This window comes from Ursus maritimus, unplaced genomic scaffold, assembly GCF_017311325.1.
Source record: "Ursus maritimus isolate PB19 unplaced genomic scaffold, ASM1731132v1 scaffold_4, whole genome shotgun sequence".
Classification (NCBI taxonomy): Eukaryota; Metazoa; Chordata; class Mammalia; order Carnivora; family Ursidae; genus Ursus; species Ursus maritimus.
In genome coordinates, this window is record NW_024426552.1 from 11,681,753 (window position 1) to 11,753,841 (window position 72,089).

At 44.8% G+C, this 72,089-nt stretch overlaps 1 protein-coding gene across 4 annotated transcripts; it reads right to left on the bottom strand.

Annotated features, from left to right (window-relative positions):
- Positions 1 to 938: 938 nt before the first annotated feature.
- IFNAR2 (interferon alpha and beta receptor subunit 2) lies at positions 939 to 31,917 on the bottom strand. 4 transcript variants are annotated; one of them, XM_040621017.1, is made up of 9 exons: positions 31,791 to 31,917; positions 22,014 to 22,101; positions 20,953 to 20,994; positions 19,561 to 19,684; positions 18,055 to 18,227; positions 15,848 to 16,008; positions 12,205 to 12,373; positions 7,822 to 7,952; positions 939 to 3,182 (listed from the first exon to the last, which is right to left on the bottom strand). In XM_040621017.1, the coding sequence occupies exons 2-9, from the start codon at positions 22,066 to 22,068 to the stop codon at positions 2,475 to 2,477; spliced, it is 1,563 nt and encodes a 520-aa protein (XP_040476951.1). In that variant the 5' UTR covers positions 22,069 to 22,101; positions 31,791 to 31,917; the 3' UTR covers positions 939 to 2,474. The 4 variants fall into 4 exon arrangements, with proteins under 4 accessions (XP_040476951.1, XP_008700051.2, XP_040476952.1 ...); XM_008701829.2 differs by lacking the exon at positions 31,791 to 31,917 and having other exon boundaries at positions 22,014 to 22,910; XM_040621018.1 differs by lacking the exons at positions 19,561 to 19,684; positions 31,791 to 31,917.
- Between the last annotated feature and the right edge of the window lie 40,172 nt (positions 31,918 to 72,089).

Consider the following 72,089-nt stretch of genomic DNA (forward strand, 5'->3'; position numbering starts at 1 on the left):
CCCAGCCAGCTCCGCAGGCTCCGCGGCATCGCCGCGCCGGGAGCCGGGAAGGCGCTTGGGGGACGGCGGCAGCCGCCGGGCAAGCGCCCCAGTACCAGCGCCCCAAAGCGCCGGCGGGTCCTCCCCGCCCCGCGCGGTGGCAGCTTCCGGGTACTGGAGGGGCGGGGTGAGACGAGGCCCCGCCCCCTTCTTGGGCCCCGCCCCGGCCGGGGTCCAGCGCGGCGCTTTGCGCGGGTAGAGGACCCGCGGTGTCGTGGGGGCCTGGCCGGTTGGGCCCGGGCGGGTAGTGGGGAGATGAGGAGGAAGGGGACCTTGTTTCCCCCAACGGGTGGGTGGAAAACACCAGTAGTAAAACGGTTGCAGAACTGTACGTACAGTGCCCCGATTGGGGAGACACGCCCCCAACATTGATTGCATGCTTTTCCAAGTTAAATAAATACATTACAACGCCCACCCAGAGGTTCTATCTGGGGTTATGGGTGGTGGTGGTTTTTCTTGACACCATTCAGTTTTCTCCAAGTTTTCCCTATGATCCCCTCTCCCTGTAAATAGGTTGATTTTAAAGCACTCCATTAGCGAAGACTGTTTGAAAGGGTCTTCTTTACCCCCTCCCGCCCACGGATAAACACCACAAAACCAAGTCACTTACGGGGCAAAAACCTGTTATTCTCACAAGACTGCTTGAGAGAGGTTTAATTTCCTCTTTCAAAGCTTGGGCGGTGGTGAGGCTGGAAATCCCAGAGCAGGGTAAGTACAGGGTGATGTAAGGCGCTGCTTGACATCTGACCACCAGGAACACAGCCCCAGAGGGTGGATGCTCCCTTGGCCCCTGCTGGCCACCGCACACAGGGAGACTTTTGTTTAACCCTAGAGATGCCAGCAGAACCACAAAGCGGCTGCATTTTTACACTAATGAGAAACAACTCTGAAGACATTACCAAGTTTGTATTAAAAAGTATTTATCCTTCACCAACTTCAGACAATTATACAAAATTTAAACACACACACACACACACACACACACACACACACACACACACACACATAAAACAGCCATAAAAAGCGCATTCCAAAACATCACTCTGGAAAGCTTTCAAAATATGAGAGATGATTTAAGAGGGCAGAAAATTGGACTCTTCACAGGACAAAGTCCCTATGGGATTTCATCAGGTCATTAAATAACCCCCTCACCTCTCACATCCCTCTCCTTTGAGTTACTTTAGAACAGTTATAAAAATAATCTCTTCCAAGTCCTTGAACTCATTATTGTTGTTGTCCCTCTTTTGAATGGATTTAGAAGAAAGGTCTGAGAAGCCTGCTCTTGGGGCGAGGGGAATGAGATAGGAGGTCCCACACATTTGATTCACCCTGGGGGCCTCTCGGGGTTGTAGCACCTCCACTGGAGTCTTCTTTCCTGTATTTTCGAATATTTCTCCTAGCACCACTGGATCTTGGAGATTACCTAGTTCAATCCCCTTATTTCCTAAATGAAGAGACTGAGGCTCAGAGAGGCTAAGCAAGGTACCCAAGGTCACACAGGTTAATAGCAGCAGAGTCAGACCTGAGTCCCAGTTCTTGTCTGGTTTGCTACACGATGTTCTAGAACTTCCCTTCTGCCTCCCCCCATCCACTCTGGTCACACATAGGACACTTGGAATCAGGGCACACAGCACTTCTTCAACTGTTAAATAGGCTCTCCAGGAATTTTGTGTCTTATTTCTTCTGAAGACCTTGAAACAATTTTGCATTTGTTCTCTCGCTCTTTTTTTTTTTTATTTTAAAATTTGGCACTGAGATTCTATCCCCCTCGCTCATGCGAATGTTTCCTATTAGTCACCTGCCTGACGCTAGAGTTATTTATGTGTGTGAGTTTGTCTTCCTCACTCAAATTGAGGAGTACTGGGCAAGTGGCCGAGTGTCGAATTCTCTGCGTGTAGGTGACAGAATGTGACATGTGGGAGGAGCTCAATACTGGGCTGGACCTTCCCTCCTTCCAACATGTGCTTCTGTTTCTTTGTGGGTCCCCTGCTTTTCCCTCTGGCTGCCTTCCCTTCCTCCTCTTTTCCTGCCTGCTTTCTGGCTCCTTCCTTGAGCCTGCTGGACTCAACACTGCTGACTGCTCCTGCTCCAAACCCTCCTGAATGAGTGTCTTTCTTTTCTCTCCCCACTCCCACCCTGGCTAATTTCATTATTTCCCAGAAATCTTGCAGGGCCCTAGACCACCCCTGAAAACCACCGAGGACAGGTAAACAGTGCACTGAAGGATACCCTGGTTGCCTTAGGACTCCCCTCCCATATCGGTAATTTGCATGAAATTTGCATAGACGACATCACCAGGAACCACGGAGAGGCAACTGTGGTCTCCAACACGTTCCCTCAGGAACACTTGCAGACCACAGAGGAGAAAGTGACGGTGCAGGGAGGGAAACCCTGGAGGTATTTGTCAGTCCACATTAATTAAATATTTGGGGGGTTCATCTCATTATATAGCCATCCCCAGTGTCAACACCTGACTCAGAACTGTCACTTATATCGGAAAGCACGACTTCAGGCCACGGACACTCTGCAGAGGGTGTGGGGAAGGGTGGCTGTGTCCCTTCCCCGCGGGCCTCCAGAAAACTTGTTTCCAATCTGTGGGAATCCTCTAGGTTGTATGTCTCTTCTGGAAAACTTGGTGACGCTGGAGGGGCTTCTGAGTCGTCATCATCGAGGGCGCTCACAAACACAGAGCTTAAATTTACATTGAAGATGATTTTGTCCCCAGACCCTTCAGTGGAGCTGCTGTCCTCCTTAGAAAAGGGGTCCTGCAGCAGCTTCCCTCTCCCCTCGTAGGCCCCACTGGTGCATTCTGACCCCCCGGGGTTGGTCCCCAGTGCCATCAGGGGGTCAGTGTCAGCCTCTGGCTCGGACAGGTCACGCTCCTCGGTGTCGGGCTCCAGGCGGTCCTCCCAGGTGGCCGAGGAGGCAGAGGTGGGACCCAGAAGCCCACCCACCAGCCCATGCTTGGTATAGCCACCTGTGTTTGTCAGAGGGGCGGCTGCTTCATCATTGCTGTCACTCTCGTCGTCGTAACTGTAATTCCACACTTTCTTCTTCCTGTTAATGTGAATCACCTCCACGAAAGCCACTGCTTCCAATGGTGGCATCTCAGGGAATACCCAGGATGACATGTTATGAAAATTCTTTAAAAAAGAGAGAGAGAGAGAGAGAATCAATTCTGTTTGTTCTTTACTTTTTGACATAATAAAACTCAACGAGAGTAACTGCACAGGGGTAGGAAGGGTAATGATGATGTCAGCAATATGAGTAACAAGAACTAAGAATTATGTAGTGTTTACTTACTATTTGCTGGGTCCCACTGCTTACGTGTTATAATGCATTTTACCCCCACAACCATGCCAAGAAGTAGGCTTACGCTTCTTCTCCCCATTTTACAGGAGAGAAAATGAGGCGCAGAGGTCGAAAAAACTTGCCCAAGTTTCATGCATTGTGGTGGCGGGGAGGCTGCATTTCGGGCTAGGTAGGCTGCGTGCAGCAGAGACGAGGCTCTGGCTTCCATTCCTTCCTACTGCGCTCCCCTTGCAGCTTCTTGGATGTCGGGGGAGGGGATATCAATCCACTCAGATTCGGGATTGCCAAGACATTCTTAAGGGGTGTCAGGGAACCGTGGGTGAGGAGAGACATTAGGGAGCCAATTCCATCGGGGTCCCCTGGACCTTAAAGGTGTAGAAGATCCCTAAAGTCAGGGGTGAGAATGGCAAGACTCCCAGAACTCATTCTATTCCAGCTTTTAGAACAGAGCACTGCGGTGATACAGCTGGATACTCTATTTTCCTATGCCTACCTGGGCTCCCCAATTTGACAAACCTGCTCTTCCCCTACTCTACCTAACCCAGCTTTGGGGTACATTTCTATTGGGTTGTTCATCTTTTTTCTTATTGAGTCATAGGAGCTCTTTCCATAACCTGGATGCTGATTATTTGTTGATTATTTATGTTATTATGATTATTTGTTATATGTATTTTCCCCTAGCCTGTGGTTTATCATTTTACATCATCAATGACATTGGATGAAAAGAAATTCTTAATGTTAATGTAAAAAAAAATGTATCGATGTTCTTCTTCATGATTCTCCTTTTTGTGTCCGCGAGAATCTTCCTTACCCCAAGGTCATAGAGAATCTCCTACCATGCCTTCTAAAACTTTAACAGTTTTGCCTTTCACATTAGTCTTTAATATACTCGGAACTGATATTTGTGTATGGTGTGAGGTAGAGACCCAATTTCATTTTCTCCCATATAGATACATTTATTGACCAGCCAATCCTTTCCCCATGGCAATATTTACTCATCGTTAGTCATGTTTCCATATGTGTGGGTCTGGTTCTGGGCTCTCTACTTGACCAAATTTTTGTAATGTCTTTCAATAAGGTTTTATAATTTTCTCCACAAAGGACCTGTAATGTCTTCTATTAGACTGATTCCTTAAACGTTTTAAGAATATTTTTCATTACTATTGTAATGGTATTTTTATTTTTATTTATTAAAAAATTTTTTTTAAAGATTTTATGCATTTGAGAGAGAGAGAGTGAGTGAGGAAGAGAGCACAAGCCCAGGGGAAGGGCAGCAGGAGAAGAAGACTCCCCACTGAGCAGGGAGCCAGATGTGGGGCTTGATACCAGGACCCCAAGATCATGACCTGAGTGAGCTGAAGGCAGACGCTTAATTGAATGAGCCACCCCGGTGCCTCTCTAATGGTATTTTTAAAAAACTGTATGATGCCACTGAACTGTAGGATTCCAAGTTCAAAACCAGGTAAAACTAATCCATGCTGTTAGTAATCAGGACAGTGGTTATTCTTGGTGGGGGGGGGGGTACTTACTAGAAGGTGTCAGGAGAGAGACTTCCAGGCAGGCTGATTATATTCTCTTTCTCGATTTAGGCATGAGTTACATGGGTACACTGAGTTTGTGAAGATTCACAGAGCTTTACACAATGATTTGTAGATTTAATTTCTTGGGTATTAAAAAGCAGCTTCATGTTTATTTTTATGTTGGTTATTTCATATGTACCAACCCTGTTAAACTTATTAATCTTAATAATTGATCTCTAGATTCATGTGAGGTTTTTACTTCACCAGTTATATCACCTATAAATTATCATTGTCTCTACCCTTACTCCTCAGACTTTAAGATCTACGAGGGCAGGATTTTCTGTCTGTTTTGTTCACTTCTGTATCCCTAGTGCCTACAGCATGTGGACACATGGTAGGTACTCAATAAATATTTGTTAAATGCAAACACCAAAAAACCAAAAAAGCGAAAGAAAGTGAAAAGAAAAAAAAGGATAAAAAAGGTGCCATTAAAAATTTTTTTAACATGTATTTCTTTTTTTTTTTTTAAAGATTTTATTTATTTATTTGACAGAGAGAGAGACAGCCAGCGAGAGAGGGAACACAAGCAGGGGGAGTGGGAGAGGAAGAAGCAGGCTCACAGCGGAGGAACCTGATGTGGGGCTCGATCCCATAACGCCGGGATCACGCCCTGAGCCTAAGGCAAACGCTTAACCGCTGTGCCACCCAGGCGCCCCTTAACATGTATTTCTGATTAAACACATATACACAAATGTACTAGGCATTGAGTGTTCTGTTTGCCATTCCTAGAGTTTTTACTTAAACATAGAGTAACAATTTTTTTAGTCATTTACCTTTCTCCCTTTTATTTATTTATTTTTTATTATGTTCAGTTAGCCACTGTATAGTATACAGTATTAATTTTTGATGCAGTGTTCAGTGATTCATTAGTTGCATGTAACACCCAGCGCTCATCACAGCACGTGACCTCCTTAATACCCATCGCCCCACCCCCTCCCCTCTGAAACCCTCAATTTGTTTCCCAGGGTCCATAGAGTAACAATTTTTAATGGAGGAATACTAGAAAGACATAAGTTACCAACACCTCCTCTCAGTACTTGGGTCAATGCAATAAATAACAGATTCATATATAAAATTAGCATAGAATTTGAATGCATTTTAGGGAGGGGAGGAACTCCAGGAAGACCTGGGGGGAGGATTAGTAACCAGTTTAGGTAATCGAGGGGGAGAATTTATCTAGGAGGGAATGGGTGTGGTGCTAAAGGCCATTTTATCTCAAAGCTGCGGTGAGAAATAGGGGTTGGAGTAGGGTTTGCCTAAACGCTGAAGGCCAAAGGAATAAATAGAAGGCAGACAGGTGGATTAAAGTTGAGATAAGGCTGCAACTGGCTGCTGGCGTAAAAGACTCTGAATGATATTTTACACCGAGGATAAAAAATGTCCATTCTTGGGGCACCTGGGTGGCTCAATCGGTTAAGTGTCGGTTAAGCGTCTGACTCTTGGTTTCAGCTCAGGTCACGATCTCAGGGTGGTGGGACTGACCCCTGCGTTGGGCTCCCCGCTCATCCATCCATTCTCCCTCTCCCTCTGCCCCTCCCCCCTGCACGCAAGCACTCACGTGCTCGCTTTCTCTCTCTCTCAAATAAATAAATAAATCTTTAAAAATAAAGTCCATTTTTGAAAGGCAGGGATCACGGTATGGATGAAAGGCAGTACAGAGCCATCTACACTTCCTAAGGCACAGCCAAATGCCGGCTGGGTTCAAATACCAGTTGTAATTAAAATTTCCCAAAGCACACACACCACCCAATAAACAATCCCTCGCCAACCCACCCCGAACAAATAAGAACAAGAAAAAGAAGAGTACAGTTTTATCGACCATGGAGGAATATTTAAATAGGTGGTTGTTAAAAAATGAGAAGAAAAATGTGAAATGAGTTCAAACATAGAAACATGAGATCTTTCTGAATGAAAAACTATAACATGAATATGGAAAGACAGCAATGGGATAGAGAAAATGATACATAATGGGCAGATGTGTCAAAAGACATGAGGAGAGGGGCGCCTGGGTGGCACAGCGGTTAAGCATCTGCCTTCGGCTCAGGGCATGATCCCGGCGGTGTGGGATCGAGCCCCACATCAGGCTCCTCCGCTATGAGCCTGCTTCTTCCTCTCCCACTCCCCCTGCTTGTGTTCCCTCTCTCGCTGGCTGTCTCTATCTCTGTCAAATAAATAAATAAAATCTTAAAAAAAAAAAGACATGAGAAGGTTCTGGAAATATGTAAGATCAGTACTCAAACTTGTCTGAGTTGCTGAAGGCTCTGAGCAGCAAGTGCGCACCTTGGGAAGCACAGACAGAGTGGTTGGTTTCACTAATAATTAAAGCAACACACGTGAGAGCAACTGTGGGCAACCTTTATACACACGATACATGAACCAAAGTAGTAAAAACGATTAATCAGTATCAGCAGAGCTTTGGAGAAATGTGGACACCTACACGTTGCCACTGACATTATAAATGGGTCCTTTATCTTTCTCTAAGATAAATCTACCTGTGTACACGTTCCACTGACATAACCCAAACTGAAAGATGATCTTTACAAAAAACGTTAATGAAACATGATGCGTTATTCATAAAGGCCAAAGAAGAAAAAGAAAGGAAAAGAAATCATTTCAAATGCCCTATAGCTGGAAAATGATTAAGGGAAAGAGAATACATTAATGCCTATGGACTACTAGGTGATCATTAAAAATATTATGGGGGTGAAGTATAAACAGAAAACAGAAAATGGAAATATAGATACATATACATTCAGGTATTATTCAGCGATAAAACACCTTGGTGTTTTTAGAAAATGGGATTTTTTTCCTGCTGTGAAAATATTTGAGAGTATAATAAAAATCCTTAAGATAAAAAATAAAGATAGAAACTTAAAAAGAGACTACATACCAAAACTTTGGGGAAATCATTTCTTAAGCATATATAACCAACCCGTTTCAGTATTAGAATGGTGCTTATGAAGACAGCAGCTATTAAAAACATAGTAATTATTCCTCCTATCTTGGCAGATTCTGATGATCCTGTTGGTGAAAAATGAAATGGCTTTATTTTGAAATAAATTCAATAAATGATCACAGATGGGAATAAACGCACGTCGGGCTGATGATGGAATGAGGTACCGAAGGAGCAAACGTTAGAAAAACTGTTGTTAAACACAGTAGAATGGGATGGAATCCGAGTATACATATTTTCCAAGGATAAAAGTGGCAGATTTAATTTTCCAAAGTAAAACGTCTTCCAGTTTCTTTCTTTTCTTTTTTTTTTTTAAGATTATATTTATTTATTTGAGAGAGAGAGAACACAAGCAGGGTTGGGGCAGAGGGAGAGGGAGAAGCAGACTCCCTGCTGAGCAGGGAGCCCACCGATCCCAGGACCCTGAGATCCTGACCTGAGCTGAAGGCAGAGGCTTAACTGACTGAGCCACCCAGGCGCCTCTATCTTCCAGTTTCTAATGTTCGTTGACTGCACTCTCCAACACAGTAGCCATGAGCTGCACATGACTATTTAAATTTATATTACCAAAATTGAGGGGCGCCTGGGTGGCTCGGTGGGTTAAGCGTCTGCCTTCAGCTCAGGTCATGATCCCAGGGTCCTGGGATTGAGTCCCACATCGGGCTCCCTGCTCAGTGGGGAGCCTGCTTCTCCCTCTGCTTGCCTCTCCCCCTGCTTGTGCTCGCTCTCCTCTCTCCTTTTCTCTCTGTCAAATAAATAAATAAATAAAATCTTTAAAAAAATTTAACTAATTACCAAAATTGAAAAGAAACCCCACCAAACTCAGTTTTCAGCCATCCTGGCCACATCTCAAGTGCTCAATTGCCACGTGACCTGTTCGTATTGTTAAAAAACAAAACAAAACTCCACGCCCAAAATGGAGTCACTTATGCCTGGCCCACACCACCACACGGAGGCTTAACACCTAACCTGACTGCATTTTCAACCTCCCCCAGGACTGTAATCTTAACTGGTCATTCCGGAATTTCCTGCTCGGAACCACAAGGTAATCCACCTAATATAATAAGACCCTTTTGTCCCCCAAAGGGAGGTGACCTCACTTGAGAATGCTTTTCTTCCGTGTGACTTTCCTGTCCTGACTTTAAAAACCTTTCCTTTTCTGAAGCCCTTTGGAGCTCCTTTCTACTTGCTAGATGCGATGTTGCCAGATTCCCCATTCTCAAACCATTCAATAGAGCTAATTAGATCTTTAAAATTTATTTGAATGTCTGTTATTTAACAGTAGGCCCTACAGGCAGGAAGAGGTGGAAAAGAAGAGTTTGTCTGAAAGAAACAACTGGATCATCCTGAGTCTGGACTTCGGCCACACCAGGGTTCTACCGAACCCACTCTGTCCTCCTGAGTGCCCCTTAAGTTTGTCATCAAAATTCCTTTTGAAAAATTTCAACCTTCTGACTGCAAGTAGCCCTTTAAATTTTGTTTTTCCATCTTTCTGCTGCAATGTAAGCTCCACGAGGTCAGGGATGTTCAATTTTATTTGTTTTGTTCACTGCTGTCTCCCCACCATCTACAAGAGAATCCAGCACATAGTAGGTCCCCAATAAATATTTGTCAAATGGATGGACACAGCTTTCCCTCAACGTGTTCCTGAAAGAGCCAAGCAGTTAATTTAGGACTTGACCAGAGGGGAGACATTTCTCAAGATCTCTGGACTAGCCTCCCCCAGATGAGTACTCCCCTAAGATAGCGGGGGTCTCCCCCGAGTCTGAGGACATTAACACCGGTCCCAGGTTGTCTGTCAAGAATCTCCCACCATCCAAACCTGTCTGGTTCCCAAGCTGGGCTAGTTGAAGGTAGTTCAGATGGCAGTCTGGACAGTGAGGAGTCCATGTTATGTGAGTGTTCTTGGTTCCTGAGTTTTAGACAGTAAGAATTGAGACATCAAATATTTGGATCGTGAGGACTTGTACTTGCACTGACTTGGGTAATGATACAAGAAGGGAGCCTGATTTAATATGTAAAATGATGTGTTCACAGCAAGTAAAGACAAAATGACATGACAACGTGTTGTTGCACGACTGTTTCTTAGGAGGTGAAACAGAAAAGCCAGGGAGAAACTGAGTCATCTCAGAACATGTCAACCTCCAAAGAAGGCGTGCCTTTGGTCTCAGACTTAACGTTCGTCTTCCAGGTGGGGACTGAGTTTCTGCAAACCACCGTCTGTCGTGTCATATTACTAATTTGAGTTTTTATTGGTGAGACTGTGATTTATAATAAAAAATACATATATATTTGGTCTGTGTCCCCAGTTCCTGGCATTAGCGCTCTGAAATTTCCTAGGAATTTCCTAAGTGATAAGAGCAAGGAAGGTGAAAGAGTGTCTACCAAGCCCCTTTCTACCACAGTTGAGCTTACTGTTGAGGAAATGACTTCTGGAAAGCCCCTAAGGATGGAAGCTGGTTGCCAGGAGAACCAACTGTTGATTAGAGGGTTGGAACTTTCGATCCCACCCCTGGACCTCTGGGGGCGAGGGACTGGAGGTTGAATTAATTGCCAATGACAAAGGATTTAATCAGTCCTACCTTTGCAATGAAGTTTGCATAAAACCCTCAAAAGACAGGGTTCTGAGCTTCTGGGTTGGGAAGTTGGGAGGGTGGTGTGCTCGCTCTAAGAGGGCAGAGGGCTCCCTGCTCCCTCAGACCTGGCCCTCGGCAACTCTTCCACCCAGGCTGTTCCTGAGTTGTATCCTTTTGTAATCAACCAGGAATCCAGTAAAGAAACTGTTTTCCTGAGGTCTGTGAGCCATTCCAGCAAATTATCAAACCCAAGGAGGGGGTTGTGAGAATCAGCGATTTACTGCCGGTCGGTCCGACACCCAGGTGACAACTTTGAGGGGCAATTGGCATTTGAAGTGGCGGTGGGGGCAGTCTTGTGAGACTGAGTCTCTAACTCCGGGTAGATAGGGTTGGGATTGAGTGAAATTGTGAGACCCTGAGCTGGTGTGGAAGGATTGCTTGGTTGGGGAAACCCCCCCACACCAATGGAATGCAGAAGTATTCCGTGAGCAGAGGAGAAGCAGAGTTTCTCCATTCAATTGGTTTTGTTTGTTTATAAGATCATGGTATAATAATAATAATAATAATAATAATAATAATAATAATAATAAATAAAATAAAATAAAATAAAATAAAATAAAATAAAATATCTGGTCTTTCCCCTAGTTCTTGGCACAGAACATCAGTTTCCTGAGTGATAGGAGTGTCTTTTGGGGACCCTATCTGAGTTCATGCTAACGAGGTGAGCAAGGCAGGGTGCTGGAGAGCTCCAGGATGGGAGCTGGTCGCCAGAAAAACCAACCTAGTGATTAGGGAGTGGGAACTTCTGGCCTCATTGACCTTTGGGGAGGGGAGAGGGGCTGCAGATCGCATTTAGACACTAATGGGTGATGATTTAATCAATCACGCCTCCGTAATGAAACCCAGTACAAACTCTGGAGAGCAAGGCTTGGGGAGATTCTGGGTTGGTGAACACACGGCAGTTTTGGGAGGGTGGTAACCCCCTGACTCCAAGGGGCGGAGCTCCTGCCCTATTAAATCTGGAGGGAGGTCGTGGGAACTTTTGGATTTGTGGCCAGGTTGGACAGAAGTTCTGGTGGCCGGCCTTGCAGCCCGCACCCAAAGGAGGCAGTCTTGGGGGACCGAGCCCCTTCACTTGGGGGGTCTACACTAACTCCAGGGAGTATCAGAAATGAATTGAATAGCTGGACACCTAGTTGATATTGGAGAACTGATATTAGGACATAAGTATGTAAATTTGCTGGGGGTTCACATTTTTGTAAGAGCTACAGTCATCAAGAATTTATATGCAAGTTTAGGTTTGCCTTTGTCAGGGACTATCTCATTCACACTGGTGAGTTTTCCTTGCACCTGCGAGCCGCGAGGCAGGCCACCTCGATGAGCCACCGCCCACCTCCATAATCTGACCCTCTCTTGGATACCTTGCTTGCAACTGCTTCCAGCAACCCTGCCTCCTCCAGCACCTGGCTGGAGTAACGGCCAAGCTAAGGGCATCCGGAACTGAATTTCATCCTGACTCCCTCAAATAGGAGTGACTTTATAAAGTTAGATATGGGATTGTCCCTCTGGTATGGCGCCTTCAAAGTGTCTCTACCACATAGCTGAGACTGACCAACAGACACATCTCTGTGATGTGCTTTCAGGGGAAGAAATACCTTCCGTGCTCTATGATTTTCAGATTCTTCTCATTAAATAGGTTTTCCCGCAGAGTAAAAGCAACACATGAATTTTTAAAAACTCATACCTGTGTCCTGTGCAGGTGGAAGGAGGGTGCATTTTACTGGAGATCTATGTATTTCTTCCAGATTTCTATGCTTAAAATAAACAGATACACAGTAGTTTGTGTTTGGAAGTAAGTTGTCGATGACGTAAGTGAAATTTCCAGTGACATTTTCATCTAGTGTGGGGTTATGCTGTGAAAAGAAGCAAAGAGGCAGGAAGACTTTGAGTGAGAATTTCATTTAGAGGCAGGCCGGAAAAGTCTCTTTGGGGATTCGTCTTCAAATCTTACACAGGGGTAGAAATATTGTAGGCTTGAAAGGAAACACGATTTTTAAGTTATTTGGGGCCAGCAACTGATGACAAAACTGCATGTATGTGTCGTATACCACGCATACTTTCAAACCATGAAATCTACTCTGGCAATCTCATTTTATAAATGAGTAGAAAAAGTTTCAATGAGGAATAAAGGTTTCCGTGACATCATTTTTACAAGATTATTTTGTCTTGCATTAAGATAACCTTGCAAAAATGAGAAAATAGAAAAAGGAGATTACCTTTTTTCATTAATGATACGTATCTACACTTCAGAAGTGCTTTCATATATATTAATTAACGTGATTATTAAAACCGTCCACAAAGTTGGCGTTATCCCCATTCTCCAGATGATGAAACTACCGCTCAGAGTGGTTAGGTAACTTTCCAAGGCCACACAGCTTGTCTGTGGCAGAACCGTGGCTGCTAATTTCTCATCTTCTCCCTTAAAACACCTTGCCTCTTCCTTCCCAGGTAGTTCCGTTCCATTTTGGAATTAAAGAGATGACACGAAGGTTCTTTCAAGAAAAACAACTTCTGCGTAACACTTGATAGTTTTCAAAATACTCACAGTTCTATGAATTAGGATTTCTAGCAGCTCAAATATGGCCTTCTGTAATAATGTTTTTCTGTAAGTTTATGTTTAGAAGGAGGAAGAATTAAAAAAAGAAAAGAAAAAAGAAAACGCCCTAACAAACTAAAATCTCATCCATGGCCAACAATCACTGGAGAAGAAAAGGGGGAGAGAAGTAGAGACTTCCTGGCAGAGGAATAGCCAATGGTAGCCAAGAGTCAGAATATCTGGGTCCCACGCCTGGTGTTGCTATTGTGAGATCCTGATGAAGTCTGCAATGCTTGCTTCCTGTTTCCCTGAGCAAACAGATATGCCTCTGCGCCTGAGCATTCTGCCTCCCCCACTGTGCCTCGGATGTACAGTCCCTGCTCCAAGCCAAGGCCAACCCCTTCTTGCACTCATGAAATTCCATCCATCCTCAATTCCTCTACAGCATGGCTCCACCAATCCTCCTGGTACATTCCATCTGCACATGAACGTGCTGTAACTTCTTCCACTTTAAAGTGTCCCTCCCTTAGATAATGCTAAGTGAAATAAGTCAAGCAGAGAAAGACAACTATCATATGATTTCTCTCATCTATGGAACATAAGAACTAGGATGATCAGTAGGGGAAGAAAGGGATAAAGAAAGGGGGGGTAATCAGAAGGGGGAATGAAACATGAGAGACTATGGACTATGAGAAACAAACTGAGGGCCTTAGAGGGGAGGGGGGTGGGGGAATGGGATAGGCCGGTGATGGGTAGTAAGGAGGGCACGTATTGCATGGTGCACTGGGTGTTATACACAACTAATGAATCATTGAGCCTTACATCGGAAACCGGGGATGTACTGTATGGTGACTAACATAATAAAATAAAAAATCATTATAATAAAAATAATAAATAAAGTGTCCCTCCCTTGACCTCACTTTCCACCAGAGTATCTCTCCTTCTCCTTCTAGAAAAACTCCTTGGAAGAATTCGTTCTCTTCACTGTCTCCAATTTCTCACTTCCTTCTCTTTTTGGAATCTATTCCTACCAGATCCTTGCCCCGACACTTCACTGAAATCACTCTTATCAAGGTCACCAGGACTTCCATGTTGCTTAATCCAATAGTCAATCCATAGTCTTTGTCTGACATGTACCATTAATAGCATTTGACCCAGTAGATCTCTTTCTCCTTCTGGAACTTTCTTCTCTCAGCCACCAGGACATCACTCTCACCTACTTCTCCTCCTACCTAGCTGGTAGCTCCTTCCCATTTTGGTTGCTCCTCTACATTTTGAGTCCTCTGGGGCTCTGACTTTGAACATCTTCTCTCTGCATATCCACTTCCAGGTGGTCTCGCCTTGTCTCAAGGTATCAATACACACCAAGAAGCCAATGACTCCCCCGGACATCTCTCCCCTCCCCTGAACTCCAGACTTGGAGCCTTCAACTCCTGCTCAATGTCTCCTCCTGGATGCCTTGTGGGCACCTCAAATCTGATATATCCAAATCCAAGCTACTGAGATCCAACCAACCACCTCCTCCTCTGTAATTTATCCCATTTTAATGAATGGAAGCTCCATCTACCGAGGTGCTCTGGTCTCTTTCTTCACCACACCACACATCCAATCCATCCAAAAATACTGTCAGCTCCACTTGCAAGACTATGCAGAATTTGACCACTTCTCATTACTGCCAAGCGGTCCAAGCCACCACCAGCTGTCACCTGGATTCCACGAGTAGCCTCTTTTTTTTTTCTTGATCTAATTTAGTCCAAAGACTACTTTTCTTTGATGAAGAAGATACTCATTCATCACTACTTTCCCCTTACAGTGTTGTCACTATCTTAATAAGCATAACGCTCTTATTTTAGACATAATAATCTCAAACAGAGTTAGTAGCTCATGGGTTGAATATAAATTAGATGTGACTGGATTATGATATTTAAAGAAACTTGATACAGTCTTCGAGTTCCATAAGCTTATTTCTTCCCTCTGTTATTTTTGTACCCTTTTCCTAATCAAAGGATTAGGGTGTTGATTATAATCCAAGCGGATATTAAAGGGAAAATGACAATTATATAATTTCCTATTGTGTAATTACCATCATAATAGCATTTTAACTGGTCTCCCAACTTCTACCTTTGGCCCCTATGATCTAGTCTCAATACACCAGGCAGAATGCCCTGGGAAAGCCTCGGGTCCTCCAGTAGCTTCCTGACACTCCGAAGATATAGACCCACAAAGCCCTATAAGATCCGGGCCCTGTTACTCCCCTGACCTCACCTCCTTCTATTTTCCTGTCTTGGTCACTCCATTCCAGCTCCCTGCTGTTTCTCAAATCCACTGGGCCCACTCCAGCCTCAGGACCTCTGACTTCCGGGGCCCTCTGCCTGGAAAGCCCCTGTCCCTGATAACTTGCAGGCTGGTATTACGTGCAAGGGTTTATACTTGGCCAAGGGCCATGCCCATGTACCCTGCTCTGATAGCAGAGTCTACTTTCATTCATTCCACCACGTGGAATTTCGCCCTGGTGTGTGCTGAAATTAGCCATTCTCTTGGTCTACACCACACTCCCTTCTCTTCCCTGTGTGTCCCCTGATGTTGTGCATGTGACTTCTTCTTCGAAAGAAGACCACACTGCTGGGCGAAGTCAGCATATTTCTACAATGAACAAACTATGGAGACTTCTTTCCTGAAGTTAGACCTCAGACCCTCTACCCTTAATTGTTCCAGTCATTACATGTGTCTTTTTCTAAAGAAGAGAGTTAAATATATTCATGGCCAACTCAGAACTCATTTGACTACTTACCTTCTTGACAATCCCCCCTGACTGTTCTTCGATGATGAGTGGTAAGTAAAACTGTAATACTTTGCCATCTAGTATCTTGGGCATGACGGGTGGAAAATTCACGTGGACATTAATGTGGTCGGTAAAATCAACGATATCAAATTCCGGCGGCTCCAAGGATACTGTTTAGAAAACAAAACCAGAAAGAAATCCCAGTGTCTAACCGTACCGCTCCCAGCGCCGTATTACAACCTGACTTCTTGACAACTATCTTCTCTTTAACCCACCTATGATCCTAGTTGAGGCATGGGCTGTATTTGTTTGATTGGTGAAAAACTGAGAACCATAAAAGTGATGTGATTTGCTTAATGGAGAAACGGAGGACAGGTTTTGGGATGGAAGTCAGTCTTTCCCAATTTTCAGGCTATATTCTAAACATGAAAGTAAAAATGACTTCTTTTCGTATTACAATAATACCCAACTATTGTAGAAATAGCTGAAAACACAGTAGGCAATTATCCGTGAATGTGGTTAATCGTCTTTTGTCTATAGTGTGTGAGTGTAAATATATACATACGTATATAAACTGAACGACTGTACACACACACACACAACTAAACTAAAATTAAATCATTCTTACCCACAGTTTTGCATGGTATATAGTGCACTTAACTCATTTCATAAACATATTAATGCATATTTACCTCCATCGAGGGCTGGTCAACTGGCCTGTGGGTTGGAGTTCTGCACAGGCTGCCAGTTCAGAGTGGTTTTTTGTTTTGAAAGGGTTGCAAAACAATGAAAGAAGAATAGGTGATATAGTGTATGATGTGTGGCCCATAAAGTCCAAAGTATTTCTTTTCTGGCCTTTTACGGAAAGTTGGCTGACCCCTGATGTTCATCATGACTTTGCATGGTTGATTCTATTCACCAGGACTTCCATGTTGCTAAAACCAATAGTTAATCCATAGTCCTCATCTAACGTGTCCCATTTATAGCATTTGACCCATAGGTCACTTTCTCCTTCTGGAACTTTCTTCTCTCAGCCAACCAAGTGGCTGGCTGTACCATAATTTAGCTGATTTGTTGTTTTAAATAGGAGGTTGTCTCTAAATTTTCTGAATAGGATCATTGCATCAATGAGCATTCTTGGAGCTAAATCATGACATTTGTCCATGATTGTTCTTTAGGATTAATTATTAACGAAGAATTCTGGATTCGAGCAGGCAGGTGTTAAAGTTTTAATACATACTGCCAAATTCTTTCAGAAAGACCATGCCACAGTACACTCCCTGCATTTCCTCTAAACCTGGGTATTTACATATTTTTCATATTTACCATTTTGAGTCTTGAAAAATGACATCTTTCTGACTTTAACATCGTTTCTGCAATAGTCTGAATACCATGATCTAGAAATTGTGCTTTTTCTTTCTTTTCTTTTTTTTAATGCACACAGATATGTAGATTTCTACATACACATAAACATATACACACAATTCTAGTGAATCTCCTATCTAGGTTGTTTGTGACAGTGGCATTCGGTCATTATCACTTTGCTAAGCATGTATGTGTGAGGGGACACTCACATAGCCTTTAACAGGGAGCTGAAGTCCAATCTTTCTCTTGGAAACAGGTGGCACATTAGGCCACTGAAAAAGTGCTGGAGTCTGGCTGAGGACCACTGACCCTGGGACTGTTAACGCAAGTGCCATAGGGAGCTGACTCCAGTCATAGGAAAAGAAGAGAGAGGCAGACCCACTCTCGGGCTCCCGTCTTCTCTGAGTCTGGGCAATGGTGTAGGTAAGAGCTACTGGGTTATGATCCGGGGGAGGGGTTGCAGTATTAAGGAAAACAGTGGCCCAAAGAGTTGCAACAGCTCAGATACAGGCCATCTGGACCTCACTACCTACTTCCCGTCGGGTTCTGAAATATACCAGAAAGTAGCGGCCATTGCTGCCGGAATGCCTGCCTCACACAGGCATAGAGGAATCTTCTGCAAAGTACAGGTCATCAACCCACTTTTGAGAAAAGAAAACTGAGGCTCAAAGAAGCAAAGTAAATCCTTCACAGTTCCAGAGCTAGGAAAGCACCAGGGTCAGGCAGTGCCCCTCGCCCTAAATCTGAGACACCCTCTGCAGAACTTTCTATTTCATGGCAAAGCAAATATTGATGATCTTGATAACGATGATGAGGATGAGGATGAGGATGATAAAGAGAGATCCACTCACTGTGTGTTGCCAGGAAGAAATCGATGAAACACGTGACCAGTGTTGTGTTCCCTCTGAATCCATCAACTGTGACGGCGTACGTCTCGGACAGGACCTCCCACACATCCGTTAGGTCACAAAATGTTGCTGTGATATTTGAACAGTGCTCCACAGTCTTCATGTGGTCTGGTATACTTCGAAAGGAAAAGAAATGATCAAAGGAAAACGTCAGCATTTATGCGATGAGAATCCACTAACCGCCCGCCTTCTTCATTTCTTAATGGCTCTGCCCGAATACCACTGCATCAAGTCGTCTTCCCTAACCACCTTATTTAAAATGGAACACCTTAGCCCGTCGTGTCCACCCTCTCTCTCCTCGTCCTGTCTTTATCTTTCTGCACCCTGTTTACCAGCACTGACCACATCTGTTTATTGCTATCTCTGCCTACTTTCAGAATATCTGCTCTAGGCCCCAGGAGGTCAAGGACTTTGGTTCATGGTTCGACCCCTGGCATGCGTTAGGTGCTCAGTAAATATTTGCTGGGTGAATGAATGAGAAACCTTATGCTTTCGTGGGAGAGGCCCCAGATCTCCCTGTCCCCACATGACTGTCCTCCCTGAAACCCTCTCTCCAGCTGTGGATCACATGGTCCCGTCCCAAGTCAGCCTGTGCTACGTAGGGACAACAGAGACATCTGATTTCTTGAGCTTCAGAAAGGTTAAGTGGGTGGTACACGTGACCGCCTAACGCAGACAGAAACGATGACTTTGGCAGGCACCAGAGAAACTCGCGAGAGGCCTTCTGCCGGGTCAGTCGGTACTAGTAACAGCTATTAGCCAAATAAACAGCAAACCAAAGAACATTCGGAGGGGTAGCTGGATCAAAGCAACAGCTTAGAAGGGTGACATGAGACATCGGCAGAGGAGAGCCATTGAGGGCTCCATCCATTATGTTATTCAACTTTGCAGCCACCCCGACGTAGCACAGTCGGCCCCGAGAAGCCGAGCTCTGTGCCCCAAGGTCACGGCCGATCAGTGATCAAGCCAGACTGTGGACCTGGCCTCTCCTGGTCTGAGCCAGGCAGCTTTCTGATGTGCCACAGGGCTCCCTGAGTAAAGAAATGTGAACCCAACATCAATACGGTCACCGTATCTTTGGACTCCTGTCCTCAGAAAACAGTGCATTCATTCATTCATTCATTTCTTAAAAAACTGTGCTTTACATGTCCAGACTGACTGAGTTAGCGAAATAATTATGAAAAGCATACACAGTAATTATTTTGCTTATGTGGCTCTGACCTGTAGAAATGATTATAAATACAAGCTTTGTCAAAACCAGTTTGAGGTTGTGAACGAACTGAATTTGATTAAAAGTGGACTTGGACTTTTAAAGCTCTGAGCTCAGAGCAGAGAGAGAGGGAGAGAAGAGAGGCGCTCTATCACAAGGAAGACCATGACCCTTCCCTACTCCCCAGTTAATAGAAAAAGAATATATTTAGCAAGAAAAAAATGAAATGCCAAACCAACCTTATGACCGTGTACTGTAATGTATAGTGATCTGGTACAATCGAATGGTTTTTTAATTCCCATGATAAGATGACCCGGAAATTGCGTAATGTCACCTTGAAAGTGCAAGATTTATCTGACAAATCTAAAGGAAAGAGGAGAAAGAAAAAGAAACACTGAAATCTGGAACCCAAGGTTGTCCAGTCTGTCCCTTGGGATCTGGAGCCCACATGCCCAGCAGAGAAGCCCCAGGGTCTTGGGAACACGGGAAGGACATGGTTCTAGTGGACACGAGAGATGAAGTAACGTAACTAATTCATGAGCAACACATCGTTAGGGCAGGCAAGCTTTGGAACCAGAACCCAGCGCCGTGGAAACTTCAGTTATCATGGACTCACAGCGGCTCATCGGATCAAAAGGATCTGTGTCCACCTCATTCTCTCATCTCAACTCCAACTCTGCCTATAGTCTCCCTAAGCAGCTCAGCCCACTGCCTGCTTTCCCTCCACTGACCTTCCCATTGCACTTAATCCCCCGTCACGGAAAGAAGGGACAGATAACGCATGCCTGGACTGGCCCTTTCCAGGCACTTAACCTCAGCAACAATGCTGAAGTCAGTGCTCGGAAGAGACCCATTCTACAGACCGTGAAACTGAGCAGTTGAGTTATATAATGTAATGCAGCTGGGAAGAGGTGGCGGCAAGTGAGATCGAAAGCTACAGCGGTCAAATCCCGTTCAAATTCAAGTCTTTTCTTTCTTTTTTTTCAAATTCAATTTTTATGACCCTCTAAGTTGCCTGTGGTTCAGACCTAGGACTTTGTTTCTTGGCTGCGAACTCTTCATCCCTTGCGCTCATCACAAGGTTGGACACAGAGTTGATGCGGAGTGAGATTATGTGGACAGGCTTATAGATGTAGGCAAGATGTTTGGTTTAAAAAAAAAAGTATTTTCCTTTCTCTGGCACCAGGTACCAGACAGCATGTGGAAGAATGCAAATGAAGGGGAAGTTATTTCTCGATCATTCTCTGTTTGACATAGTCTGTGCCTCCTCATTCTTCGATTAAGGGGTTTGAAATTGAATATTCTTTTAAGGAGTTTTAAAATGACCCCTGGTGTTAATTTCTTTCTTTCTTTCTTTCTTTCTTTCTTTCTTTCTTTCTTTCTTTCTTTCTTTCTTTCTTTCTGTATTAATGTCTTTGAAGAGTTTTGAGAGACAAATGTGCAAATTTGGCTAATTTTTGCTCCTTAGAGAAAAAAAGAGTATTTGAGAAAATCAAAGAAAAAGGATTCAAACAAAATGGGCAACAGATCTGGGATCAGAAATCAAATTCCCCACATTTTAGACTTCTCAACGGTCACCCCCGTCCTCTGGCCCTTCCACAAATTTCAGTCAAGCCAAGAAAATCTCTTACCAGGCAACGAAGATAACACACCAAACATGAGGTTGATATACACTAGGAAGAAGGAAAAAAATGTTAGACAAGCAAAAGTACTCTCTCCAGGCTCCATTTGTAATTCTCGCTCTTGAGTCTGGCCTTCTTTTGTATATGTGTCTTAACGTTCGGTTGAGACTTGCTTGTGCTAAAAAAAATGTGCAAGCAAATGGTTCTTGGAGGATCGATGTTGGTATCCGCGGCCCATGGTCCATGGGTTTCAACCTGGGCGAATCCAAAATGAGATCTATCTGGGGGTTGCCGCGAATAACAGGGCTGCTGGGTAGGGAGAGAGCCCGAGAAGCAGCTATGCGTCTGGAAAAAGTCTCAGCATTTGAATACGCATGTTGTTAGTTAATACACGTTAAAGGTTAAGACATTTGTCAAGGGTGGTGTAGTGACGAAAATCGCTGGTGATGGGAACTGGGGACTCTCCTTCGCTTTCTGGCTGTCACAGGGACTTGGGAGGGGCGCGGTTACAGGCATGTGCAGCCCCGTCCAGGGGAAAAGTGTCCCCCTCATGGATCCCCTACCGGCAAGCTATGAAACGGACGACACAGTGGCACTGAAATAGAACCAAAAGAAAGGTGGCGAAAAAGCAGCACAGACAACAGAAAAAAAGTCAGGAATAAATGAAGCCCAGAAACCAAAGCTCAGGGAGGACTTTTCAGTCTGGTAATGCGGTAGGAGTTAAGGGTTTGGCCTCTTCCTAAGGAGGGGAGGAGAGTGAGAAACTCCGCCCTGGATTCTAACGAGAGTATTAAGAGAAATTCCTCTTCCGAGTGCCTGCGAGGGTACTCCCCGTCATTACGGAGTCATTCTTGTTTGTTTGTTTGTTTGTTTTCCTAAAATTAACAGTAGGGCGGAGACTCCAGGGCAGGCTTCCTATCTACGTTCCATTTGGCTCTTGGCACTGGACAGGCTGAGGATACTGGGCCCCTGGTTAGGGACATCCATGCGCTACTCCCCAGCAGGACTCTGGCTGATGGCGACTTGGCCGGCTTGCTCCTAGGAGAGCTGCGACAAAAGTTAACACTTACCCACGAGATACAGATGCTGTGGTCTAATCGGGGAAGCATTCTGGCTCCAAAGCATCTTGGTGATGAAGTCTTTTCTTTACTTTCACATCTGAAAGGAAATCAATGTTGGCTGATCCCAATGCTGAAGCATGTAATTAAATGACAAATAAAAATGGACAAAGACAGGACAACGAGAGGGGAGCCGGAAGTTTCTACTTCAGGGAGAAGTTTTATTTATTTATTTTATTTTTATTTTTAAGATTTTATTTATTTATTTGAGAGAGAGAGAGACAGCACGAGCAGGGGGGAGAGGGAGAAGCAGGCTCCCCGTTGAGCAGGGAGCCGAATGCAGGGCTCGATCCCAGGACCCTGGGATCATGACCTGAGTCCAAGGCGGAAGCTTAACCAACTCAGCCACCCAGGAGCCCCCAGGGAGAAGTTTTAAATTTAACTTTGGAAAAGGCGACAGAGTTATCTGTTTCCAAAAAACACACGAATAAATAGCAAAGGGTCTTGCTTCCTTCAGAAAACTACTTTTATTCATTCTTTGGTGAGTCGGAATATATTTATGCACAAGCAAAACCAAATATATTATTTCTCCCCCTTTTCTGCACAAGAGATAGAATATACATTTCCTGTCCTACTCCTGCTTTTTCTACTTGAAGATATATATTTGGGAGATCTTTCTACATCAGCACCCAAGAGAATTTCCTGTTTTGTTTTTTTTTAAAAAGCAGTTGCATAGTCAACTCTATGGACACACTACCATTTAGATAATCAGGCCCCATTAGATGTCTGAGTTGCTTCCAGTCTTTTCTGCAATGGATTATCTTGGACACGCATTGTTCTGCACATGTGCGAGTCTAAGCGTAGAAAAACTTTCCAGAAGTAGGATTGCAGGCAAAAGGTCACCCACTCAGGGTCNAAAAAGAGATTCAAATTAGGATATTTTGAGAAAGACTTTAATCAGGGGACTATTTACAAATGTGTGAGCAGGATGTAGGCATAAGAAAGAAGGTAGTACCTGGAGCTAACAACAGTGGGGCTGCTAAGCATCCTGGGCTTGGGGTACAAAGGGAAGGTGCTAGAATCTGGTAGGAGAAAGTCCTGTGGGAGCCCAACGTGATAGTGCAGGGAGGTGGCAGGGGATGGGAGGGTAAATATCCCTCATTGTCTTTCCTCCCCTCTCCTACTTGGGGCTCATCACTGGCTGATCCCAATCAGAAGTCATAGGACCAGGGGCGGGTGCCTGCACCCATACAAGACAGGATCCCAGAGCAAAGCAAGGGGCGAAGGTGGGGAGGCTGGGTCTGGAGGGGTAGATGGAAGACACCTGACACAGAGGGGCTCCACATTTGTAATTTGAATAGAAACGGCTACTCTCCTGCCCTGGTGGCTGTATGACTTACACAACGGCCTCTGATGTGTGAGAATTTTTCCTTCTGTCACGGGCTCTTCACAGAGGCTGTCATCAAGCTCTTGGACTTTTTATTTTATTTTATTCTTTTTGAGATTTATTTATTTGAGAGAGAGAGAGAGAGAGCACACACATGAGCAGGGGGAGGGGCAGAGGGAGAGGGAGAAGCAGGCTCCCTGCTGAGTAGGGAGCCCAACACGGGGCTCTATCTCAGAACCCTGGGATCATGAACTGAGCCGCAGGCAGACGCCTAACCAACTGAGCTACCCAGGCATTCCGCTCTTGGACTTTTTAATCCCAAATTCATAAAGAAAAAACGATCTTCAGACTAATACAAATTTATATTTCTCTTATTCTGAGTTAGTATCCATTTGCATACATGTCAGAGTTATTTGTATTTCCTTTCTCGTTAACTGTTTGTATCTTTGCTCATTTTTCTACGGAGTCGTAGCTTTTTTTCTTATTGGTTTATTTGCAGGAACTTTCTAACTATGAGTGAGACTAGCCCTTTGTCTATGATACAAATCACATCTTTTTCCCCTCTGTTGTCAACTTGCCCTTTGATTTGCTCATGCTGGCTTAAAAAAAAATCTTTTTTTTTCACGCATTAGTTTCTGAGCTGTATGTTTCCCAATTTAAAGCTATTTTCTTTCTTGGCATCTGCATTTGGAGTCACAGTCCGAAAGGGTCCCTCACTCCAAGGTGAGAAATTCTTCGTGCATTTTATGGAGCCCCCCCCAATGGGGGGTCTCGTTCCTTCTCTGCCTCAAGGATTTTGTTTCCACCCAAGCAACTGGGCTCTGTCGATTCTGGGTGTTCTGTCCCCCCAACATGGAAGCAGCATCAAGCCCCAAGTCAAAACTGAAAAAGGACCACAAAGCCGGCAGACTTGAGTTCGAACTCGAAACGAATTAAGAAAGTCCTCCTGACTGTCAGGGTAACAGGTCCCAGCCAAGGTACTCTCCTGGAGGAATCCAAGAGATTCCAGGTTAAAACTGCCATCCCTGCTGAAGACTCTGCCACCCATGCGATATCCAGGCACCTCTGCCTATAGCTTGTCCCACTATAGGGTGCCCATTCAGAACGTCTGCAGAGATCATAGGGACGTGTGACGTCATCTCCCACCATGACTCCCAGCAGAGGGCCTGCAGGGTTGTGGACATCCCCTAAGATGCTGGGCGCATCTGGAGTGTAGAAAGCCACATTGGGGGGGACGGACACTCCCTTGTGCTTGACCATCTGCCCTGCAGCCCTTCCCCCCATTGTCTTTTCCCGATGGTGGTACTCTTCACCTCTATAGAACACTTGTTTTCTTCTGCAGCAAGACACACACACACATACACAATTGTGAGTCCCTCAGCCTCTGTGGTCCAGGGGATGTTTCCTTCCCTTCTTTGTTCCTGATGACCCATACCCCACTTCCAACCCCATGTCTAGTAACTAGATTCCTGGTTGTTTGGAAAATCTAATTTCCTGTCTCAGCATCCTGCCTGGAATTGTTAATGAGGCGCCTGGAAACTCTCCCTGACTACGAATCAGCCTCCCTAAAGCATGGCTATTGTGACTCTCATCTCTGCAGCCAGCCAGGGCCGGCTTTGCTCTTCCCCCGCCTCCCCTCCCGGGTCCTGCAGCCAAAAGGGATTCACACTTGCTTTACTGCTGTCCCGTGGCTGTCCTGAAATTCTTAGTATTTTTATCTTTGAACTTGTGTTTTGTTAGTGACATCTGATGGGACGGCGGGACACACGGTGAGCTGGTAGCCTCAGCTCACACTTGGTCTTGCCCCCCTTCCCCTGCGGGATGGGGTCCCAGGCCCTGCCTGGCCTCTCTCTCTACCCTGGGGACTGCTGATGTACTCTTGTGTCAGTGGCAGCTGGGTCACATCCCCAGAGAGTCCTGTGTTGCCCTGATGCCCTCCAGGTGTGTTAGAAGACAGGTTGGGGGCCCCGACAGAGTGGCAGCTGCCCCTCCCCCAGGCTGGCAGTAACTTGCCTCACCCAGGGAGGCAGCTAGCTGGACTGCTGGAGTGACCATCTAGGCCACCTCGATCCAGGTGCCCAGCATGTCCAACGGCAGAGGCTTAAAGACCTTTGGACGTTACTAGTATGTGGTGGGTTGAGAACGCAGGTCCTTGGGAAGGAGGGATTCAGGGCTGGACTTCCCCAGAGCCCCCCCCAGACTGGGGTGCAGGGTGGCTAGCAGGAGGGGGAATCCCAGCATCCTTCAGGCCCCAGAGCACGTGTGCCCAGAGTTGCAAGGGGTGGAGTGGCATCGGGCACCTGCTGGGAGCTGCACTGGCCCCGACGTTAACCCTGGGCATGAGGGAATGCTTCTGGGGCCATGTGCCTGGGGGGACCTCTCTTCTCCTTCCTGAGTCTGGCCTGCATTTGCTTCTCTTGGCTAGTTCAAGCTACCCAACTGTGTAATTCAGTGATTCCCCATATGAACGAGATGCTCTTAGATCTGGCTTTGCACTATAGAAAGGGGAAAAGTCCTGGGGCGCCTGGGTGGCACAGTGGTTAAGCGTCTGCCTTCGGCTCAGGGTGTGATCCTAGCGTTATGGGATCGAGCCCCACATCAGGCTCTTCCGCTATGAGCTTGCTTCTTCCTCTCCCACTCCCCCTGCTTGTGTTCCCTCTCTCGCTGGCTGTCTCTATCTCTGTCGAATGAATAAATAAATAAAATCTTAAAAAAAAAAAAAAGAAAGAAAGAAAGGGGAAAAGTCCTGCTAATAATGTGAATTTTTTTTTTTACTCACGACGGTGTTAAACAGTAAATATGAAAGTGACAAGCTGAGAGACAGAGACAATGCAAGAAAAGAAAAAGCTTTATAGTTTAGGGCCTTCAGTGGTACTTCTTGCTCTGTAAACACGTGGGTCCTGCATTTCTATTTTGCTCCGGCCCCCCGTGGTCTGTAGCTGTCACTTAACAAGGCATCGAGCGCCTTGGGTTGAATTCAAGGCTGTCCTCAGCCTTCTCAATTTTCCCAGGAGTCACTGCCCCGCACAGGCCCCCAGCTCAGGCAGCTCTCACCCAGCTCCGACTCTCCGCTCCATTCCTCCAACCCTCACCTCTGAACCCTCAACACCGTTGATTTTCAGGGCCCAGCTCAAGTGGACCCTATGGGGTAAAGTGATTCTTCCCTGAATTCCAACTCCTCCTAGACAGACAGACAGACAGACAGACAGCGCTCAGTCTCCTGGTGGAGAACATAAGGGTCTTTCCTTCCATCTGGCCTGATGCCTGGCACAGCATTGGCCGTCCATGAGTAATGAATGGACTGCATTCAGAAATACTACACAAACGCAATTACGTAATCTTTTCCCCCCCCCGGAAATGAGGAAAAGAATACAAAAAAGTAGAAAGAAGAAAGTAACAAGTATCCCTATTTCTACCGCCCAGCATCAACCATTGTTAACATCTTGGCATGTTTGTTTCTGATTGATGCTTCAAATGTTTTTCTTGTTTCTGCAGCACGTCTTTTGGGTGCTCATTAAAAAAATTAAGAATGTGTAAAAGTGCAAATTCCAGCATCCAGATATTTCCATCACTAACATTAGGTGAGCATAATCCCAGAGATCTTTCCTGGAAAGATCTTGGAACCAAAAACAAACCCGAAGGAAAGACTGAAGGGATTATTGCAATCTGAATTATTTTTCTCTTTAGGAGAAGAAGAACTTCCTAAGATAGCCCACTAATGTTAAAAAAAAAAAAAAAAGGTTACAGAAGACATTAGGAAGTTGGGGGATTATATGTTCACAGCACCTTTTACTATTAAACCATATTTATTGATCCATGCTCTCAAAGAGGAGAAATTTACTACTCTCCTCTTCCTCCCATCCTCCCTACCTCCTTATTTCTTTGTTTTGCTTTATTGTTTTTCGTGTCTAGATCGATACAACAATCACATTTTATTCCACCTACAACTTCCAAAGCTGTCTGGTATTAATTCTGCATTTAGAAAACTAACTCACCAGCACTCCTTTTGAGCATGCGTTCTCTATGCTTCGGTTCTTTATTTTATCTCATAATTTGTTAATTTGCTGGGTTTTTTTTTTTAAGATTTTATTTATTCATTCGACAGAGATAGAGACAGCCAGCGAGAGAGGGAACACAAGCAGGGGGAGTGGGAGAAGAAGAAGCAGGCTCATAGCAGAGGAGCCTGATGTGGGGCTCGATCCCAGAACGCCGGGATCACGCCCTGAGCCGAAGGCAGACGCTTAACCGCTGTGCCACCCAGGCACCCCTTGCTGGGTTTTTCTAATCCAGCAGTTTTTCCCCAAAGAAGCCTCATTGGGTCTTGAATTCCCTTGGCTCTTTCATACTTGAGAAGGCCTGCCAATTGACTTTTACCTTGAATGACAACTTAGCTGGATAAAACACCCTCCTGGAGACAGTGTCCTCCATTTAGAATACTTCTCAGCACCCCAGTACTCTGGCATTTAGCTCTCGAGAGAGTCTGAGGCCAGCTCGATTTTGTTTGCCCCTCTTTTGTGAACTTTTTCTTCTTGGATTCCTAATTAATTCTTTTCTTCTAAAAAAAATTTAAATTGCTTTAGGTATCTTGGTGCTGAGCATTCCCATAGGAAAATTTCCCCGAAGGTGGCAATTTCCCGGAAAATATTCTTTTGGCCTACAGACCATTTTTTCCTTCATTTCAAGAAAATGTCTTTTCTCTTACTTTTACGTGCATTTTCTGTCCCATTTGTTGATTTCTCTACATCAGGGATCCCAATTACCCTAACGCTTTGTCATGCTTTCTTTATCTTGCACATCAGATTCTCCTCAATTCACTTGATCTTTCTTCTATTCATTTGTGTTCACAGGCTTGAATCAAGCCTTTCCTCTATTAAAAATGCTTTTACTTTCAGCAGTATCTATTCTTACTTCTTACTTCAGTGATTATGTTTCCATGGTGCTCAATTTACCCCCTTAAGTCTGCGATCTCCCGTTCCACCCCGATTTAAAATATTCTCGTCTTTCAGTTTATTCTATTGAATTCATGTTTTTATCAAGTTGTAGGATATAAGGCTATTGGAAGAAATTTGCTCCTAACCCAGGAGTAATATTATTTATTTTATTTTTTAAAATTTTAATTCTTTTCTTTATTTTATTTTTTAATAAGACTCCTTGCAAGCTACGTCGTTTTTGCCCTTCCTTACCACCCCCCCCCCACCACTTCCGGTCACCTTGCTGGTACTTGGATGCCTCTGTCACCTGTTACTGTGATACAGTGCAGTGAAATCTTAACCTCCTTGCCTCCTTAACTTCCATACCTGATTCCAGTTTGTTCTGTAAAGACTGGGCAGTTTCTCAAGCCCGAAGGACTGGCTCTGGGGTGGGGGGAGCTCAGTCAAGGGAGAGACAGATGTCAGGATACCTGGGCCCTGCTTTCTCCTGGAAGATTTTGTTCTCTGCCTCTGGTGGAGCGGTGAGGGAGGGTCAACCACTGGGCCTCTGGCTGGTTCTCCGGATTCTGGCACTGGCTTTCCCGCTCCCACTTGCCCCACTGACTTTCCCCATCTCACGGCCTCTGACCACTGTCCCTCTGTCAGAGAAGGAGAGGGTCAAGTATGCCAAGGCCTTGTTTTCTTCCTTCCTGTTTATTAGGAAGCCTTTTAAAGATTGTTGTTAACTCACCAGTATAGTTTCTGGTGGTTGGGTACACTCAACCTTTAAATATATTTAAATATTTTATTTATTTATTTGAGAGAGAGGGAGGGAGGGGCCGAGGAAGATGAAGAGGGAGAGAATCCCAAGCAGACTCTGTGCTGAGCTCGGAGCCCCACGCAGGGCTCGATCCCACAACCCTGAGATCAGGACCTGAGCTGAAACCAAGAGTTAGACGCTCGACCCTCAGAGCCACCCAAGTGCCCCACATTTTAGCCATATGAAAAAAAAAAAAAACCCTCAGAATTAAAACAACAAGAACAAGAACAATGCTTAAGATTCTCTCCCCCATGTACCCGGGGTTATGGGGAAACTAAGTGTCCTCATTTTCCTGCCCGCTCCAGAGAAAATGTTCAGTGGCTCTCAATTACTCCTTATCTCTCTCTTTTTCCTCTTCTCTCGACTTCTCAGGACTCTTAACTTCAGCCCACCAGCTCTCTCAACTAACTCGTTTTCCTCTATTCTTCTCAGATTGCATACCAACCAGTTTCACTCTCAGAAGGAAGGAAACGTCCTCAGGGAAAATACTGTCAGGCCCTGTTTCTGCTCAGATTACATTTCACAGATTATAAAATGCAATTTCTTTCTTACATCCAAACATCTCTGAAATCAGAATGTGTGTTTTTCTTACTTGGTTACGAAAATAAAAGTGCACCTTATACTTAGTGGCATTTTAGTTTTGGTGACATATGATGACTGATAAAGAAAATAAATGCCATCGATTCTTCAATAGTTTGAAGGTTTATAAATAAAACAGGAAAATGAGTTAATCTGGCTCTGTGTGCAAGTGGGAGGGATGAAATATATATTTTAATCAAAGTTTCACTTCTAAGGCTGTCTCTGGGGTTGTGGTTCTAATTTTTTTTTTTTTTTAAGATTTTATTTATTTGTCAGAGAGAGGGAGAGAGAGAGCACAAGCAGGGAGAGCGGCAGGCAGAGGGAGAGGGAGAAGCAGGCTCCCCTCTGAGCAGGGAGCCGGATGCGGGACTGGATCCCGGGACACCTGGATCATGACCTGAGCCAAAGACAGACACTTAACCTACGGAGCCACCCAAGCGTCCCTCTAATTTGTTATTAGACAAATTACCATTTGTCAAATCGCAGCAACTAAAATTCAGGGAGATTATCTTTAACTTTTAAATAAATACTTGAGGAAGTTTAGAGGAAATCTGGGTAAGAATAAAAGAGCCACTCAGATTTTTGATGTTTTTAAAATGGCAAGCCAGCTTGTGAACTGCAGAACTTAAAAGTCCAAGCCCTTTCCTGGAACAAATAGATCAAACCTTATCAACGAAGTCCATCCTGCTAGGAGAGTTTAGAAGGTGTTTTCTTTAGTGCAGAATTCCGGCTGGCCTCGGCTTCCACCCCTTTGTTCCCCAAAAGGGCACAGCAAGTGAGAGGAGGGGAAGGTGCTTAGAAACCTTGCCAAGGTGTGGGACAGGGGACGGCCTGAGTATCTTGGTCCCCAGGCTCACTTAGTAGGACGCCTGGGGAGCGGGGACCGACTCCAGGGTCCCTGAGCCGGCCTCTGCACCTCCCTGCTCCATCTGGCTCAGATCTGACCCTTCTGGCCTGTTACTCCAGCTTCTAGATCTCTTCCCAAACAAAAGCAAGGGAATCAAACAAATATTAAAAGAAAAAAATGAGGGGCGCCTGGGTGCCTCAGCGGCTGCCTCCCGCTCAGGTCATGATCCCCAGATTCCTGGGATCGAGTCCTGAACCCAGCTCCCTGCTCCCTGCTCCCTGGAGAGCCTGCTTCTCCCCCTCCCTTGTCTGCTGCTCCCCCTGCCTGTGCTCTCGCTCTTCTCTCTGTCAAATGGATAAATAAAATCTTAAAAATAAATGAATGAATGAACGAATAAATAAATAAATAAATAAATAAATAAATAAATAAAAAGAAAAAAAATGAGCAGGGATTCCTAGAGTTGCTCAATAAAGCTGCCATTAATCACCTAAGTCTGTTGACGGATGGAACTGGTAACTGCTTTGAACTGGCTGTTTCTCCCGGTGGAAACTCCAGTATCCACGGGCACCCGGTTGTCCCCATGCCCCAGCCCGGGAGCAGGGCCGCTCTCTGTCTCTCCGCCCTCTCCTCCCCCCAGCTTCCAAGCGAGGGGTCTGGAAGGACGCCGGACACCCCAGGCCCCGTCGTCCCTCGGTGACCCTCTCCGCAAGGCCACAAAGGCTGGTGAATTCCGGGAGTTCTCTTGGAGGGCGCGCCGCGCACCCCGACCCCGAGGCCCCAGCGCGTAACCCAGTTTTGCAAGGCCGAGTGGATCTTGAGGCATATGACCCTCACATTTCCCAACGGCTCCTATCTCGCAGCCGCCAGTGCCAGGGTGTGCCGGGCATCCTTCGTGGGAACAGGGGGCGCAGGACGGGGTGCAAAGACAGAAGGCTCCCGGGGGCGGCGAGGAGGGGAACACGGGGCGGAGGGGGGGGCGGAGGGGGGGGCGGGAGCGGGGAGGTACAGCAGCGGACGCCGGGGCCAATCCGCCCGGCGGCGGCGGGGGAGCGGGTGTGTGGGGGGCGGAGGGAGTGTGGGGGGCAGGGGGACCCCCGCGGGCCGGGAGCTGAGCGGGCGGAGGCGGAGTCCGCGGGAGGCCCGGAGTCTGCAGGGCATTCCGGGAAGCAGCTGCGGGGAGGCGGCGTTTGCCGAGAGATCAGGCGCACCAGCGGTCCCCATCCCCCGACCCCGCCCGCCCCTTTACCTCGGCCGGGTCGGCTCGCCGCTCCCCGCAGGGGTGCCAGCCTCTGGGCCTCCGCCTGCGCCCCCGCCCCTCCGGCTCCGGCGCCCCCCGTCCGGATGTGCGCTGCGGGCGGCCCTGGCTGCTGTGGCGGCGGGCGCGGGCGGGCGGGCGGAGCCGGCCGAGGGACGGGGGGCGGACCGCGGGCTCCGCTGGGGAGGACACCGGGGTCGATTCGCGGGACTTCCTCCCTGCCCGGTGGCTCGAGTCTGCGACGCGGGTGCGCGCTCCAAGCGCCCGCCTCCGGCTGCCCGTGGAAACCGGGGGGGCGGGGGCGGAGCACCGACTAGTTCCTCTCCTGACGTTTAGCTAGTCGGCTCTTACCACTCCCCCCCCGCACCCTCCCCTCGGGAGCTCTCTAGGGGATGGGACCTGGGGTTTGAGCTTTTTGTTTCTGCGGGATCCTCAGGGGCTAGAGCAGCGTGTGGCGTTTGGAAGAACGCCCAGTACCTTTCATGCACTCAGCAAAAGTGCACTGAATGAATGAGCGAATGGGTTCTCTCCTGGCTCCCCCACTTACGAGTTCTACAAAGAGCTCTGATCTTAATTCTCCAATCAATAAAACAGGGATAAAAGTAGCCACCATTGAATTGTACAGGCTTGGTCTAGTTCCAGGTTCCAGCAGGCCTTTGCAAGTGCTGTCAATTCATTCCCTCCTCCTTATCTGTGGGTCTTCCCTCCGTGTTCCTATTTCCCCACTGATCAAGGTGTTCAGGGTAGGTATAGAGGGAAGATAGATAGGCCCTCATTATTTTGTTATGTGTTGTTTATATTCTGTCAATTTCCAAAATGTCTGTATATTTTAAACATTAAGGCTACTAATATGGAAATGTTAAAAATCCTTTTGAAAGAGAAGAAAAAGAAATACACTAGCCCCCTAAATTATGCTCATTAAGCATTCAATCTCACTGTCAACTTTCTGGCCTCTGAGGAAAAGGGGAGGAGGATGTTTCATACTTTTTGTAGCTGGAAAAGGGGACATTTTCATCCATCCGGTCAACTAATATTTGCCCACCCCCCTCTCTACAATATGCACAGAGACTATCCTAAGAGGATGTCTTCCTGTCTGCAAGAGGGGCAGGATTCTCAGCAGCCCCAGAAGGTCTGAAGGGAATTCATCACCCAGCTCGGGTCCTCATAGAAGACATTCAATGCTGAAAATATTTTCCCCAGCAGTTTTAGAGAAGATGCAGAAATCGTCCCTGACCATGGCGGAGAGCCAATACAAAACTCCATGCACTGTATGCACCCTTTTATATAAATAAATAAAACTATGAATATAAATATATATGCAAATAGAAATAAACAAATAGAAATATAGCAAAATGATAACAATGATTAAATTGCAGTCTGGCCTATTAGAGGTGATTTTTTATTTTCTTCTTTTTACTTCCCAAATTTCTATGTAAATAGTTTTACTTAATATGATGAGGGAAAAGATTTTAAAAAAGAAACACAGTCTGCTCTACAATGGAAGGAGCTTAGAAATTGTTACTCCACGTCTCACAAGGGAAAATCTGAACCGACTGAAAATCTCTCCTTAGATCCATCAGGGAAGGGAGGTCACAGGGCAAACTGCAGCTGGAAAACTGGAGAGACAGACAGACAGATGTAGAGAATCCGTGTACAGGGAGTGGCAATCTCTGAAACGTTAGGAAAACTGAAACGGCATTTGACTCACTGCTGAGGGCTGAGCATGGACTAACTCGAGAGTGAAAAACTCCTGGGAGCCTAGTCTTAGTGGGGTCCTCCTGCTTTCTTGATCTTTGCCACCAGGTGCTCTGCCCGCTTCTCCTGGTGAACATGAAATTCCCCTCCTGTTTGGGAGGGAGGGAGTAACGATTTTGCAACACACCCAGAATGTTCTGTACAAAAGCCTGCCTTCAGAGGGAATCAGTCATTCTACCAGAACCCAATCTGATCCAGATCAAGGGCAATGAGACAGCTCAGCCCCCGCGAGCCTTCCTATCTATCATAAAAGGAGAAAAAATAAGGGGGTGGGGACTCCAAGAAACTCCTCTGAAGGTCACAGTCCAGTCTCAGGCCCATCAAAAAGAAAAACAAGCCCTGAGATTTAATTATAAAATTATAAATGTTTCCCCTTCACAGTATCGTTAACACCACATCCACAGGACTCCATGATAACCAAAGTAGATTACAATTCTATTTAAGGGGGAGTTTCTAGGGAAACCCCAGAACCACAAGGAAGACAAAAATGAAGACACTGGATGAAATCAAAGCCTCTGACATCTACAGGTACAGCAAACATTAAAGGTATGCATAGCATTTCACACTAAAGGATTATTTAGCTCAGCTCTTATTATCTGATACATTATGCCTGGCTTTCAACGAAAAGTAGGCGGCATGCTAAAAGGCGGNNCTGAGAATAAGGTTAAGACGTGTCAGAGAATTGGGAATGAGGAGACTAGGACTTTAAAAGCAGCAGGATTAATATAGTAAGGGTTCTGTATTATCATAGAAAGATATTTGGTCTTTGTCTTTCGTTCCTGACGCCGAGCTCCTAAATCCCTTGTAATTTCCTGAGTGGTAGGGGTGATAGGAACGTGTTTGTTCCAGTGAAGTGACACTTGGGAGGCCCTAGATAGTTTCAGGATGGGTCACCAGAAAGACCAAGCCTTGTAACAAATGAAGTTTGGAACTTTTAACTCACCCCCCAACCTCTGGGGAAGGAAGAGGGGCTGGAGATTGGGTTAATAATTGATCATTCCTACATGATGAAACCTTCACCAAAACCTGTCCGTGACAGGTTTTGGAGAGCTTCTGGGTTGGTAAACACATCTAGAAGGAACTGAGAGGGTGAACTGGAAGGGTGAACCCCTTGCACAGGGCATGGAAGGTCTGTGGCCCCCTCCCCCCATACCTCACCCTATGCATCTCTTCTCTTTGGCTGTTTCTGAGGTGTCTCCTTTATAATAAGCCAGTAATAGTAAGGAAAGCACTTTGGTGTGTTCTGTGACACACCATTTTAGTCATTCTGGCAAATGATCAAATCTGAGGGGGTGGTCATGGAAACCCCTGACTCTGTGGCCAAGTCAGAGAGAAGTGTGGGTCAACTGGGGACCCAATACTTGTGGCTGATATCAGAATTGAGGGTGGTCTTGTAGGATGGAGCCTCAAACCTGTGAAGTCTGATGCTAATTCTGGGTGGTCAGTGTCAGAATTGAACTGAATTCTAGGACACCAGTTGATGTTAGAATGGGTTGGTGTTCAGGAGGAAAAATAACTTCTCAGGTTCTGATGGACACATGGACAACAAGAAAGAACAGACGAGTAATGTCAGTAGAGAGATGAAAATTCTAAGAAAGAATCAAAAGGAAATGCTAGAAATTTAAACAAAACAAAACACTGTAACAGAAATGAAGAATGCTTTCGATGGGCTCATCAGCAGACTGGACACAGCCAAGGAAAGAACCAGTGAGTGTGAAGATAATGTCAATAGAAACTTCCCAAATGAAAAAGTAAAAATAAATAAATAAGTAGAAAGGAACAGGGTATCCAAGAACTGTGGGAAGGCATAGCATGTACACAGTCAGACTATCAGAAAGAGAAGAAAGATAGAAAGGAGCAGAAGAAAGAATCAAAATAATAATGACTGAGAATTTTCTAAAATTAATGAGAGATACCAAACTATAGATCTAGGAAGCTCAGAGAATACTAAAAATAAATACCAAAAATCTACACCTTGGCATTTCACATTCAAACCAGAGAAAGCCAAAGACAAAAAGAAAACCTTGTAAGAATCCAGAAGAATGAAACATCCTACCTTATAGAGGAGCAAGGATAAGAATTTCATCTTATTTATTTTCAGAAACTGCAAGCAAGAAGAGAGTGATGTAAAATTAAAAAACAAACAAACAAACAAACAAAAAACACGCAAAAAAACCCAGCAACCTAAAATTCTGTATCCAGCAAAATCATCCTTCAAACAATAAAGGGGAAATAAAGACATTCTCAGGCAAACAAAAATGGAAAGATTTTTATCACCAGTATACCTGCCTTACAAGGAATGTTAAAAGAAGTTCTTATGTTAGAGAAGGAATGTTAGAGAAGGAATAAATAAAAGTAAAATAAAATATTTTATTTTTCTTACTCTAAATTGATCTAATAGATTACTGTTCAAAATAATAACAGCATTGTATTGGGTGATTATAGCTTACAGACAAATGAAATGTATAATAAGATTATAAGGGATGAAAGGGAGGAATTGGGAATATATTGTGGAAAGTTAACTGCACTACTCATGAAGTGGTATAGTGTTATCTGAGGGTGGATTTAGAGCAGATGCAAATGGATATTGAAAATTCTAGGGCAATCACTGAAGATATGTTTAGAAGAAGTATAATAAAGGAAAGGAAATGGAATTATATAAGACACTCAATTAAGAGAAGGCAGAAAAGAGTCAAAGATTAAAAAAAGAAACAAAGAACAAGTGTAATGAATTGAAAGCCATTACAAATGTGGTAGACCTTGATCTGACTATATGACTAATAACCTTAAGTGTGAATGGTCTAAATCTGCGAGTTAAGAGACAGAGACTGACAGAGTGGATGAAAAAGTAAGACTGAACTACATGTTGTCTATAAGAAATCTCCTTTGAATATAAGACACAGCTAGATTAAATGTAAAGGGTTGGAGAAATATATGACATGCTACATTAATCAGAGGAAAGCTGGGCTAGCTCCGTCAATTTCAGACTAGCAGATTTCTGACCAAAGAAAATGATCAGGGATAAAGAGCGCATTGCATGATGATAAAGGGATCAATTCTCCAAGAAAACATAACAATCCTTAAGGTGTGGATGCCTAACAACAAATGTCAAAATATGTGAGGCAGAATTTGGTAGAATTGCAAAAAGAAATAGACAAATCCATGGTTATAGAGGCTTCAATACCCCCTTTTCAGTAACTGACAGATCTAGCAGTCCGAGAATCGGGAAGGATATAGTTGAGCTGACCAACACCACCAATCAACTGCATCTAATTGACATTGATAGAATATTTCATCCAACAACAGCAGAATATACATTATTCTTTATCTCGCATGGAACGTTTGCCAAAATAGACCACATCATGGGCCATAAAACACACCTTAACAAACTTGAAAAAATAGAAATCACACTGAGTATGCTGTCAGGTCATAATGAAATTAAACCAGAAGTCAGTAATAGAAAGATTGCAGGAAATCCTCAAATATTTGGAGATTAAACAACACACTTGTAAATGATACATGGAAGCCTAAGAAGACATTAAGAAACATTTTAGCTAAATGAAAGTGAAAATGTAACTTACCAAAATTTGTGGGAAGCACTACAAGCATAGAGGAAAATTTATAAAATTAAATATATATATATATACTTAAAAAGAAGAATATATATTTAAAAAGATTTAAATATATATATATTTAAAAAGAATATCAAATCTATAATATATATATATTTAAAAAGAAGAATATCAAATCTATCATTTAAGCTTCCACCTTAGGAAACCAGAGAAAGAAGAACAATGTAAACTTAAGCAGGTAGAAGAAAAGAATTAATAAATACTAGGATAGAGATCAATGAAACTGAAAATAGGAACTCAGTAGAGAAAATCAACAAAACCAAAGCTGGCTCTTTGAAAAGATAAATGAAACTGATAAACTTCTAGCCAGACTAACCAAGAAAAAAAAGGATGAGACACTAATTACTACTATTGGAAATGAGAGAGGGGCCATCACTACTAATCTAACGAATATTAAAAGGATAATACAAGAATATTATGAATCATTTGTTGTGCCCATAAATCTGATTACTTCAATGAAATGGACGAATTTTTTTTTGAAAGACACAATCTACCAAAAGTCACACAAGGAGAAATTGATAATTGAAATTATTCTATAGCTATTAAAGAAATTGAAGCAACAATTGATCATCTTCCAAAAAGAAAGCACCAGGCCCAGACGGTTTCACTGTGCATTTTGCCAAATATTTAAGGAAGAAATGACAACAATTTCCTACGATATCTTCCAGATAAGTGAATACTTCCGAACTCATTCTGTGAGGCCAGCGCTACCCACTCTAACACCAAAAGTAGATAAAGACAATACAAGAAAAGAAAACCACAGACCAATAACTCTCATGAATATAAAAGTACAAATTCGCAACAGAATATCAGCAAATCAAATCCAACCATGTATCCAAAAGAATTATAGACCGTGACCAAGTGAGATTTATCCTAGTTATGCAAAGCTTGTCCAACCTTCAAAAATCAGTTAATATAGTCTATTATATCGATAGGCTGGAGATGAGTAATCACATGAGTGTATCAACAGATGCAGAAAAAGCATTTAACCAAATCCATAATTCATTCCTGACAAAAACTCTTGACACACTAAGAATAAAGGGAAACTTCCTTAACTTGATTAAGAATATCTACCAAAAAGCTTACAGCTAACGTTATAAAAACTGGATGCATTCTCCCATGATCAGGAGCAAGACAAGGATGTCTCCTTTCCTCCCCCCTATTCAACATCGCACTAGAAGTCCTACGAATATGGGAGTAGAAGGTATACAGATTGGGAAGGGAGAAATAAAACTGTCTTTGTTTGCAGATGGCATGATTATTTAGAAAACTGCAAAGAACTGACCCAACCCCCCCCCCAAACAAACAAAAAAGCCCTCCTGAGAGTAATAAGTGATTATAACAAGGTGGTAGGATACTAGGTTATTCTACAAAAGTCAATTGCTTTCCTATATACAACAACAACCAGCTGAAATTTGAAATTAAAAGCACAGTACCATTTTTATATTAGCACCCCCATATTAAATACTTAGGTATAAATCTAACAAAATAAATAGAAGATCTGCATGAGGAAAGCTATAAAATTTTGATGCAAGAAATTTTAAAAAATCGAAATAAATAAAGAGATCTCCATATTCATGGACAGGAAGAATCATTGTTAAAATGTTAGTTCTTTCCAATTGAATTTATAGTCAATACAATCCCAATCAAAATCTCAGCAGGTTCTTTTGTGGATACCAATAAAGTGATTTTCAAGTTTACCTGCAAAGACAAAAGACCCAGAGAGCCAACACATTGCCAAAGAAGAACAAAGAAGACTGAAACTAGCTGACCTCAAGACTTACTACAAAACTACAAGACAGTGTGGTATTGGCAAAAAAATAGACAAATAGATCAATGAAACAGAATAAAAAGCCCAGAAATAGAGCCACATAAATACAGTCCCCTGATCTTTGCCAAAGCAGCAGAGACAGTTCAACGGAGAAAGGATAGTCTTTCCAATAGATGGTGCTGACACAACTGAATATACAAAACAAAACAAAACACACACACATGCACACACACACACACACACACACGCACAAAAAGCAAAGGAAAGGAAAAGAAAAAAAAGAAGCTAGATACAGACCTTGCACCTTTCACAAAAATTAACTCAAAGTAGATCACAGACCTATATATGTGAAATGCAAAACTTTAAAACTTTTATAATAAAACATAGGAGAAAATTAGATGACCCTGGGTTTGGCAGTGACTTTTAGATACAACACCAAAGACGCAATCCGTGAAAGAAAAAATAGGTTAAGTTGGACTTCATTCAAATAAAAACGTCTGCTCTGTGAAAGACAGTATTAAGATAATGAAAAGACTAGGTACAGACCGGGAGAAAATATTTGCAAAACATATCTAGTAAAGGACTTGTATCTCAATGAACAAAGAACTCTTAAAACTCAATAATAAGAAAACAACCAAATTAAAAAGTGGGCAAAAGATCTGAACAGACACCTCACCAAAAAAGATACACAGATGATGAGTAAGCCTATAAAAATGCTCAAAATCATAGGTTATCAATGAATTGCAAAGTAAAACAACAATGAAGTACCACTATGTACCTATTAAAATTGCTAAAATCCCAAACACTGACAATACCAAATGCTGGTGAGGATGCGCTACTCTCGTTCCTTGTTGATGGAAATGCAAAACAGTAGAATCACTTTGGAAGACAGTTTGACAGTTGCTTACCAAGCTAGACATACTCTTACCATATGATCCACCAACCATGCAGTTACTACAATGAGTTGAAGTCTTGTATTCACATAAAAACCTATGGCAGCCTTATTCATAATTGCCAAAAGCTGGAAGCAACCAAGATTTCCTTGCACAGGTGAATGTATTAACAAACTGGCACATCCATACAACGAAATATTATTCAGTAATAAAAAGAAATGAGCTATCATGATACAAAAAAGTCATGGAGGAATCGAAATAAAAAGAAGTCAGTCTGAAAAGGCTACCTACTCTATGATTCCAGTGATTTGACATTCTGGAAAAGGCAAAACCATAGACACAGTAAAAAGATCAGTGGTTTCCAGAGTTCTGGTATGAAGAGGCTAGGGATGAATAAGTGGGTCATAGAGGATTTTCAGGGTGGTCAAACTATCCTATGTGGTATTATAATGGTGGATCCATGACATTATACATTTGTCAAAACTCACGGAACTGCAAAACACAAGGAGTGAATCCTAATATCAACTACAGACTTTACTTAGTAATAATGTATCAATCTTGGCTCACCAATGGTAACAGGTGTATCACATTAATGCAAGATGTTAACAAACAGGGAAACTGTGTGGAGGAGAAAGGTTATATGGGAAACCTCTGTACTATATGCTCTATTTTTCTATAAGTAAAGTCTACAACATCTTTAAAAATACACATTTGTTTATTCACTCAGAAATATCTATTGAGCACCCACTCATGCCAAGTATTGGTGTGTGTTTTGAAGCTAGCACGGTATCTGACACAGGCCAAGTTCCTGCTCTCTGGTGGGGCTGATATACTAGTGGGTGGGGGGCGGCGGTGCAGATAAAAACCATAAGCAAGCAAGATCATTTCAGAGTGACATGAGGACAGAGCAACAGGGGATAAGCGGGAGGGTGCCTGGGAGAGCTACCTGGGACAAGCTGGTGTGGGAGGGCTTCCCTCAGCTGAGAACATCTAGGCTGAGACCTGAACAATGGGAAGTCTGAGGCTAAGAGTTCCTAGAGGGCCAGGCTGGAAGAAGAGCTAAGTCCAAAAGCCCATGGGGCAGGAATCAGCCAGAAAAGGAAAGGGAAGAGCCAGTCTAGCGTGGAGTCATGGATGACCATATTGAGGGCTGGAGCAATGGGCTGGCTATTGGGATCATGAATTGACATGGAAGAGTGAGAGAAATGGTCTAGGGGTAGACGATGGAAGCCCAACATTCTGTTTTGCAGTGTTAAGTTTGAGAGGCCTACTGATACTCAGGCAGATAGAGTCCTAAAGCCATTAGGTGGGGCAGAGCAAGACAGGGGCCATGCCGGTGAGGGATGGGGGAGCCATGGAAATCCACCAGGGGTGTCAGATTCTAAACAGGATGAGGGAGACATCTATGGGGGCAATCTTGTATGAGGAGTCAGAGCATGCCAGAGAATGAGGGTTGCATCCACACTGGGGTAGGGGGCAGTGTGAAGCACCAAAGGGGTAAAGAAGGAATTCTCATGGGGATAGCCTGGAGCGGGGTCTTGGGGCTCAGTTGGGTTGAGGAGGGCATCCATGCCGAGAAGGAGGTGGCAGGGGAGACCGGAGATTGGGGAAGATCAATCACACTATAAATCTATTCAGGCTAATGGGAGCTAGGGTTCTCACCGTTGGAGGAAGAAGTTACAAGTTTTTTTTTTTTTTTAAGATTTATTTATTTGACATTTTGTGCATGGCATAGGCCTATTTTTTATTCCATCTTGAGTTGTTTAAGGTGTGAGATAGGGTCTCTATTTTAGATTTTTCTATTCTTTTGAGTGAGGCTTGGATGGCTATGTATTTCCCCCTTATGACCACCTTTGTAGTATCCCATAGGTTTTGGACCGATGTGTTTTCGTTCTCATTGGTTTCCATAAATTGCTTAAGTTATTTAATTTCCTGGTTTACCCATACATTCTTTTTTTTTAAATATTTAATTTAATTAATTTATTTATTTGACAGAAAGAGAGAGACAGCCAGCGAGAGAGGGAACACTAGCAGGGGGAGTGGGAGAGGAAGAAGCAGGCTTCCCGCGGAGGAGCCTGATGCGGGGCTCGATCCCAGGACCTCAGGATCATGCCCTGAGCCGAAGGCAGATGCTTAATGATTGAGCCACCCAGGCGCCCCTACCCAAAAATTCTTAAGCAGGATGGTCCTTAGCTTCCAAGTGTTTGAGTTTCTTCCAAATTTTTTCTTGTGATTGAGTTCCAGTTTCAAAGCATTGTGGTCTGAGAATATGCAAGGAATAATCTCAATCTTTTGATATTGGTTGAGACCTGATTTGTGACCCAGTATATGGTCTATTCTGGAGAAAGTTCCATGTGCCTTCGAAAAGCATGAGTATTCTGTTGTTTTAGGGTGGAATGTTCTGTATATATCTATGAGGTCCATCTGGTCCAGTGTGTCATTCAAAGTTCTTGCTTCTTTGTTGATTTTCTGCTTAGAGGATCTGTCTATTGCTGAGAGTGGAGTGTTGAGGCCCCCTACTATTAACGTATTATTATCTATCTGTCTCATTATTTGACAGAGAGAGAGAGAGAGAGAGAGAGCACAAGCAGGGGGAGTGGCAGGCAGAGGGAGAAGCAGGCTCTCTGCTGAGCAGGGAGCCTGATGTGGGGCTTGATCCCAGGACCCTGGTATCATGACCTGAGCTGGAGACAGATGCTTAACTGACTGAGCCACCCAGGTGTCCCAAGAAGTTACAAGTATTGAGAGGGAGATGTTGGAGGTGTTGATGTAAACTCATGATTTTCTCTAGATGGATAGATAGATTCATAGAAAGAAAGATGGAGAGATACATAGAATATAAAGAGATATAATAATACGATATATAATATAATTAGATGTTATATATAACTACATTATATATTATAATATATAAAATATATACAATATAGATATAAATGCACATGTGTGAATGTATATATTTTTATATGTGTGTGAATATATATTTTTATATGATATAGATATATATAATTATAAAATAAAGATATATTTTTCCCTAACTCTGCCCTCTAAAATATGGTGACTAACATAATATAATAAAAATATTATTATAAGAAAAAATATATAAATGCATGCATGTATGTGTGTATTTTCCTCCCTAGTTCTACCCTCAGAGAGGCCTTGTGACATTCCAATAGCGATAGGCATACCTAGTTCCCAAGTCTTTGATTCTAAATATAATACGCAGCAAAAGAAACTGGGTTCCTTGGAGAAATGTCTGATTCTGGGGGAGGGGGGAAAGCACAAGGTAGGTCTAGAACATCTGATTCAGGAAAGCAAGGCAATTCTCAAAGAATGATAAGGGCATCTCAAAAAGACTGGCCCAATTAGGGACAATTAGAGCATCAAAATAAATAATGCTAGTAATGGATTATGACCCACTGAATAAAAAGGGAAATCATGAGTCCACACTGGTAGTTTCCTTGTTTTATACTAAATAAATTGAAGGTTTGATGAAGAGCAGGATGTTTGCCAAGTTTCAAAGCATCGCTCCACAAAGATGCTTATTAATTACAAAGGTGAAGAGAGTATCTTTACAACGGCAAATGTTGGCAGAGGTCCTCTTAATCAAGCGATATAATTGAACATCCTCAATGTTGGGATGAAGCAAAATTGCACACCACTGAACTGGAAGCAATGGGAAGAAGACAGAAGTACCTCATTAGTGACACTCCTGCCAAAGGGGCATAACCAAATATAGTGATATTCTAGAAAATAACTGGCCAGTAGTCTCTCAAAGTCATGAAGGTCAAGGTCATGAAGCTCACAGTCCGCAAGAGATTAAAGAGACGACAATTAAATACAACTTGTGACTGTGAACTGGACCCTTTTACCAAGAGGACATGACTGGTGGCCTTGAAGGGGGTCAGGAGATTAGATGGTATTAATGCAACAAAGTGAATTTCTTGATTGTGAAGGTTGTATTGTAGTTATCAGAAGAGTGTCCTTGCTTGTAGGAAGTAAACATGAAAGCATTTATAGGTGATGGGGCACCAGGAAATGGCTCAGAAAAAATGTTCTTTGTGTTATAGTTTGACTTTTCTGTAAGTTGGTGATTGTTTAAAAGTAAAAATTTATGGAAGACATACAAAGAGGAAGGTAGCGAGATTTACAACTTTTCAAAAAAGATTTTATTTATTTATTTGACAGAGAGACAGCCAGCGAGAGAGGGAACACAAGCAGGGGGAGTGGGAGAGGAAGAAGCAGGCTCCCAGCAGAGCAGGGAGCCCGATGCGGGGCTCGATCCCAGAACCTCGGGATCATGGCCTGAGCCGAAGGCAGACGCTTAACGACTGAGCCACCCAGGCGCCCCATGAGATTTACAATTTTTGACCTTGGTGGAAAGGTATGAGCTGTAATTATAAAACTGCACATCATCGGCATGGAACTGGAATGTTAAGTCATCAGATGTGTTGGGTCACCTAGGGAACAGGTGCAGAAGAGGACAGAGGACTGAGGCATCCAGAAGAGAAGTGAGGCAAGGGAACTGCCCTGCATCGTCAGTTGGATGGGAGGAAACCAAGAGATTGGATGTCATAGCAGCAGGGAGAAGAGAATCGTTGATTGTGGCAGATGGATGGAGCAAGATGGAGTGATCATTGGGCTTTGCAACTCAGAGACTGCCAGTAACCTCTTGACAAGAGCTGTCTCAGTGGAGTCCAGTTAGAGAGTATGGCAGGCTGAATGATGCTCACCCCTATCCACCCATCTCCTGATCTCCAGAATCTGTGACTCTGTTACCTTAGATGGTAAAAATGATTTTGCAGATGTGACTAAGGATTTTGAGAGGGGCAGATTATCCTGGATTATTTGTACAAGCCCAAGGTAATCATAAGATCCCTATAAGAGAGAGACAGGAGGGTCAGAATCAGAGAAAGAAGATTTAAGTATAGAGGAGGGGCCAGACATTGGAAGAGGCTGCACTGCTGACCTTGAAGATGGGGGTTAGGAGCCATGAGCCAGTGCATGCAGGTGGCCTCAGAAGCTAGAAAAGGCAAGGAAAAGATTTCCCCTTACAGTCTCCAGAAGGAACGCAGCCCTGTCCTTGACTTTGGGACTCCTAACCTCCGAAATTGTAAGGTGATATATGTACGTCATCTTCAGCCACTAAGATTGTGATCATTTCTTCTAGCAGCGACAGAAAACTGAGAGAAGGAAATCCAGAGAAAGAGACAGAGTTGTGAACAAACATAGTAGGTGAGAAAGGAAAGAGAAAACAGCTTTGAAAAAGCTCTGGTGTCAAAGTGAGCAGGGTGGCCCATGGGACACAAATGACTGGTTTTATTTTATTTTTTAAAGTAAATAGGTTAATTCTTTTCGAGCCCCTTTAGATTCACAGGACAATGGAGTGGAAAGTAGAGCGTTCCTATAGTACCCCCTCCTCTTCCCCTCTTAACATCTTGTATTAGTGTGGGGCATTTGTTACAAATGAGCAAAATTGAATCATGATTATCTACTAAAGTCCATCTTCCACATTAGGGGTCACTCTTGGTGTTGTGCATTCCGTGAGTTGAATACGAATAACGACAGATAACGACGTGGACCCATGGAAAATGAAACGAATAATGATATGGGTCCCTCATTATAGCATCATACAGAGTATGACGCCCTGTCCTCCACTTATTCATCCCTCTTTTTCTCCTCTCGACCCCCTGGCAACCATTTATCTTTTTACCATCTCCATAGTTTTGCTTTATCCAGAATCACGTATAGTTGGGATCATACAGCACTTAGCCCTTTCAGATTGGCTTCTTTCTTTTGGCAGTGTTCTTTAAGTTTTCTCCATACTTTTTTGTGGTTCTAGAGCTCCTTTCTTTTTAGTGCTGAATAATATTCCATTGTCTGCACATTCCTGTTGGTTTATCGATTCACTTATTGAAGGACTTCCTAGTTGCTTCCAAGTTTTGGCAATTATGAGTAAAGCCTCTGTAAACATTTGTGTGTAAGTTTTTGTATGAACATGTTTTCAACTCAGTTGGGTCTATATCAAGGAGTGCCATCTCTGGATCATACGTGCAGCTTTGTAAGAAACTGCCAAACCGTCTTCCACGGTGGGTGCATACCATCTTGCATTCCCACCATGGGGCTGAATGTTCCATATCCTCGTGTTAGCATTTGGTGGTATTGGGGTTTTGAATTTTTGTCATTCCAGTAGGTATACAGTTGTATCTTGCCGTTGTTTTAACAGGCAGGTATTTTTTTAAGTTTTTATTTAAATTCCAGTTAGTTAACGTAGAGTGTAATATTAGTTTCAATTAGTGATTCAACATTTCCATACAACATCTGGTCCTCATTACAATAAGTGCCCTCCTTAATCCCCATTACCTATTTCACCCATCCCCTCACCCACCACCCCTCTGGTAAAGGGGTGGATATTTTTTTAAAAAAAGATTTATTTAGGGGCGCCTGGATGGCACAGCGGTTAAGCGTCTGCCTTCGGCTCAGGGCGTGATCCTGGCGTTATGGGATCGAGCCCCACATCAGGCTCCTCTGCTATGAGCCTGCTTCTTCCTCTCCCACTCCTCCTGCTTGTGTTCCCTCTCTCACTGGCTGTCTCTGTCTCTGTCAAATAAATAAATAAAATCTTTAAAAAAAAAGATTTTATTTATTTATTTGAGAGAGAGGGAGAGCGTGCATGCAAGTGGGGGGAGGGGCAGTGGGAGAGAATCTCAAACAGACTCCCCACTGAACACAGAGCCTGATGGGGGCTCGATCCCACGACCCATGAGATCACAACCTGAGCCGAAACCATGAGTGGGACACTTAACCGACTGAGCCACCCACGTGCCCCAGGGGTGGGCATTGTTACGATGGGAGATGACCAGGCATGTTCATAGTCTGTTGAGGATGATCCTGTAGATTGATAAATCGATAATGGGGAGAAGAGGAGATAAAGGGAAGAGTAAACTTGTTGAGATGGGAGTGGAATCCAGAACACTGAAGGGGCTGGTTTTAGGTAAGACCAGGGACATTTTGTCCTTTGTAACAGGAGGAAGGAAGGCAGAAAGAGTGGCCATATTTGAAGGCAGAAGGTAAGAGGGTATCTGACAGGAAGTATGTGGCTTTTCGTAGGAAGTAGGGGGTCACATCTGTTAATGAGATAAGCAGAAAGGGTCATGAAGGTTTGTGGAGAAAGAACATTCTAGATGTGAAATACCCTTGTAGATCAAAGGCTTCATGATGAGAGGTGACCCAGTGAAGGCATTTCTCTGGGCTGGAGAGAGTCCCAGTGCATTCGATCCTTCCCTTCATAAGATCCATACTCCTACAACTTTCTACCCTCCCAGGGGGTCACTGGAAAGAACGCCAAATCAGGAGCCTGGAGAACAGGATCTGCTCTCAACTCTGGCATGAATGTGTCATTGGCCAAGTTTATTTCTGGGGCCAAAAAGTTCAGCTCTAGCTTCCTCTTGGCAGGTCCTGGCTGAGGCTGTTGATGGCTGTGCCCATTATAAGATAAGAGCTCTTGCTCAAACTTGCATGTGTGAGGACAGTGAGGGCCAATCCCCCCGCCACATGTCCCCCACCCCCCACCGAGACTCTGACTGAAACCCTAAACCATGGTTTGATTATACTTTGTCTCTCTCTCTGCGTGCCTCTGCCTTCTGTGGCCCAGGCAGGTGGAAAGAGATGGCGCATGGGGGGGGATGGGGCTGCTGCTTCTGGCTCAGCTCCCAAATCTCTCTGCTAATAGTTCAGGGTGTCGCAGCCTTGGCATTTCGGCATTTTCTGGCCCTGTGTGACAAAGAGGCCCTGCCTCCTTCACACCCAACCTCAGCTCAGAGACTAAGCCATATGCACCCGACTCCCCGTTCCCCACCTCTGGTTCTCAGAATGAGTCATTTCCTTCCTCTTTCGCTCTCTTCTTGGGCTAGCATCATTCTCTCAGGGCTTGGCTCTGTCCCTCCTTCATGTTACCAGGCTCTTTATGAGTAAGGTTCCAGGGTCCTGGGGCAGCTGCAGTCCCGTGGAGCCCAGACCATAGCCCAAGCTTGCTTGAGAAACAGGTGCCACCAGGACTTGAAGGGAAAGACAAAAGGAAGTGAGGGGGTTTGAGACAGTTTTCTTATCCAGAGCATGCTGATGGACCAAGTGATTCCTAAAGTCTATTGAGATAATACTATGGCAATGACTTAATTTTGCGTATACGTTATTGAATCCCGTCTAGTGAGCTCCTATGCAAATGTAGATTCATTTTTTAAAAATCCCTCAACCTTACTGTTTTCTCACATATCTTAACTCTCCCAAAGTTGCACAGCCATCCGTTGGGAAGACTATGAGCATGGGAGCTGAGGGGTTCCCAGGAAACCCTGATTTTCTAGGGGGAGTGGCCCAAGAGGGCAGGCAGCTCACCTCAAACTGCCCGGACTTGACCCTCAGTCCTGGTGAGTGCTGGGGAGCAGTGGCTAGTGGTACCATTTTCCAAGGTATTATGTGTGATGGCTTATTTTCTTTGGCACTTTGGCTAGGGTATGTCTTTGGGTATGGCAGCCCGCCGAGGTTCCCGATCTCACTGGGGAGGATTCAGTCAGTGTCCGCCAGGGTGAACGCTGTAGGGAACTGTGGAGCCCTCATTAGCGCCCTTAGAAGAAGAGAATGAGACTCTCACCAGGAACAGACTGGTCAGCACATTGATTTTGGACTTCTGGCCTCCATGACCATGAGAAATAAACACCTGTTGTGTAAGCCACCCAGTCTAGGGTATTTTGTTGTAGGGCCCTAGCAGACTTAGATGGTACAGTTTTAATATAATCGAATTTTTTAGAAATGTAACTGCTGTGTAAATTGAGGAAAGATTGTACTCTGTTTCATGCAGAACTTTACCACCCGCTCTTCATTCTGGAAAAGCACACACCAATAACGTCACTCATGGTATCTGACTCAACGATCGTGCCTGTATCAGACTTTGTGGCAGCTGGTGAGTCTGGAACCGGAAGTCAGCACAGTCCAGTGTACGGATTAGCAAATTCACTCCTCATTGCATCTAGCGAGGGTTTGAGGAAGGTGAGGCCGGAAGGGCAGAGTGCAGGGCTGAGACTCTGGTGGTAGCTCAGATGTGACGGGGCCTGGGCCAGGACGTCTGTGGCAGGCATGGGTTAGAAATATGTCAGGAGATGAGTAAGTGGGACTTGTGGTCCTTGAGGTCCCTTGAGGAAGAAGGAGCTCTCTCTCCAGGCAGCTTTGGACTCAAGCTGCGACGTCAACTCTTCCCTCCTATGTCTCCGGCCTGCTGGCCTCCACAATCACGTGAACCAGTTCCTGGAACCAAATCTCTCTGTTTCTCTCTTTCTCTTCATATCGCATTGGTTCTGTGTCTCTGGACGCCCCTGACTAATACAGTATAAGCAGGAGCAGACGTTGGGGGTAGAGGAAATGGTGAGCTCAGTTGGGGGCACAGAGGGTTCAAAGTACAAGGGCCTTGAAGACGTTTCCAGGGGATAGTTGGTTCTATGCACCCAGAGCGAAGAACATTTAGCCCACGGGGGGGATTTAGAGGCTAGCTGTGGACAGATGGTGACTGTCGCATTGAGTGCAGATGAGCTACTCCGGAGAGCCTGGAGAGCAGGACCTGGGGATGTGAGGACGGAGCTACCAGTAGCCTCAACCTTTAGGGAACAGTGGAGGAAAATAAACCAGCCGATGAGACAAGAAAGGAGCAGTCAGGGAGGCGACAGGGAAACCACAGCTGCCAGGGGAAAAGGGTTCATGGAGGAAGTGGTTGACAGAGTCTAAGGGTGCTAAAATGTCAGGAAAATTAAATGCCTAGCTGTCGCGGGTGACTTGGGGGAGCGCGGGTTTTGTGCGGTGGGGAAGGGGGAAAGCCAGGTGGCCGTGGGTGGCCTGAGGACTGAAAGGCAGAACGCAGAGGACTTGTTTGCAAAGGAGTTTTGCCAGGAAGGTGTGGGAGGAGATAGTGTTGCTGCTGGAGGGGTTTTGGGGGGAAAAGACCTCCTGCTTCATTCCCCCTGTGTGGGAAAGCCTTGGGTGTGTTTAGTTTATTTTTTATTTTTATTTTTTGAGAGAGAGAGAAAGTGTGAGAGCACGAGTGGGGGGAGGGGCAGAGAGAGAGGAAGAGAGAATCTTTCTTTTTAAGATTTATTTATTTTAGAGAGAGAGAGCATGAGCAGGGGAGGGGCGGAAGGAGAATCTCAGGCAGACTCGTTGCTGAGCTCGGAGCCCGACCTGGGGCTCGATCTCATGACCCTGAGATCACGACCTGAGCTGACATCCGAAATTGGACACTTAACCAACCAAGCCACCCAGGCGTCCCCTTGGGTGTGTCTAAATGCTGGTGCACAGGAACTGTTGGCACTGGGGAGGACAGGAAACAGCAAACAGGGCTAAGACAGAGTTCAAGGTCTGAGCAGGTGAGAGTGGTGCCTGACCATCATAGATCTTTTCAGACGAGGCCTTTCTAACAAATGGTAATTTCTACTTGCATTTTGGAAGTTTCCCAGGGTGATGGGTTTGCCCTAAAGGAAAGAAGTCACTGCCTCTTCAGTGCTATCTGGACCCCAGCTGCTTTCCCTGCCACAGAGGGAACACACTTTTAAATTCCCTAATATATTATATATTCTTTTATTTAACATTTTTTTTCTTTTCTTCAATTTTAATTAAACCTCAGGTACACAGAATTGGAATCTTCGTAATGCTTCACGACATTTTCATGACATTTTCCCATCACTGGTCCGTATCTGTCCTGCTTCAAATTAGTTATTTTGAATAATATAATAACATCCGTGAACCCACTTACCCGCTCTCATCTATGCCCCTAACAGTAACCTACATCTAACGCTCCCGCAGCCCACCTGCCGGATTCCCCCAAACCTGGGCCTATCATCTCCCTGCTTTCTCTTTTTTATATTGCTGTGTTACATGAATATGTATCCCTTAAAAGCACTTAATAATTTTTAGTTGTTTTTAATTTAGGGTCTTTAGGACTGCACATTTCCATATAATACTAAATGGCTAAGGACCATCCCCACAGCTGCAGGTGGCTAGAATTCATTCCATTTGGATGCTACATCATGTTCATCACGTGGCTAGCCCATGGTGGAAGGCAGGATTCCAGCGTGGCCCCCTAGGTCCCGGTGTCCACACACTTTATTCAGTCCAACACGAATCGAGGTGCTGCTGTGATGGGATTCGCTGGATGTAATTCAGGTCTGAAATCAGTGGATCTTAAGAAAGGGAATTTGACCTAATCCTACGAGGCCTTAAAGTCTGGGGCTAGACCAGAGATTTCAAGCCACAGAGAGATTTCCCTGCTAGCTTTGCAGAGGAAAGCGGTCATGCTGTGGACAGGGCCATGTGACAGGTGGCCGACAGAAGCGGAGCACGCCCCAGCTGACAGCCATCCAGAAAGTGGGGCCTGTGACCTGCCACCGCTAGGAACTGAATTCTGCCAACAACCCGTGAGCTTGGAAGCCAACCCCAGCCTCAGAAGAGCTGGCCGCCCGATCCAACACCTTGAGCCAGACTGGGCAGGCCGTGAGCAGAGAACTGAGCTCCGACCCGTCCAGACTTCTGACCTATGGAACTTGGAGGTAATAAATCGGCATTGTTTTAAGCCACTAAGTCTGTGCTAATTTGTTACGGAGCAGGACGAAACAAACACAACGATAATCTAATCTCCTCCGTTCCCTTGATGAGTATCTGGGTTGTTTACAGATTTTTCTTTTTCCTTTTTTTTCTTTTAAGATTTTTTTCAAGATTTAGGTAACCTCTCCACCCAACGTGGGCTCGAACTCACAATCCCCAGATCGCCAGTCACATGCCCTACCGACTAGCCCGCTGGGCAGCGCCAGGGTTTTCTTACTGCGAGCAGTCCTGCTCTAGACGTCCTTGTGTATTTGCCTGTTTGACAGGGGCACGAGCTGCAGGGATGTTTCGGAGAGTGAAACTGTTGAATCATAAGGTATGTGAATATTTCACCTTAGAAGGACATGCCAAACATTCCCCCTGTGTTCTCACACGAGTGTATTCCCCCACCAGCAAACATGCAACGATTTCTGTTTATTCGAGCCTCTAGCTCAGGTACGTTTGGGCAAGAAGGTCTGGTTGGTGTGAGGATCTATTCTTTGAAATTTGTTTAGAGGCTTCATGACGGCCTAGTGTATGAGCAGTTTTTGTAAGTGTTTCATGTCTGCTTGAAACACTGTGTTTTTAAAGCTTTGGATGCGTAAGCCTCTGTATGTTTAAGGTGATATTCAGATCTTTTATATTTTTGCTGATTTGTTTGTTTGTTTGTTTCCTTGACCCATCATTCGCTGAGAAGGGTGTGTCAGACTCCCCAGTTGTGAAGGTGGACTTGATCAATTTCCCCCTATATTTCTATCAGAATTGTTTTATGGAAGTACGATTAACATACAGTGTTACATTCGTTTCAGGTGGACAATATAATGATTCAACAATTCTATACATTCCTCAGTGCACAATATAATGATTCAACAATTCTATACATTCCTCAGTGCTCACTACAGATGTGGTCACCATCTGTCACCATGCATTATTACAATATTATTGACTATATTCCCTATGCTGTACTTTTCATCTCTGTGACTTTTTTATTCCCTTTATCTATTTCACCCATCCCCCACCGACCTCCCCTCTGGCTACCACCTGTTTGTTCTCTACGTGTAAGAGTTTGTTTTTTTGTTTGTCTCTTTTTCCCTCCGTTTACCAATTTTTTTGCTTCACATATTATTGGGGAATTAAAACTTATGATTTTTAGAAATCCTCCTCATCCTTAATAATACTTTCTGATTTATTTTATACTGCAGGGTTGACCACACATCTTGATTTGCTTTAGACAGTCCTGTTTTATTTCTCTTTTCCTGCTGTAACTCTTTTTAAAAATTTTTATTTATTTATTTTTAGAGTAAGAGAGAGAGAGAGCGAGAGCAGGGGCAGGGGCAGAGGCAGAGAATCTGAAGCGGACTCGCTGAGCACAGAGCCCGACACAGGGCTTAATCCCATGACCCTGAGATCATAACCTGAGCTGAAACCAAGAGTCAGATTTTTTTCCTTTGTATAAACTGTTTTTTTCCTCTAGAAAGCTTTCAGAATTTTCTTTGTCTTTGATAGTTCCATGTCTTAAAAATTATTTTTATTAAATCTCAACTCTTGAGTACTTTTTTAAAAGTATGATTAATATACAGTGTTATATTCATTAAGGCGTACAACAGAATGAGTCAAAAATTCCCTGTTCAGTGCGTATCATGATAAATGTGCTCTTAACCCCGTTCATTTATTTCACCCATCCCCCCACCCACTTCCCCTCTGGCAACCACTAGTATTTTTCTCCACATTTAAGTTTTGTTTTGTATTAAGTTTGTTTTTTCGTTTCTCTCTTGTTTTCTTCGTTTGTTTTGTTTCTTAAATTCCACATATGAGTGGAATCCCATGGTATTTGTCTTTTCCTATCTGGCTTATTTCACTTAACATTATACCCCCTAGGTCCATCCATGTTGGCACAAATGGCAAGATGTCATTCTTTTTATGGTTAAGTAATATTCCTGTGTGTGTGTGTGTACATACAGTACCATGTATACAGTACCATGTATACACACACACGCACGTGCACACACACACACATACACACACAGCTTTATCCATTCATCTAGCAATGGACACTTGGGTTACTTTCATATCTTGGCTATTGCAAATAGTGCTGCAATGAACATAGGGGTGCATATAACTTTTTGAATTAGTTGTTTCTGTTTTGTTTGGGTAAATACCCAGTAGTGGAATTACTGGATCATATGGTAGTTCTATATTTAATTTTTCGAGGAAATTCCATGCTGTTTTCCACAGTGGCTGCACCAGTTTGCGTTCCCACCAACAGTGCACGAGGGTTCCTTTTTTCACACATCCTCACCAACACTTGTTGTTTCTTGTATTTTTTATTTTAGCTATTCTGACAGGTGTGAGGTGATATCTCATCACAGTTTTGATTTGCTTCTCCCTGCTGATGAGTGACGTTGAGCGTCTTTTCATGTGTCTGTCGGCCATTTGTTCGTCTTCTTTGGAAAAATGCGTATTCAGGTCCTCTGCCCATTTTTTAATTGTATTATTTATTTTTGGGTTGATGAGTTGTGTAAGTTCTTTATATGTTTTGGATATTAACCTCTTCAATATTTCATTTGCAAATATCTTCTCCCATTCAGTAGGCTGTCTTGTTGTTTTGTTGATGGTTTCCTTCACTGTGGAAAAGTGTTTTATTTTGTCGTAGTCCCGATAGTTTAATTTTGCCTTTATTTCCCTTGTCTCAGGAGACATATCTAGAAAAATATTTTTATGGCTGATATCAAAGAACTTACTGCCCATGTTTTCTTCTAGGAGTTTTATGGTTTCAGGTCTCACATTTAGGTCTTTAATCGATTTTGAGTTTATCTTTGTGTGTGATGTAAGAAAGTGGTCCGGTTTCATTCTTTTGCTTGTAGCTGTCCAGTTTTCCCAATACCATTTGTTGAAGAAACTGTCTTTTTCCCATTGGATATTCTTGTCTCCTTTGTTGTAGATTCATCGACCATGTAAGTATGCGTTTATTTCTGGACTCTGTGTTCTATTCCATTGATCTAAATGTCTACTTTTGTGCCAAGTGTACTTTTGTGCTTGTGTTTTGATCACTACAGCTTTGTAGGATATTTTGAAATCTGCGATAGTGATACCTCCTGGTTTGCTCTTCTTTCTCAAGATTGTTTTGGCTACTTGGGGTCTTTTATGGCTCCGTACAAATTTTAGAACAGTTGTTCTAGTTCTGTGAAAAATGTTGTTGGTATTTTGATAGGGATTGCATTAAATCTATAGATTGCTTTGGGTAGCATTGGTTCTCCCAATCCGTGAGCATGGAATATATTTCCATTTGTTTGTGTCATCTTCAATTTCTTTCACCAGTGTTTTATAGTTTTCAGACTGCAGGTCTTTCACCTCCTTGGTTAAGTTTATTCCTAGGTATTTTAGTCTTTTTGGTGCAACTGTAAATAGGATTATTTTCTTAGTTGTCGTTTTTGCTACTTCTATTATAAGTGCAAACAAGTGCAACAGATTTATGTATATTAATTTTATATCCTATGATTTAACTGAATTCATTTATCAGTTCCAGTAGTTTTTTGGTGGCATCTTTAGGGTTTTCTATATAGAGTATCACGTCATCTGCAGTTAGTGAAAGTTTAACTTCTTTCTTGCCCATTAGGTTGCCTCTTTTTTTTTTTTTTTCTTGCCTTAATGCTATGGCTAGGACTTCTAGTACTACGTTGAATAGAAGTGATGAGAGGACATCCCTGTCTTGTTCTTGATCTTAGAGGAAAAGCTCTCAGTTCTTCCCCATTAAAGATGATGTTAGGTGTGGGTTTTTCCTGTATGGCTTTTTTTTTTTTAAATAAAGTGTTTTATTTTATTTTTTTTAAAGATTTTATTTATTTATTCAACAGAGAGAGAGACAGCCAGCGAGAGAGGGAACACAGCAGGCGGAGTGGGAGAGGAAGAAGCAGGCTCATAGCGGAGGAGCCTGATGTGGGGCTCGATCCCATAACGCCGGGATCACGCCCTGAGCTGAAGGCAGACGCTTAACCGCTGTGCCACCCAGGCGCCCCTCCTGTATGGCTTTTAATGATAGTTCCCTGTTTTATTTAAGGTGTCTAGGTGTGGTTCCCCCCGCTCCCTATTTTTCCTCTTTCTCATTGAATAGGCCCTTTAATTCTGAGATATTTCTTTTTTTTTTTCAAATTAGGAAATTAAGCTCCATTATTCCTTCAACCATTTCCTTCTTTTCATTTCATTCCTCTCTCTTTCTGGGTCTCATTATTGGGATGTTAGCGCTTACACATAAATCACCCGTGTTTCTTTGCTTTTCTCTAATACATTCCATTTTTTCTTGTCCTTCTTTTAAGGAAGTTCCTCAGTATGGATTTCCAACTTACCAACTTGTTCTTGACTTGCATCCAGTCTGCTCTTTATTTCCCTCAATATGCTCTTTACTTCAACTCTTTATATTTTTTATTTCTTATGCGCAGTTCCCTTTTTATGTTGCTTTATTATTGTTTCACTTCTGTCTTTTGTTTTTAAATTCTATTTATTTGAGACAGAGAAAGAACAAGCAAGAGAGTAGATGCAGGGGGAGCAGCAGAGGGACAGAGAGAAGCAGTCTCCCTGCTGAGCAGGGGCTCCACCCCAGGACCCCTGAGATCATGACCTGAGCTGAAAGCAGACTTTCTCCTGGGGATATCTGGACCACAGTTCTGGGTCAGGATGGGTGTCGGGAAGTCCTTGTTTGCTCCTGACATTGGCTGGGGAGGTACAAGCACAGAGCTCGTGTTTCTTTTCTGTGTGAGCCTTTTCAGAGCCAGCCTGACAGCTCCTCCTGCCTTCTGGCCACCCCCCCCCCATGCTTTCACAACCACATTCCCCAGGAGTTTCTCATACTTTTATCAGTGTTCTCACTAAAGTCTCCCCTCGCTTTATCTTGGGTGAAGCAGCACTCTTGCTGAGTCAGCATCCGAAACCAGAACTGGAATCCACTTATTAGCTATTTCCCAAAGATCCACTCTGCTCTGTGCTGCGCTGGGAGCCACAGGACCCTCAGTGAATGAGGCTGGATCATTCCTCATCCCATGGAGCTGCTTCCAGAGCCGTGAAGAAAGACATTCAATAAAGTGCGACACAACCAGATAACTCCTGATAGTTATGATCTGTTCTAGAAAGGAGACAGACCGGGAGCCATGAGAATGGGTGGGGGCACTTATCCTGGGGAGTTAGGGACCATGTGACATTTAAACCAATACTGGGACACCAGAGAAATGTTCGCATTAGCTACCAGGGCGGGGGGGTGGGGAATAAGAGAAAGGGCATTTGCTAAGGTGGGGGTGTTTGGGATTTTGGGTTTTGCTTGTGTAATTATGGAGTAAAGATTTGGTTGACATAATATAATGTTCTTTGTTAAAAAATAGTGATTATAGTTTATTTAATGATCAGAAGCAGTAAATATTTTTTAGCTGATTAGTCTCAAAAATGTTTCTTGTCACCAAAGTCGTTACTTTAAGTGATAAGGAGGTGATTATAGTACCTAGCACGTTAGTGCCACTGAGGAGCCATCCGGAGGCGGCCGGGGCTCCAGTGACTCGACAAGGGTGAGCAATGCTGGAGAGGCAGGCAGGGTCTTCCTCTCAGGCAGTGGGAAGGATTGGGGGCCGGACGCTGAGAGCAACGGGAAGCCACCGGTGAGTTGGAGCAGGCGAGTGGGAGGACCAGAGCTGCTGTCCTAGAAGGTGATTCTGGTTGCTGGAAGGACAGGGACTTGGGAGCAGGGAGGTGTGGGAGGACGCTGACTGCAGCCGTCCTGGCAGAGACGACGGGGGCTGGGGCTGAGCGCTGGCTGTGGCTGAGGAGAAACCAGCGGGGTTTGGCGGATATTTAGGAGCCTGCGAGGTTGGGCTCGGTGACGGCACTGGGTGCAGGGGGCCACGGGGTGATGCCAAGGAGGGAGGAAGCACATCCTGGAGGAGAAGCAGCTTTGTGGGGAAGAGGAGTTGACTTTGGTCATATTGACTTTGACATGCCTGTTAGACACATGTTTGCCACATACCACACACACCACTCAGTGCACAGACACACACCACTCACTACACGTACACACACTCACACACACACCACTCACTACACACCCACCTACACACCATTTACCACACACACCACTCACTACACATACACACACACTCACACACACTCCTCACTACACATACACACACTCACTACACATACACATACACACACACACCACACACCTGCACACCCCCACACCACTCACTACACATACACACACTCACACCCACCCACCACTCACTACACACACACCACTCACCACACAAACCCCCACACATACACCACTCACTATACATACACACATCCCACACCATTCACTACATGTATACACACATAGTGCCACATACGGACACACACGTGCCATATGGTATGTGGCACATGTGTGTGTCTAAAAGAAACACCAGAGTTCGGGAGAGAGGTCTGCCCGGGGAGTCGTTGGCCTGCAGATGGTAACGGAACCCGTGCGAGTGGATGTGGCTACCGTGTTTCTCAGTGGGAGGTGAGTAGTGGCCTTGGGGGTGGACAATTCTTTGGTGATATTGCCCTGTTTGGCTCTCTGGCCCCCACCCACTAAACGCTGGGAATGCAGCCTCCACTCCATCCCTGTGACCACCCCAACCTGCCCCCCACATTTCCCACGCTACCTCGCCATGGAAGCTTGTAGCCCAGAGAGAAAGTAAAGAACGACAAGAGAAAAGGACCCAGAACAGAAGGTGCACATTGAGGTTTTGTAGAGGGAGAGGGGCTGGCAAAGGAAGCTAAGCTGCCAGAGAGGCAGAAGAAACGCTAGGAGTGTGTGGTGTCAGATAGAAGCCGAGAGAAGGGAGTGTTTTTAGAAAGAGAGGGACGTGAATTGTGTTGAGTGCTGTGGGGAGATCAAGCGGAGAACCAAAAGGTGTCCGTTACATTTTCGAGCCCGATCAATGAGGGGCTCAGCCATGCGGGGTCAGTGGAATGTGGGTGAGAGGCGCAGGCCGGGGTGGGGAGGTGGGGGGAGAAATGGGGGAGGAAGTCAGCATGGTGGGGGGCGTTCTGCGTGTATTACGATGCGTGTGCACATATGTATGTCCGGATATGACAGCTCCACATTCTGGATTTTTCTAGGACAGTGCCATTTAAAACATTTAATTCTTCCTCACAAAGGTTAATTAATTAAAAATACAGTGAAGTCGAATTTCACTTTGTAATTTTCACAGAAATTATACAAATCAGGTAAATTACCAAATGAAGACTCCTTGTCATGGTTTTTAGTTGAGAAACTATCAGCTTTTTTGTTTTGTTTTTAAGACACAACCCCAACTATTGCTGAATAATAGTCCAGTAATGCTGCCGTTTCGCAGAAAACCCCCGACATAGCGAGACTGAGCTGCAACTTTGTGGAAAATTCCCAAAGCAGGTTCCCACATGTTTTGAGCAGTGGCCCATTGCTGGCAGAGGCATCTGTGAAGAAAAGCTAAGAATGATCCTGGCCTGAGGCCTTCTGAAGTGACTCTCAAGAGGCTGAGTCACTCCATTATGTTGGCACGTCCTACGCAGACCCACTGGAAGCAGGAGGAAAGGATGACAGGACTGAACATTAAGAGGAAAGGAAGCTGGCCCAGGGAAGAAACGACTCCCACTCACTGAGGCATCATCTGGCGGATTCAGTCACAGGCTGTGGGCGCTGGATGTTTTCTCTATTTTTTAATCTGTAGTTTCTTGAGTTGCTCCATTCTGTAAAGTGTGTGTCTGAATCATTGGACATGATTGATTTTCTCTGCCCTGTGTTTACAGTTCTACTTATTGAATGGTTGGTTTGAAGTAAAAGTTACACACACACAGACACACAGACACATCCCAAACAAGTCAGTACTTATCCTTGCCAAGTGCCATGCAATGTGCCTATTCTATTCTATTCTATTCTATTCTATTCTATTCTATTCTATTCATTCTATTCCATTCCATTCCATTCCATTCCATTCTATTCTATTCTATTCTATTCTATTCTATTCTATTCTATTCTATTCTATTCTATTCTATTCTATTCTATTCTATTCTATTCTATTCTATTCTATTCTATTCTATTCTATTCTATTCTATTCTATTCTATTCTATTCTATTCTATTCTATTCTATTCTATTCTATTCTATTCTATTCTATTCTATTCTATTCTATTCTATTCTATTCTATTCTATTCTATTCTATTCTATTCTATTCTATTCTATTCTATTCTATTCTATTCTATTCTATTCTATTCATTCTATTCCATTCCATTCCATTCCATTCCATTCTATTCTATTCTATTCTATTCTATTCTATTCTATTCTATTCTATTCTATTCTAATTCTATTCCATTCCACTCCACTCCATTCCACTCTATGCCATTCCATTCCACTCCGCTCCACTCCACTCCATTCCATTCTCCTCCATTCCATTCCACTCCATTCCTCTCTATGCCATTCCATTCCATGCCATTTCACTCCACTCCACTCCATGCCACTGCATTCCACTGCACTCCATTCCACTCCACTCCACTCCTCTCCACTCCACTCCACTCCACTCCACTCCATTCCATTCCATTCCATTCCACTCCATTTTATTCCATTCCATTCCTTCTTTTTCTGTAATGCTGTCTGAGACTCAGTGAAGTGATTTCATGACCCACTAATAGGCTCCAAAGTGCAGTTTGGAAAACACTGATTTGGAAGGAGGCACAGGAAACCCACAGGCCACTGTAAGCAAAGTGCAATTAAAAATCAAACTTCCTTAAGTTCTATAGATTTTGGATACTAGCCCTTTATCTAATAAGACATTTGTAAATATCTTCTCCCATTCCATAGGTTGCCTTTTAATTTGGTCAACTGTTTCCTTTGCTGTGCAAAAGCCTTTTATCTTGATGAAGTCCCAATAGCTCATTTTTGCTTTTGTTTCCCTTGCCTTTGAAGACATGTCTAGTAAGGTTGAAGAGGTTGCTGCCTGTGTTCTCTTCAAACTCAACACCCAAAAAACAAAAAATCCAGTCAAGAAATGGGCAGAAGACATGAACAGACATTTCTCCAAAGAAGACATACAAATGGCCAACAGATAACATGAAAAAATGTTTACCATCACTCGGCATCAGGGAAATACAAATCAAGACCACAATGAGATACCACCTCACACCTGTCAGAATGACTAAAATTAACAACTCAGGAAACAACAGTTGCTGGAGAGCATGTGGAGAAAAGGGAACCCTCCTACACTGTTGGTGGGAATGCAAGCTGGTGCAGCCACTCTGGAAAACAGTATGGAGTTTCCTCAAAAAGTTAAAAGTAGGGCTACCCTATGACCCAACAAATGCATTACTAGGTATTTATCTGAAGGATACAAACATAGTGATTTGAAGGGACATATGCACCCCAATGTTTATAGCAGTCATGTCTATAATGGCCAAAATATGGAAAGAGCCCAGATGTCCATCAACAAATGAATGGATAAAGAAGACGTGGTATATATGTGTGTGTGTGTGTGATAAAGCCACTTCTTATTACAACCCAATACATCCACATCACACACATACCACACACCACACACACATACCACACACCACACACACACACCACATACACACACACACATATTGGAATATTACTCAGCTGTCTGAAAGAATGAAATCTTGCCATTTGCAATGACATGGATGATACTAGAGGGTATTATGCTAAGTGAAATGAGTCAGTCAGAGAAAGACAAATACCATATGATTTCACTTATATGTGGAATTTAAGAAACAAAACAGATGACTATTGGGGAAGGGAAGGAAAAATAAAATAAGATGAAAACAAAGAGGCAGGCAAACCATAGGAGACCCCTAACTGTAGGAAACAAACTGAGGGTTGCTGCAGGGGGAGGATGGGGTAATTGGGTGATAGGCATTAAGGAGGGCACATGATGTAATGAGCACTGGGTGTTATATGCAACTGATGAATCACTAAACTGTACCTCTGAAGTTAATAATACACTCTATGTTAATTAAATTGAATTTAAATAAAAAAATCTTTAAAAATCAAACCTTAGGGTCAGATTAGCCATGCAAATACAGCAAGGGGCCCTCTCCCGTCAGCTCTTCTTGCAAGCTACGAGGCCTGCATCCCCCCATTCATACCCCACCGTGGGAGGCAGCTGTGTGTCAGAGCTAGAGCCCAGGCTGGGACCCCGCCCATGCCTAGAGCGCACCCTGCAGCCCACTCTGCTTCCAAGCCCCATTCACAGCAGCCTGGGGGCTTCCCTGCCTCCCTCTAAGGCAGTGTTTCCCAAACTGCAGCTTGGGACCTACTAGTTCATGAAACCGATTTAGTGAGCCTCAGACATCATTAGAAAAAAAAAAAAAAAGAATGGAATGGAATGGAATGGAATGGGAAGAAGAAAAAAATAGAACAGAACATAGCACAGCGCATTGGACGTAATAATGATAAATATCGAACTGTTCAAGTGTGCGTGTTGCATATGGTGCATGTGCGGTGTGTGCGGTGAATGGTGTGTGTGTGTGTGTGCGGTGAATGGTGTGTGTGGTATGTGGTGTGTGTGTGTGGTGTGTGGTATGTGTGTGATGTGGATGTATTGGGTTGTAATAAGAAGTGGCTTTATCCCAAGGCTAATGAAGCTTGAACCTCAGGGCCAACAACCCCCTTGCGAAGTCCTGACCCTATTTTCCCTATTTTGGTATTTGTAATGCTATATTGTATTGTTTATCATATTGTTTTTCTTTTTTTCTTTTTTTAAAGTTTTTTTTTTTTTTTTTGGCAAGAGCACAAGAGCAGGGGAAAGGGCAGAGGGACAAGCAGGCTCCCCGCTGAGCACAGAGCCCTAGTGTGGGGCTCGATCCCAGGACCCTGAGATCATGACCTGAGTTGAAGTAAGACGCTTAACAGACTATATTGTTTTTCTTCAAGATGAATAAGCGTCATTCCCCTCAAACCCTGGGCCTCTTTCTGGTTGTGGGGCAGCAGGCTTCGCTTCCTATAGGTCACAGGCAAACATGAAAAATACAAAATCCCATGCTCTCATTCACTTTCCACACAGCAGCCAGCACCATCTTGCTAAAATGCAAATTCCATCCCCTTGCTCCCTTGCATAAGACTTCTGGGGCTCTCATTGTCCTTAGAATGAAATGCAGACTCCTCCCCGGGGTCAAAGGCTACCTGCTCCTGTCCCCACTTTCTGCTCCAGTCTTTGGGCCACTCCTCAACCCATTCTCTGCCCGGCGAGGCTAAATGAGTGTCCTCCCTTGACCTCTGGTTTCCCTTGTCCCTGTGGGGCTGTGCACGCGAATGCTCTTCCCTGTCCCTGCAAGACACTCAACCTCCTCTTTTCTGGTTCCTCCTTCCCTTCCTGGACTCTGCTTAGCTGTCCCTGTCCCCAAATGTGGGCAGGATGACCCTCCCGTCAAGCCCACAGCACCCTGCCCTTCCCCCATCACAGCACGTTGACATCACGGTGAGGGGCCACCTGTCCCTCGGCTGTGTTTCCCTGGCTCATCCCGTGTTTACCCCCCAGCGCCGCTGACGCTCCTACGCCATGTTGGCGCTGTTGCGCGCTCCCAACGTACGACGTCATGTGCTCCCGCCAACCGGGAGAGTCAGGAGCCGTTAGCACAGACGAGGAAGCAGAGGCCCAGAGAGGACTAGTAACCTGCCCAAAGTCACACAGGAAGTGGTGAATCCAGGGTTCTAACCTTGGGGTCTGGCTCCAGAGCCCTCGCTGTGACCATGATGTAGAAGGCATTCAATGAGAATTGGTTACATGGATTAAGAGAAACAGAAAACTTAAATGCTCTATGGAACCTAAGCTGATCTTGAAAGAGGGCAGATCATGTTAAAAAGAAGGTGCAGGGGAGTCCCTACCTGGGGCTGGAAGTGACCCGTGGCATGGGGGCTGGGGAGAGCTGGGTTTCCCTGTATATGTCCACCATCTTGCTCTGTGGGCTGGAGGTAGCCCTGGGAGGCGGGAGGTCCAGGATTGAGGGGAGGGGCTCCAGTGAAGTGGACCTGATGTGGGAGAAGGGGACGGAGGAAGCAATCACTCAGGCGCTGAGAGCTACTCCCCCACCCAGCCCTTGCCAGGCACGGGAAGAGCCAGAATGTTCAGAATATTACAGGACATATTGTGAGATTGTTTGTTGTGGATTATGTAATGCAATCCCCCGGCACTCCCCTCCCCCACCGCAGTACATTTTCCAGAGCGCTCATCATGCTTTGTGAGTGGATTCCTTTGGCAGAGCTTAAAATAGTCCTGAGATCGTACTGCCGTGACAAGAGGGAGATTCTAAGAACACAGGTCCAGGGAGCTCACATCCTGGGTCTCGATATTGATGGACCTGAGCCAATCATAGTTTGATCTCTAAAGGGAAAGGAGCCCCAGCTGACTTCTGGGATCTAGAATGAATGGCTGAGTGAATCAGTGTTGATTCCTAACTCCTATTACATTAGAACTTCCCCTGTGCCCCGGGGGTGAAGCGGGTGCCCCCTCGAGGGGGGTGGAAAGGCTTGCTGGCCTCTGGATCCAGATTCTGGCTTTTAATCTCTTCAAAAAATTAAACTCTACCTCAAATGTCCTGACATACCCAGTAAGTACAAGCACACTTTAAGCAAAGAATCCTACTTTAAGCAAATAATTGTCCTTTCCTGATCACATCTGCTGTGCTGGTGGTGGTAATGGTGTATTTTGCATAAAGTCTCTGATGCAGGAACGCCTGAGAAAGTACCTACAATAATTTTCGAATGATATTTAGTTGCAATGAATTGACTATAGGGTAAGACTTCGGGTTACTATTTAGATGCATTTGTTCATCCTGAAGACAACTCTTTAGACATTTTAAGACTGCAGTGAGAGATGTGGTGAGTCTAGGGACCAGTGAGCCTGACCCCTCAAGAACCTCTAACTGCCCTTGTCTCAGCTCTGAGGCTCTAAGTCGGGGTGTATCAGACAAGGCTCCGTTTGCCTGGGGAGCAGAGCGTGTTCCCCTGTAGTCAGAGATGGCTGTTGTCTCGCTGAAAGATGGATGAGGCACACCAGGCCCCGGAGGTTTCCCTGCACGACTCCAGGCTAGCCAAGCAGCGGAACTGCCCCAGCCTTGGGGGTATGAAGCTGCAGTAAGAGAAGCGGAAATCAGGGGGGAGGAGAGAGCTTCTGAGACTGGGTGTGAGGATGTCTGGGATGGCTCTTACTGTCATGGCATCATCTGCACTCCCCATTCCTTGCCTCAGGAACCCGACTTGGCCTCTGTAGGTGGTGGCCAGCCACTCTCCTTGTGTCTTGACCTCACTGACTTCCTTCTGTGTCTTTAGATATGTGAACTTGCACAACTCCCCCAAGAGGTGCCTGCGTCTGAGCTCCCTGTCAATCTGAGCAAACCATCCACGTGTGCCAATATGGCGGTGGGACAAGACCTTTGAACCATGTGTTTATCATCACAGGAGTAAAAACAGCATAGGTTAGCAAATTTTTAAAAGATTTTTATTTATTTACGAGAGAGAAAGAGTGCATGTGCACATGAGTGGTGGGAGGGGCAGGGAAGAGGGAGAAGCAGGCTCCCAGCTGAGCAGGGAGCCTCATGCGGGGCTCGATCCCAGGACCCTGGGATCATAACCTGAGCTGAAGGCAGACGCTTAACGGACTGAGCCACCCAGGCACTCCCAGGTGAGCAAATTTCTAGACAACAGTGGAGAAAACATTTAAAAATATACATCTTTTAAAAAGTTAACAAAACTGAAAACAGAGTGGCTGTTATGGGCTGAATTGTGTCCACCCTAAGTCCATATGTTGAAATCCTAACCCCCAGTATCTCAGAAAGTGACCGTAACGGAAATAGGGCCTTAAAGAGGTAATTAAGGAGGGCACCTGTGGCTCATTGGGTTAAGCCTCTGTCTTCAGCTCAGGTCATGATCCCAGGGTCCTAGGATGGAGCCTCTCGTGGGGTTCCCAGTTTAATGGGAAATTGGCTTCTACCTCTGCCTGCCGCTCCCCCTGCTTGTGCTTGCTCTCTCTCTCTCTCTCTCTCTCTCTCTGTCAAATAAGCAAATAAAGTCTTAAGAAAACAAAAAGAGGTGATTAAGGTAAAATGAGGCAATTAGGGTGGGTTCTAATCCAACACGACCAGTGTCCTCAGAAGAGACAGGCTCAGGACATACACAGAGGGAAGGCCAGGTAAGACAGAGAGAAGGTGGCCATCTGCAAGCCAGGGAGAGAGGGCCCAGAAGGAATCAACCCTAGGGACCCCTTGATTTCAGACTTCTGGCCTTCGGAAGTGCGAGACAATACATTTTTATTGTTTGAGCCTCTCTTGGTCTAGGGCACGAACGCTGTGGCCATCTTGGGTTTGTAGCAACTTTTATGCTGGGACATGGCTCCCTCTGCTGGCCTTCCTGCTACAGGCCAAATGCCCCGGAAACAGTAACTTTCCCGTTCCCACCGTACAGAATTAAACACAAAAGTACTTAGCTGCTACTTTGTAGAATCCTTTATAGAATCTTTACGGAATAGACTATAGAATCTTTATAGAATTCTTCACCTGTCATCAGGGTTGATATTAAAAATATTCGGCAACTGGGGTGGCTCCCTACTGTGCCAAGGGGGTGGGGAGAGGTGTTGCGGGGCTGTGAGGAGGGGATGGAGGAGTTGGGAGAGGGGCTGCATGGCCAGGGCAGTGTGGGCAGGACTGGGGTGGGGAGGCAACTACGTACCAACCTGTATGGAAGACGAAGCTGTGTTGGGCGTCAGGCTGAAGATCAGTCTGTAAATCTAGAAAAAGAGTTGCCTAATGCCTCCTTCTAAAACTACAGATCTTTAACCTGGTCTAGAGCGCCTGGAAATAGTCCACAAGCAAGTACCCTTTTCAAAGCAAGAAATCACTGTCGTGCTGTGGTCTGTGGCTGTTCCACACACATCCTTTGTAAATCAGATTAGCGCTATCAACTGCACTGTCCTTGCGGTGGTCAAGCTGCTTTGCTCAAGCCGTGAACAGGACAGCAAGACCCGACCAAGTCTGGCGTATTGCAGTCAGAACGTCAAGCTTTCCACCACTTTCAGCCTGTGTCAGCGCTATGAAACAGATGGCAATCCGTGCCACTTGTGTTCCCAAGAGCTACCTTGAGATTAGAAAACTCAGCCCCTAGAATTGTGCTTGGTGCACAGAGTAGGTACCCAAGAAACACTTTTCAAAGCTGTTCGGGCACCACGAAAACACCGGCAGCCTGTGTGTTCCTAACTTGGGTAGTCACTCAACCGTTCTGGAGTGCCCCAGTGATGTGAGGAGTTCGCTTCTATTGTAACATGCGCCCAGTGCATGTCTTCTGGAGGCGAATGAGAAAGGTAGGGGTGTGTGTGCAGAAGAGGCTGGCCCACTCAGCCTCAGCTTCCACGACCCAGGCCAATCAGAGGACCCAGCATTTGATATAGGGACTGTCCTGGCATGTCCAGGCTGCACGGAAGAGAGAGTGTGGTCAAACCGTTCCCCTTTGAAGGATCAGGTAGCTTCTGATGACTCCTGAGTTGAACCTCCCATTCGTTCCATCATTCACGTCTTCAGGAAGCATTTACCGAGCATGTCCCATGTGCCTGGCCTGTGCACGGCTTCCGGCAGTGAGCAGAAGGACACAGACCCTCCTTTCTGCTCATCAGAGACAGACAATTCCCAAGGGGCTGTGATCGTGATGAGGCTAACTAAGGAGCAGGACAGGGTGGCAGGGCGACAGGAGAATGGAAAACGAGCAAGGTCAGCTGTGAGGGGCTGGGAAGGCTTATCTGAGACAGTCGCCTCTAAGGTGACACTTGAAGACAGCACAGCCCGAGTAAATGCCCAAAGCTGCATGTGCCATCAGAGCTGGCCAGGTGTGTGTGGGGGGGTGGTAGTGCACGGGGGCTCAAGTCCAGCTGTGGGGCTCTTTGACCCAATTCCCATGAAGGCATCCTCTGCATGCCAAGCCCATGCCTGGGCTGCAGTGGCCCAAAGCGTATGTCTTTCCCAAACTTGCCAACGTGGCTTTGTGGGCGGGCAGGTCCCAGAGCCTGGTTCGTTCAAGGAGCAGAAATTACGCCCAATCACGAAGAGCTAAAGCCTCTTGGCCAGTCCCTCGCTGCTCCTCATAGATAACGGTCCTCCTCTTCACCTGTTGATTTACGGGTACTCGTCTCTCCATTTAGCTTAAACCCAGTTTCCATTGGTTGCCTTTGCCAGTCAGGGAGATATTCACTGATTCTCTGGTGTCCTAGCCTCCTGAAGAGCAGAATTTGTCAAAAGGAGGCAGGTGGAAAGAAGGAAAAGAGACGGCTAGCAGGATGAGAAACACGATGGCATTGACGGATGACAATGGATTGTGAAGACCTGGAGAAGGGTCATACCAGGTTCCAATTGGGATTAGCTGAGCTGCCGCTGCTGCACCCCACTCTTTCGGGGACACACGCCATGTAGACATTTCTGCTTCTCTGCTCCAGTTCACGCTCGAGCGATGGTCGCCTCTGTGGTACGACGATCAGCCCTGAGCCAGGCTGGCTCCCTTCTATTCCCTCCTTCTTCGCCGTGGCTTCTGAGACACGACAGACCTGACTTACCAGTGCTGATGACGTGTGAGGACGGGATAGACAGAGCCAAGTGTTTCTTCCTCAGCTCCCAGTTAGCTGCAACTTGGTTATCCCTCAAGCCTGAATAACATAATTTCCTGATAAAAAGCTGCTTACAATGGAGAAGTTCCTCACTTACACAAGACGTTATTTTTTTTCTTTTTCTGGCATCTGTCTCGTGGTTTACAGGTCATGTCTTAACGTTTCCTTCCCCAAAGGGTCAGGCCAACTCTGGTGTCTTACTCCATCTGGGTCTTTTCCTACTTCCACCCAGAATCCGAAGTTCATAGGCACTTCCTCCCACCCCCTGGCAGCCGGGCTCCTTCCTTGGGCTCTGTCCTCAAATAACTCAGCTGTCATCTCAAATAGGTCTGATCCCCCCAGATAGTGTGCTTCCTGTTTTCTGCATGGAGAACATACGTCCTTTCCTTAATGCACAGCATTAATTAATTAATTAATTAATTAATATTTCTGTGCCTAGTATTCTGTGACATGTAGTGGGGGATACAGAGACTGAAAATCGATCTTGCCAACTAAAATCACATAGGCATATGTGAATATAGGAAGGTGTGAGATACACAGCCCAGAGCGCCGTGGCATTGGCCGTGGCTCCCTACCTCTCTCCTCAGTGCCGCACAAGGGGCTTATTTCCAGATATGATGCGTTCCCCGGGCTAGCACTTTCTCTGCCCAACCAAGAAAACCTCTGGAATTGAGGGAGGGATGAGATATTATCAAAGGGACAATCTTAAACGGTCTCTACTCTATTTTTCAGAAGTGTCGTCACTTAGAAATGGCGATACTTCGTAACAAGTCGCCATCTCATGCCTTCTCCTGGGCCACATCCGTCAGAGGAACACGGCTGGCAAAGACAGGGCCCTATTCTGCACACCGATCACACTTCAAGGAAATAAACCACGTTCTTAAACCGCCTTGGCGTCCAAACTGCTGAGCAACACTGGGTCAGAGATAAGCACTTGGGAAGGGGCAGCCGCTATCATGTTCTGGGTTGACTGGGGTCCATCCTCGCTCAGGAGGACCGTGTGAATACGTGTGTCTGCGTGTGTCTGCATGTTCGAGGTTGGAGGCCAGAACTGGCGTTCTGGGCCTCTCTGACTCTCAAATTAACTTGTGTCAAAACATGTGGATCTTAATGCCTGTCTTGCAAGGGCTGTTGTGAGAATTTGATTAAAAAATAATTTCTTGAGAGCCCTCAGCACTGTGTTGGCCTTGAGCGGTTGCTCAGTAAATATTTGCTGTGCTGGAAAAAACGGTGTTTACTAAAAAGTCTGTTATGTCATTTTTCTTAACAAAAGTAAATACGAGATATCTCCAAATGATATCGTCCTAAGATAAGAACAGGTGGAAACTGTCTCGAGTGGAATTACCTAAATGGTTATCATTGTTCCATAGGCTTCAGTTAATCCAGCATGTTCCTTGCTTCCTTTCCTTCCACCAGGAATTGTTCTGTGGGTGAGCTCTGTTGGGGGGGGTATGCTAATTAGACTACGGTCATGCATCTGTCCCCGGTGGGCCATTTAGCTCAGCTTGGCTCCATGTCCATACACATTGCTCTTAACTCAGCTGGCAGACTCAGAAATGTGTGACCACGTCCCAGAGGACACCAGGGGGACCGGTTTCTGTGGATCTGGTAAAAACCCCTTCTGCCTGCTTGAACGGCAAGCAATTGCTCTGTTATGGTCACTGTGACCTGAAGGTGGCGCTGTTTCCCAAGGAAGAACGGCTGGGGGGACGCTGGCACCTAACTTCAGAGTGTGATAGCTTGGCAGCATTGGAGAGAATCTGCAAAGTAATTTAGTTCAATTCTCTCACTTTCTAGGCAAAGAAACGGAGACCCAGAAATTTAAAAAACCTCTTTCCTGAAGCCAAGCCACAGAGGTGAGGCTAAACATGGGTCTCCCAGATTATAAACTTCTGCTATTTTCACTACACCGAGGGTGTCCTGGTCCTACATGGCATTAAGCAAGTAATTATGTTCAGAACCAAATCAAATCAATCATTGATATTTAATTGGTGATACTTCCAAAGAATTAAATTGTCAGCGAATTTCGAATGCCCATTACTCCTAATCACAGGCCAGATTTAAACTGTTTTTTTTTTTAAAGATTTTATTTATTTATTTATTTGAGAGAGAGCGCGGAGAGAGAGTGAGCAGGAGGGAGGGGCAGAGGGAGAGGGACGAGTCTGCTCAGACTCCCTGCTGAGCAGGGAGCCCAACAGCTGGGCCAGGATCATGACCTGAGCTGAAGGCAGACGCTTCACCGACTGAGCCACCCAGGCTCCCCTGTTTTGATTTTTCTTATAAGAAGTACTTGTATGTATCTGTGCTTAACGGATGATTTATTTCCTTTTCCATACCTAAGGGAAGAAAAAAAATTGGTATGGGTGAAAATTTATCTTATTCTGACTTTTTTTGGAAACGTAGGTAAGCATGAGTCCTGTTTAAATGGTCACGATTGAGACTGCATGTGAATTTTAAAAAGGTGCTCGTGGACAGCAGCCCGATAATGGAAATGATATCAAGTTAGTGCTTTTTAGCACCTTCATAATTCATAGAAAGTGGAGTACGTTGGGGAGTGGAAATCACAGGTGTGACAGGCACAGGCACGTACAGATTTGGAATTCAATCTTTTAGAAGGTTTCTGCTATGACAATAGCTTTTTTTTTTTTTTTTTTAAGTAAGCTTTTGCATACTCTCCAGGGATAGAACTGAGGAAGGGGAGTGTGTGTCCTATGCTCGGCAAGGTATGGTCAGTGAGGGGCCTCCAGGTGTTTGGAACCTGTCAGACAGAATTCAAGGTCACCGCAAAAGGCAGACTCCGGACCACTGCTCTCAGCACCTGTTAAAACCTTTTTTTTTTTTTAAGATTGTATTTATTCATTTGACTGAGAGAGAGCACAAGCAAGGGGAGCAGCAGGCAGAGGGAGAGGGAGAAGCAGGCAGAGGGAGAGGGAGAAGCAGGCTCCCCACCGAGCAGGGAGCCCGATGCGGGGGTTCAATCTCAGGACCCCGGGGATCATGACCTGAGCCAAAGGCAGAGGCTTCACTGACTGAGCCACCCAGGTGCCTGGTTCAGCCTCTGCTTTCATGTCAGGGTTTTGTTTTTCCCCACGTGGTCATTGTTAGTCATGCAAAGCCACCGATACTGAGGCCCGGGGTGCAGCCGACACTAATCTAGGGTTTGAGAATAAAGATGAAAGTCCTGGCCTTGAGGAGCTTATAGGGGGGACCAGAAATAAGCTCTGCTTGTTTAGNCGTGGTATGTCTTGTAGCGCTAAGCTGGGGGAGGGGGGCGGGCAGGATGAGGGGGCGGGAGTGTGGGAAAGGGCACAGTGGTGTAGGGATGGTTAGGAAGGCCTCTCCAGTGGGGGGACCTCTGAGCAGGGAGGGGTAGGAAGTGAAAGAGGGGCCACGGGGAGGACTCGAAGCAACCCCATCACCCTCTAAAATCACTGTGTGCCACGGTTGCCAGATTTAGCAAATAAAAGTTCAGGACACTCTCTGTTTTTGAAATTGAAGTTGCTGTTGCTGTTCAGATCAACCACAAATAAGATTTTGGTAGAACAGACTTACGTGTAATATTGTAAGTATGTCCGATTTAGAATATGGGCTAGAACACAGTACGGGTACTAACGTAGAGTGTAATTTTTTAATATTTGGGACGTATTTATAACTAAAATATTACATCATTATCGGAAGTTCAAATTTAACTGGGTGTTCTGTATTTTATCTGGTGAGTCTCTGGGTGGCCAGTGGCCCTGGACGGGCCGTGGCTGGAGGAGATGGCTTTCTCAGCTGAATCACCGCTTCCCTTCTCCGTCGACCTTCACCTTGCTCCCTGCGCCCTGGGCAGGGACACAGCGGCCATCTGTGGCCTTGTTGCGTTATCCCCACAGATGACGCCTGCATGTAGTTGTCAGGTTAGAATTTCCTAAACTAAATATTCCTTTAAAAGTCTTTCAAGTAAAATCCCCACATCTTAGAACATCTCTAGGTGTACGGTGCA

Excerpts from the sequence above, each read along its gene's own strand:
- IFNAR2 (XM_040621016.1), bottom strand. The coding sequence starts at position 21,188 with ATGGACCATGGGCCGCGGATACCAACATCGATCCTCCAAGAACCATTT. Across the intron at positions 12,374-15,847 it reads CAGGGGGGATTGTCAAGAAG|CATAACCCCACACTAGATGA; the intron begins GTAAGTAGTCAA and ends TTCTTTTCACAG. Across the intron at positions 7,953-12,204 it reads TCCACCTGCACAGGACACAG|GATCATCAGAATCTGCCAAG; the intron begins GTATGAGTTTTT and ends TTTCACCAACAG.